Here is a 72,089-nt window from a genome sequence, read left to right as displayed (position 1 = left end):
TCGTCCTTTTGTACAGTTTGTAAGCTGGAGTTAGATGTTCCTGTCCTTTTCAACTCGGTTGTGACTGTCATATTTTCTTTGAAACAAGGCAAATGGCTTGCCATTCGTTTAATTTAGAGTGAAATATTGTAACAAATCCCAACCAAGGGAAATAACATCACTCTCGCCAGCTGCTTGAGTTCACTATGCATTACAGAAGCCAAGTGATTAGCCCCCACCAGCACCCACAAACTTATTTCGAACTAGCACATCAAATGGGCTATAAATTTTCATAGGAAAGGCTGCATGACCGTGCCAGATTTGGATTCTGAAATTTGGGACCCGCGAGGAAATAGCCTATCCAAGGTGGTGTCGACTTACTAGCAGTCAACAAACGATTCTGCCTACTAGCCGTTGGATTGACATCCAACATCTATCGTGTATCTTCTATCTCTTGTCTTCTTCCTCCAGCCGCCCAAACCAAACCACCCCGTCGGCTCCGCCTGCTCCCGCCTCCCATGGCTGGCTGCGCCTTCGCCACCCTACCATACGTACCCTCCAATATTGGCCAGTCCCTCCCTCTATTCCCCCACACGTCCTGTTATTCTCCGGCGACGTCAGCCCCAACACGCACCCGTGCCTGAACTAGTCAACCCTCATACTCCCCTCCGCCAGCGACTGGACTGGCGCATCTTCAACGGCTCCTGTTCGTTCCGTCCGAGGCCTCGCCGTCATCCTCCGCCTTGCAGCCTTGGTTCGCTCGCCGTGCGCGGTTCGCCGCCCTCTTGCGTTGTCAACGTCGTCAACAACCGAGAGGAACAAGGAGATGACTGTACGTGGAGAGGATGATAGTAGGGACCCACCAGCGTCATGGCAGTATGCAAGCAAGTGCCTCTATGGTACAAGCCCAAAAATATGGTTCCTCCTAATGGTTGGACATCTGGGGCTCACGCCATTGTCAACGTAGTCAATAAACGAGAGAATTACACTACGAGCGGCTGACACCAGGGACCGGGCAAGTCACGCAGTTTTTTTTGAGGAACAAGCAGTTGTTATTTATACTAGTTTTGCGGGGGCTGTGTGGGGGTTGTGGCCCGTCTAGCCAGGGTTTTATTTATGTTTACCACATCATGAGCCTAGTTGTGTTTTTTCTTGCTGAAAATGGCTAGCCAGTTCTATTTTTTAAAAAGAAATACCCAAACAAGGCCTACTTGCTTTATCGGCCCTGTTGGGCTGCAAATCTTTCAAGACGAGGAGAGTTTCATTCGGTTTGCCCAGAAATGGGATGTACATTTTTAAAACACATCAAACCAGGAATTAGTTTCAAATTTTTTTCATTACAAGATCTTAAATTCCATTGATTTTTATGCGTGGACAATTATTTGGATTTTATATTTATATAAATTATTTTTCAAAATAGTTTGAATGTGAATCGATATTTCTGGATTAAAAATAGTTGACCGCACCGAAATATGCAAAATTTCGTATACTTTTTAACCGTGGCCACAATATGGGGTGTAATGCTAACAAAAAGAAGATGGGATCCAGAAAAATTCTTAAGAATTAGCAAATGGGCCGTACATTATTAGAAATAATGGCAGATTGGCTGCATGCTGTTTTCCACAGATTTGAGGCTGACTTGTGCGCCTACTACAGGTTGATGCATATGCTTTCATAAAAAAAGGTTGACGCACACGCAACGCCCTGTCAACTTAGTCAACACACGAGAGCAGTGATTGTTGGATGTCCATCCAACGACTGTCGTGCCTCTTCAATCTCTGCTCTTCATGCTCCAGCCACTCAAACAAGCGCTGGCGGCACTGCCTGCTCCCTCCTCCCGCGGCCGGCTATGCTACCGCACAGGCCTCACGGCCCCATCGTACTCCCATCGTTGGCCTAGCCATCCCTCTACTCACCCACACATGCTGTTATTCTCCGGCGATGGCAGACGAACCAGTAAACCCTCGTACTCCTCCGCGTGGGAAACAACTACCGAGTATTCCCTGGCTCCGTGTTGTTCCCTTCCTAGGCCTCACCGTCGTCCACTGCCCTGGTGCTCTCGATGCGGCCTTGTCAACGTGGTCAATGAACGACATCCATCGGAAGTGGACTATACGTGGAGAGGCTAACAGCTGGGTCCACGGCCGCACGTAAGGAAATGCCTCCTTATTACGCGCAAAATAATGATTCCTCCACCTGACAGCTAGGACCCACAGGAAGGGCCTCTGTATTTCGTGAAAAAAAGTTCCCCCCGTTGACAGGGCGGACCCACCAGCTATATCTTCGCACGCAAGGAAGTGCGTCCTTATTACGCCCAAAAAATGAATACCCCCCTGCTAGCTGGGACCCACCATATTGTTGGGCTGACTTGTGGGCCTACTAAGTTGACGGGGACGGAGGGCTTTGTCAACTTAGTCAATACTTCAGTGACCGTATGATGTCCATCCAATGGTCTTCTTGCTCCAGCCGCCCAAAGCAGCGCCGGTCGTGCCGCCTGCTCCTGCCTCCCGTGGCCGGCTGTGCCACCGTGGAGGCCTCACCGCCCCCATACTACTCCCACCATTGGCCAGGCCATCCCTCTACTCACCCACACCCCCTATTATTCTACGGCGACGACAACCTCACACCGCAGCCGAACCAGTGAACGCTCGTACTCCTCTCCATGTGGGCATCCACTGCCGCGTCTTGCCCGGCTCTGCATCGTCCCCTCCCTAGGACTCGCCGTCGTCCACCGCCATGGTGCTCTCAGCGCGGCATGGTCAATGTGGTCAATGACCGACTTCCATCGGAAGAGTACTGTACGTGGAGAGACTGACAGCTGGGTCCACGGCAGCCTCAAGGAAGTGCCTCCTTATTACGCGGAAAATAATTATTCCTCCACCTGACAGCGAGGATCCACCGGACGGGCCACCAGTATTTTGCGAAAAAAATCGTTTCCCCCTGACTGCTGGGACCCACCGGACGGGCCACCGTATTTCGTGAAAAAAAATGTTCCCCCGCTGTCAGCTCGGACCCACCGAAAGTGCCTCCTTATTACGCACAAAAAAATGAATACTCCCCCGGCTAGCTGGGATCCACCTTGGTGGGAGGCTGACTTGTGGGCCTACTAAGTTGACGGGGACAAAGGGCTTTGTCAACTTAGTCAATATGGACGATTCTAGCTCCAGTGACCGTACGATGTCCATCCAACGACCGTAGTGCTTCTTCAACCTCTGGTCTTCTTGCTCCAGCCGCCCAAAGCAGCACCGGTCGTGCCGCATGCTGCTGCCTTCCATGGCCGGCTGTGCTGCCGCGGAGGCCTCACCGCCCCCTACTATTCCCACCGCTGGCCAGGCCCTGTGGCGATGACAGCCTCTCACCACAGCCGAACCAGTGAACCCTCGTACTCCTCTCCGCGCGGGCTTCCACTACCGCGTCTTCCTCGGCTCCGCATCGTCCCCTTCCTAAGCCTCACCGTCATCCACCGCCATGGTGCTCTCCGCGCGACATGGTCAACATGGTCAAGGAACGACTTCCATCGGAAGAGTACTGTACGTGGAGAGGCTGACAGCTGGGTCCACGGCCACAACCTAGTTTTTTTGTGATTTGCCAAGTAAGTCGCTTTGTCAGGCCTGTTGGGCTGCAAATCTTTCAAGACGAGGAGAGCTTTCATTCGGCTAGCCGAGAAAATGGCCCATCAGTAATGAGGAATGGGCTGTACATTTTTAAAACACATCAAACCGGCAATTAGTTTCAAATATCTTTTTTTTCATTTCAAGATTTTAAATTACATTAATTTTATGCATGGAGAATTTGTTGGATTTTATATTGATATACATTTATTTTTAAAATCAGTTTGAATGTGAGTCGAAATTCAGGATTTAAAACAGTTCGGACCGCACCGAAATATGCAAAATTTCGTATAATTCTTTAACCGTGGCCACAATATGGGCTGTAGTGCTAACAAAAAGAATATGGGCTCCAAAAAAAACCTTAAGAATTAGCAAATGGGCTACAAATTATTAGAAATAATGGCAGATGGGTTGTATGCTGTTTTCCACAGATTTGAGGCTTTCCTAAAAAAAAGGTTGACGCACAAGTAGTGACTGTTGGATGTCCATCCAACGGTCGTCGTGCTTCTTCAATCTCTGCTCTTCCTGCTCCAGCCGCTCAAACAAGCGCCGGCGGGACTGCCTGCTCCCTCCTCCCCGTGGCCGGCTGTGCTGCCGCGCAGGCCTCACCGCCCCATCGTACTCCCATGCTGGCCTAGCCATCCCTCTACTCACCCACAACTGTTGTTATTCTCCGGTGAAGGCAGACGAACCAGTAAACCCTCGTACAGTCGTACTCCCCTCCGTGTGGGAAACAACTGCCGAGTCTTCCCTGCCTCCGTGTCGTCCCCTTCCTAGGCCTCACCATCGTCCACCGCCGTGGGGCTCTCAGCGCGGCATGGTCAATGAGGTCAACGACCGACTTCCATCGGAAGAGTATTGTGTGTGGAGAGGCTGACAGCTGGGTCCACAGCGGCCGCAAGGAAGTGCCTCCTTATTACGCACAAAATAATTATTCCTCCACCTGACAGCAGGGACCCACCGGACAGGCCACCGTATTTCGTGAAAAAACGTTTCCCCCCTGACTGCTGGGACCCACCAGCTACACCTTCGCACGCAAGGAAGTGTGTCCAGGCAAAAAAACAAAACCAAAACGATTCACCCCCCTGACTGCTGGGACCCACTAGCTACATCTTCGCACGCAAGGAAGTGCCTGACAGTTGGAACCCACCTGGTCGACGCGTACGTAGCGTTGTCATTCTGGTCGCGAACGTGTATGTACATATATACTGGTGGATGTAGAGGCGCGCACGTGTCGTTGTAGAGGCGCGCACATAGCATGTACACGTACGTACAGCGGCCAGATTGCAAGAAAGAAAATACGGCCATGTATGTGTACATACGGGCGGGGTCTCGAACGCCTAATCGCGCATACGTACGGCCAGGGCTCATGTACATGGCTGGGTCGGAATGGAGAAACAACGTCATCGTTGTGTTCATGGGGAGGCAACAGAATGCGTCGTGTTCATGGGGAGGCAACGGAATGCGTTGTGTTCATCGGGAGGCAACGGAACGCGTGGGAGCCAACCGGCTGGGTCGGAACAGAATGCGTGGTCGTGTTCATCGGGAGGGCTTGGACGGAACAGGCGATGGAAACGAGGCCTGGCGTACCGCGGAACGGAGGAAACGGACCTCCTACATTTGGAACGGGGTCCTGTTGATCGAGAGGGGTGTGGTGTACCGCAAAACGGAGGAAACGGACCTCCTACGGTTGAAATGGGGGTCCTGTTGATCGGGAGGGGTGTGGCGCACCGCAAAACGGACGAAATGGGCCTCCTACGGTCGAAACGGGGGTCCTATTGATCAGGAGGGGTGTGGCGTACCGCAAAACGGACGAAACGGACTTGTGTTGGAGCGCTACGATCGAAACGGGGGTCCTGTTCATCGGGAGGGGTGTGGCGTACCGCAAAACGGGACTCCATGGGATACTGTTCATCTCACCGTCGACCTCCTCCATCCTCCATGGGCTACCGTCGACCTCCTCCAGCCTCCACCGTGCGCTACTCCACTGGCTACTGTTCAACCACCCCTCCACGGGCACCCCTCCACCATCTACTGTTCATCCATGTAAGTGCATCTAGTGCCCCTTAGTGATTTTTGGTGTATTGAAGACTTATAGGTTAAGGGACTAATGTGTTTATGAGTGTACACGGGTCTATAAGTTTATGAGGAGTTTGATATTTACAGAGAAAGTCGACCCCTAAAAATGAATATCTTTGGTATTCCTGAAGACTTTCATGAAGACTTTGAAGGTGAAGAAATTGGTGTATCCGACTTGATATTCATGGAAGGAATATGAAGCTTGAAGACTTTCGTTTTCATAGTTTTGTTTTTCTACTTCTTGAGTCATAGGAAACACCGTACTGTTAAAGGGGGTCGAGGAAATACTAAGGAAAAATTTCCATGTGATGCTCAACTCAAAATCCTACACCTACCAATCCCTTCGAGTGAAGCCATTGGAAATCTCATATAGTTCAGTCAATTTCTTCAGTGACAGAGACGAAGTTCTTCTGGTCGCTGAGGAATTTGTTCTGACTGAGGAGTTAGGAATTCGCCAGTGCGGATTGCCTACACAGTGAGGAACATGATAGCCCTGAGGAATTTGAGATTCAAAATTCTGACCGTTGCTGTGCTGCACGCCAGCTGTCCCAAAATATCTTATCCACCTAACGGTCATATCATCGAAGGGCATTTATGTCTTATCATGTCAGGCTGCTCCCTAGACTATAAATAGCCACCCCCTACAACCACTAGCGGGTTGGCTGCTCCGAGAGAAACTGACACTTGTCATTTGAGAGCAACCCATCCTCCAAGGACTTTGAGCGAAAATCATCGAGTGAGGAAAAACCCAAACCCAAACACCTACAAACCCAAAGTGATTGAGCATCACTGAAGAGATTGATCCTGCGTGGATCCGACGCTTGTTACCTGAAGACTGTGCTTCTTCCAGACGGTTAAGCATCATGGTCTAGAGCATCCAAGAGGAATTGTGGATCACCGAGTGACCGAAGTCTGTGAAGGTTTGGAAGTCGCCTGAAGACTTACCACGAGTGATTGGACGAGGTCTGTGTGACCTTAGTTCAAGGAGAATACGGTGAGGACTTGGTGTCATGAGCTGCGTGCTCAGCGACTGGGTGTCCCGGACTGTGTGTCCTCGAGTTTAAATACTCAGCCGCTCCAACCAGACGTACAACTGAGACAACAGTTGGAACTGGTCTACCAAATCATTGTCTTCACCAACCTTACTGGTTCTATTTCCTCAACTCTTTCATTTCTTCATTACTGTGTTGAGTGATTGTTCATATCTGTGTTTGAAGACTTTGACTGAATACTTTCTCAATTTCCCCAGTTCAATTTCTTCAATCTATTTGTCTTCATCTTGTGTTATCCTGTGTTTACGCTTTCTGTACTCTGTGTTTGTCTTCATTTCATCATGATGACTACGTGTGTATTCTGTCATGCTTACTTCTGAGTACTTATTCCGCTGCAAGTAGTTCTTCGCTAAGGAATTTCCTCACCGGCAAATTCCTCAGTGAAGAATTCATAAAAATCGCCTATTCACCCCCCTCTAGTCGATATAACGCACTTTCAATTGGTATCAGAGCAAGGTACTCCCTTGTTCTGTGTGATTTTGGTTTAACCACCTGGAGTTCTAGTTATGTCAACTGCAGGATCGAGGAACGTTTCCTGCCCAATCTTTGACGGTCATGAGTATCCTCGGTGGAAGGCCATGATGAAAAAGCGACTCATGGCTATGGACAGCAAACTGTGGACCGTCACCGAGATCGGTCTTACCGATCTATGCAAGATGGCTGAGGCTGATGACATTCGCAAGTACACACTGCTTAACCTCACAGAAAAGGATGTCATCTGCTTTAGTCTGTCCCGAAATCAGTTCAGGAACGTCATGCATCTCAATCACGCGAAGCTAATCTGGGACCGTTTCTCTGAGGTCTATGAAGGTCATCAGACTCGTCATGATCCTTGGTTTGAGGATTACAAGGAATCTCTCAATGCGATGACATTCGAACCAGAATCATCATCGTCTACCCCCTGCCTTATGGCAAACGGTGCTGAGGTAACCGAATCCTACCTATCTGAATCTAGTGATGATGAATCTGGCGATGAATTTGGACCTAGCTATGTCAAACTTGCTTCCCTTGCCACTAAACAACAAAGAGCCTTGGAAAAAGTTCAATACATGCTAAATAAGAGCGATGATATGTTGGGTGAAGAAATGGATTAGTCAAAAGCCTTGGCTGAAAGTCTTCAGGGACTCCATTCCAAGTTTGACGACCTTCAAGGTCATCATAACGCTCTCTTATCTGATCACGAGAAGCTTTCTCTTGAACTTCTTCAAAGAAAGCAAGATCTTGAGAAGCTAAGAGTGAGTTATGAAGATCTTCAGAAGGAGCGCGATTCATTACTTGCTCAACAAATCAGTGCTACTCAGGAAGAATTTGATCCTCCATGCTTAAAGTGCATTGAACGTGAATCTGCTAATTCTTCACCTGAATGTTCAAATGCTTCAAATGTTACAAATTCTTCAACTGCCTCTGCTATCACTAATTCCTCATCTGAGGACATTGCTAGTATCACTAACGATGCAGGGCTGAAGGAATTGTATATGACAGGCATGTACAAAAGCCTCAAAGGGCATGAGACTCTTTGTGATGTGCTTAAAAAAGCATATCCTCAACAGAAACCCTAGGAAAGAGGGTATTTCCTTTGAGAGGAAACTCAATGAATGGAACATATTGGAAGCCTGAGCAGTACCCCAAAACCTCATGGGTTGCTGCAAAGGGACCTCCAGTTGATCCATCTAACTTATCTGGCTTTACATGTGAATCTCCTCATTCTTCTGATGAGTCATTTGACTCCAACTATAAACTGTTCAAAAATCAGAATGGTGAAGTATTTGCTAGATATGTTGGCACTAACTGCAGGAACGGTTCCCCTATGAAGAAAATCTGGGTTCCCAAAAGTTATGTTGAAAGTCTTCAGGTGAATGTCCTCATGACACCACCAGTGAAGAATAGGAACCCCAGATCAAACTCTTCATATTGACCAAATTCTTCATATGGATCCAAGTCCTCATACGGACAAAATTCCTCACGTAGATCAAATTCCACAAATGGATCAAAGTCCTCATATGAACATCATCGTGCTAACCCTTCTGTTTCGCAGGGTAGAGCTAAGGGCTATGAATATGTGCATTATTCTTCAAATCATTATGTTCATAAGTCCTCGAAGAATTTCTCTGCTTATTCATATGCTTACCCTAACCCCTCTTATGTGAAACGAAGTGGACTGGCGTCCATGCCACCTTTCTCATATGGTGCTCGCAGAGTGATGAATTCTTTGCCACCCCTCCAGATGTGGGTGGTGAAGAAAAAGAACTAATCTCTTATGCAGGGTCAGGTCTCCAGTCGTGCTCAAAACGACTGAAGAATTTGCTGGAGACCTGAACAGTGCCTAATAGGACACAGGCTAATCATGATGAAATGAACCTTCATTTCACACATCCTCATACTGATTATCTGATCAATTTACTTGATGAAATTGACCTGATGATACTGATGTCATATTCTTCAGTGATGAAGTATATGAGTTTGTAAGCTGCACTAAGTCATCTACAGGATGATCAACCCAAGGCAAATGAGTGGGTCTTCGATAGTGGATGTACAAATCACATGACTGGTGACAAGAATCTCTTGATGGATGCTCCCTTATCACCGTCACATCTGAAGCATATCATCTTCGATGACAAAGGCAAAAGTCAGGTATTGGGTCTAGGTAAGGTTGCGATCTCTAAGGACATACACATGGAAAAAGTCATGCTTGTCGAGTCCTTAGGATACAACCTCATGTCTGTCTCAATGCTTTGTGATCTTGATATGGTTGTTGTCTTTGGCAAGTATCATTGTGTTGTGATCATGGAAGCTGACAATTCCAAAGTCTTCGAAGGCTTTAGGAGAGGAGACTTGTACATTGTTGATTTCTCTACAGGACCACAACCTGCCGTGTGCTTACTTGCAAAAGCTTCAGAAGGCTGGCTATGGCATTGACGACTTGGTCATGCTGGCATGAGGAATCTGCACGCTCACGAAAAAGAAGCACGTCATTGGCATTGAGAATGTCAAATTCCTCAAGGATCACTTATGCGGAGCCTATGAAGCTGGGAAGATGACTAAGGCCAAGCATCCAGCGAAGACTATCATGACTACCACTCGACCATTTGAATTGCTTCACATGGATCTCTTTGGACCTAATCATTATTCTGCTGTGACAAATGATGCATCCCTATATGGCTTTGTTATTGTTGATGATTATTCTCGTTACACATGGGTACACATTGTTACTTACAAACATGAAGTGCATGAAGTCTTCAAACGATTTTCCTCGAGGGCTTCAACCAACTTTGGTGTGAAGATCAAGCACATCAGGAGTGACAATGGAACTGAGTTCAAGAATTCCGGTCTTAATGACTATCTTGATGAACTTGGTATTACTCATGAGTTATCTGCTCCTTATACTCCTCAGCAAAATGGCGTCATGGAGCGCAAGAACAAAACTCTTGTTGAGATGGCTCGCACTATGTTTGATTAATACAAAACACCTCATCATTTTTGGATTGATGCAATTGATACCGCGTGCCACATCATCAACAGAGTATATCTTCACAAATTCTTCAAGAAGACTGCCTATGAACTCCTCACTGATAAGAAACCCAATGTGAGTTATTTCAAAGTCTTCGGTGCTAAATGTTGGATTAGAGATCCTCATCACAATGCTAAATTCGCACCGAAAGCACATGAAGGTTTTATGCTTGGTTACGAAAAGGACTCGCACACCTACAGAGTCTTCAACAACGCTCTTCACAAGGTTGTTGAAACTGTAGATGTGCGGTTCGATGAAACTAATGGCTCTCAAAGAGAGCACCTACCTTCTGTGATAGATGAACCAGCACCTGAGGATTCTATAAAGTTCAAGGCTACTGAGGATGTCATTCCTATCGAAGAATCTATTGAAGAATTCATTCCAGAACGCGAAGATCGTCGAGCTAATGCACCTGAGGAAAATGCTGAAGAAAATGGTGCTGAAGAAAATGTTGATCAAGTTCCTCGACGACAACCATCTCACCCTCGCGTTGCAAAAGAAGTGCAAGTTGAAAAGATCATCGATGGCATTGAAGCACCAGGTGCTCTCACCCGCTCAAAAGCTTCACATTTATCTAACTTTTGTGGGCACTATGCTTTTGTCTCCATCACAGAGCCCACTAAGGTAGATGAAGCATTTCTAGAGCCTGAGTGGATTCAGGCCATGCAAGAAGAATTACATCAGTTCCAGCTCAACAATGTCTGGGAACTGGTCAAACGTCCAGATCCTCGCAAGCATAATATCATTGGCACAAAGTGAATCTATCACAACAAGCAAGATGAAAATGGCCTTGTGGTGAGGAATAAGGCACGACTTGTAGCTCAAGGCTACACACAGGTTGAAGGAATTGATTTCGATGAAACTTTTGGACCTGTTGCTAGACTTGAGGCTATTCGCATATTACTTTCTTATGCTAACCATCATAATATCACTTTATATCAAATGGATGTGAAAAGTGCATTCCTCAATGGTAAGCTTGAGGAAGAAGTATATGTTGCTCAATCCCTAGGTTTTGAAGATACAAAGAATCCTGAAAAAGTCTTCAGACTCAGCGAGGCCCTCTATGGCCTCAAGCAGGCCCCTCGGGCATGGTATGATACTTTGAAGGAATTCTTCGTGAAGAATGGCTTCACACCCGGTTCACTCGACCCTACTCTCTTTACTAAATCTTATGACGGTGAACTGTTTGTGTGCCAAATATACGTTGATGATATTATCTTTGGTTGTACTGATCAACGTTATAGTGGTGAATTTGCCTATATGATGAATGAAGAATATCAAATGTCTATGATGGGAGAGTTGAAATTCTTCTTAGGTCTTCAAATTCGTAAACAACACAATGGCATATTCATATCTCAGGAGAAATACCTCAAGGATGTTCTGAGGAAATTCGGCATGCAAGATTGCAAAGGAGTCAAAATTCCTATGCCCACAAATGGCAATCTATGCACTGATGAAAATGGTATTGACTTCGATCACAAGGTATACCGCTCCATGATTGGTTCTTTATTGTACTTATGTGCATCTAGGCCAGATATAATGCTTAGTGCTTGCATGTGTGCCCGATTTCAAGCTACACCGAAGGAATCACACCATAAGGCTGTGAAGCATATTCTTCGATATCTAGCTCACACACCAACACTAGGACTATGGTACCCCAAGGGCTCTACTTTTGATCTCATTGGATATTCTAACTCTGACTATGCTGGTGATCGTGTGGACCGCAAGTCAACATCTGGTACTTGTCATTTCCTCGGACGATCTTTGGTCTGTTGGTCCTCGAAGAAACAGAACTGCGTATCACTGTCTACTGCGGAAGCTGAGTACATTGCTGCTGGTTCTTGCTATGCTCAATTGCTATGGATGAAGCAAACTCTCAAGGACTACGGCATCAACGTGAAGAATGTGCCTCTCCACTGTGACAATGAGAGTGCCATCAACATTTCTCACAACCCAGTTCAGCACTCGAAGACAAAGCACATTCAGATTCGTCATCATTTTCTTCGCGATCATGTGTTGAAGGGTGACATCTTTATTGATCATGTGAAGACTGAAGATCAGCTAGCCGATATCTTCACAAAGCCCTTGGACGAGAAGAGATTTAGCAAGTTGCGGTGTGAGCTAAATATCTTAGAGTCTTCGAATGTTCTTTGAAAAAGGACACTCATCCTAACACTTATGCAAAATTGATGACTTAGATGTGCAACACATGAAGAAACATCTTCCTTCAATCAATGAAGAATAACACTATAAGTGTGAAGAAATTAATGAAGAATTTGATTCTCAGAACCCTACGACAATTGTACGCTGTCTGAAATCATCATTCTTATACGATGGGTCACGCCACCACCAAAGTTGAAAATCTTCATTTTTGAAATTCCTCAGTTTTTGAAATTCTTCAGTTTTCTTTCAAATTCTTCAACTTTGCAAAATCTTCACTGTTTCCATCATTTTTCTTCATTGGCTATATATATACGAGTTTATGTCCTATACAACATTCACTTATGGCTATTTCTTCATGTTGCATTTTCTGCTAAGTGAATGTGATCGGACCCTTTCCCCTCTATGCTATACTCAACCTAATCTGTTCACAAGTTCTTCATGTGCGTTCTATTTGAAACTCGTTCAAAATCTTCACTATGTCCTTGTCAGCTGAAGAAATTGCGAATGAAACTTAAAATCTTATCTTATCCAAATTTTCGGTTTTGCCGCTAAAACCGTCTCGTTTCCCACGATAGAATTATCTATTCACCCACGATCTCCACTTTTCTGTTCATGGGTGACACATGTCAAGCGAATGAGAAGGGTCAGGGGCACGTTCGTCCTAAATCTTCGGGCAAACGGTTTTTCACTGCGACTATAAATACCCCCTCACCCCTTCCTCACTTCCTTTACTCCGCTCGACCGCTCTCTCTCTCGCTCGAGCTTCTCAAACCCTAGCGCCGCCGCTACTCCATCGTCGCCGGTGAGGAAGAGCTTCACTGCCTCGACCTCGTCGCCGTCGTACTCGCGCCGGCCACGAAAATCTTCACTCTGCCGCCGCCGTAGCTGTCTTCTTCCGCCAAGTTAGGGCGTGGAAGATCTGAACTGACAAGCTTCAAATCTACACTTCTCAGTTCGTCGTGTTCTTCATCAGGGTAATTAAAAGTTACTTTTACTGCCCTCTTTGATTCAAATTTTCTCAACAATATCTTTGAAGGTGTTTTATTCTTCTAATCCTCTCACACAAAACACCTCACTAGTCATCTGCTCTTGATTCGTTTCTCTAAGCATCATTTATCTTCAAGATTCCTCAATTGTGTGGATCCTCAATCTATACAACTCTGGAACCTAAGACAAAGAACACTTAGTGAAATTCTTCAAGACTCATCTGGTCAAATTCCTCAAACTTGTTCTTTTTGAAAACCTTCTGAGAACGCATATGACCTCTTCAAATTCCTCGCAACTATACTCTATTCACATGTACTCATGTCCGCTGCTGAATCACTAGATTCTCATCAACTTAACTCATTTGCAGCGTTCCTCGAAGAAAAGTTGCATACTTCTTCAGAGAATTCGATTGTTCAAATCCCTCAACTGAAGAATATGGCAGACGGTAAGAAACCACAGAAAGGAGGAAAGAGGCCTGAGGTCTACAATGTTTGAAATACCTGAGGAAATCTATGCTGACTATTGCACACCTGATGGGGCTAAGTTCGGAAAGGAGAACAAAAATCAGCGCAAGGTGCGCATACAGAGGATTGAAAGGAGATGGGAAAGAGAATGGAGGGAGTATAGATATGTAACTCCAAAGTATATGAAGAAATTCGCTCTAAATCCTCCATGCACAAGAGCTCCATTGGCACCTGGCCAAGAAGCTGACCCCACCAGCATCAAGCGTGGTGAGGATTTCCCTGAAGAATGGGCCAAACGCCAAGCCAAGTTGGCAAGACAAGCCAAAGAAGCAGTGAGGAAATTCAATGAAGACTCTGCTACTGCTGCTGCCACTGAGGCCTCTGTCAGGCCTAGAAAATCAATGACAAAGAAGCCCACTCACAAGCCAAGTGCTTCACCAACTGTGCCCTCATGGCCAAGTTCCTCAGCAATGCCCTCACGTCTAGAATCTTCAAAGCCCTCACGGCCAGATTCTTCAAAGCCCTCACGGCCAGTTCCTCATGCTGCTCCTGCTCCTCCAAAGTCCTTAGCTCCTTCCCTAAAGTCCTCAGTTGCTCCGGCAAAGTCCTCAACACATGTACATCTGGCCACGTGCCAAAGGACTGCAGGCATCTCTATTGCCTCTGGTGTCTCAGCGAGTTCCTCAGCTGCACCAAACTCTTCATCAGGCCCCACTCTGCTGAAGACAAAGGCAACATCTGGTCGAGGTCCTCGGCCAAATCTGAAGAAGAAATAGGTTACCTTCCAAGTGCCATCTGATGATGAAGCTGATGATGATGAACTTGCAGAAATCATCAGAGACAGGCAAGAAAGGGCCGCTAGAGCCAAAGGCACAAATGTGCCACTGCTTTTGGATCCAAAGGCGATCCTTGACTACATTGATATCTGGCACAAGGACCCAAACACTCCTATGCCTGATTTTCATTTGACTCCTGGACAAAGTCACATGCTGACCCATTTCATCACTGAAGAGAAATGGAAATTTGAGAAGGCTAGACAAATCAAGAAGGCTTAGTTCAAGAAAGAGAAGTTCCTGAGGAAAAACGTTGCCAAAATGACAACTGATGAACTCCTCGAGATCCAGTCTGAAATCAAAGCCCTCAGCGATGATTTCAATGCTTATTATGTTGATTGGAAAGGAGCCAAAGTCAGGTTCGTTAAACTAACTGAGAAGTTCACCAATGTTGCAGCCCCATCGCAACAAGAAATTCCTCAAGCTGAAGCCTCTACTCAGCAAACTGAAGAACATGCCAGCACCGCTGATGAATTTCAGGCTACTGATGAAAATGCTAGTTCTAGGGCTGATGACTCCATTCCAGCCGCTGAAGACATTGCCAGGGCATCCACTAGTGGTGCGCCTGAAGAAAATGAAGAAGTCAGGGCAACTGCATCAGTTGCGCCCGAGGAAATTCAAACAGATTCCTCAACTCCTCCTGCGCCTACACCAACGCCTACTCTTCCATCTGCATCAGATGTGAGGAAGACAAGGCTGCAGAGAGAGCTGCAGTGAAGAAAAGGAAAGCATCATCTGCTTCAGATTCTCCAGCTCCGAAGAAAATGAAGCCTATGACCAGCTCACTTGAAAATTCAATTGACGCTGTTCCGATTTCCACCCTGCCATCAAAGGACCTTGTTCCTTTTGGTGAAGAATATGTGATCCCTAGCAGATCTGATGAAGAAAATCATTCTGCTGCTTCGTCAGAGCAGATTGATGAAGAAATTGAAGTGGATGTGATCCCTTCAACGCCTGTTGCTTCTTTGCCAATGCCTCAGTTCACAGCTGAAGAGGCTGGCGTTGAAGAAATTGAAGATGAAGATGTGGATATTGGATGCACTGCGCCTATGATGAATGATGACTTTTGGGAAAGTCAGCATCCCAATTCTCCACTCTTCACCCCAATACAACAAATACCTCAGTCCCCTGCACCAACCGTTCAAATGGGCTCTGAAGAAACTCATCCTACCTCGTCTGTGCATGAAGAAATTCCAGCCACTAGTGATGAAGAAACTGCTGTTGCTGATCCTTTGAACACACAGACTGCCACTAAAGAGGAACCAGAAATTCCTCAGCCTGAAGAACCGGAGATTGCGATTCCCTAGGTTGTGATGCAACTCACTGACACTCCTCTGCCCAAGCCAAAGGATCCATTCTCAAAGAAGCAAAAGTTCAAGGCTGCAGATTTCTTCAACGAGCATGTGTTCTTCACTGACTACAATCCCTATGATTCTGCTCGCATAAGGAAGAGGCGTTTCTAGACTGCTAGTCAAGCCAATTTCTATTCCTCAGTGCTATTTAACAAAGACAAAGTCTTCGATCATGAACACATTCCTCACGTGGACATGGAATCTCTGCCAGGCTTCGAGCCAGTCCTTAGTGTTCTTCACGATGCTGGATGGCTGAATTTCTGCACTGACATCTGTGATTGGAATGAAGAACTCATTCTTCAATTCTATGCAACGCTGCACATCACAGGAAATTCTGAAGATGTGAACTCATGGGTGCTGGACTGGATGTCAGAAAATACTCACTACAAGGCACCAACAACTGAATTGCTTCGTGCCCTCCCACTCAGTCCTCCCCTTGAAGGTGCTCGTTACATCTACAATGAACCTGAGCTTTCAAGTCATTAGATGTAGGTGCTAATGAAGCCCTTGAAGCCAGGGCAGGCCCCTCGAACCAAATTCCTTGTCAAGGAATTACTGTATGTGCCACGGACTGTCTATCGCATTCTGACGAAGACATTGAGTCCTATCAAAGGCCACGAATCAATATCATTCATGGCGTTCCCGTCAACTTCCATGATTTCTTCATGAGGACTCTGGCAAATATTGCTATGTCACCATTTGAGCTGAAGCCTTATGCACCATGGATTATGAGGTTCATCAGGACAAGGTCTTCACTCAATTACAAGGCTGATACTCTGAACCACGGCAGCTACTTGCCTCCAATTGAAGTCCTCAAACGAACATTTTCCTCAGTTGATGACAAAGGCAAGGCAACTGCTGTGATAAATGAAGGCATTCGTCCATTGGATGGTCAATTTCGCAAGGCTGCATCCTACTCCACCAATGATGACTCTGCCACACATGACTCTGCCGCCAACACCTCTGCCAAGCAAATTCCTCAAGCCACAACACCCAGGGTGATGACTGATCGTGAGTTACTCCTTAGTCTTCATCAGAAAGTTGATCGCAATCATAAATGGGTCAAGCGTTAGTTTGGTTCAATTCTTCACAACATGACCTCCACACACAATGCAGTGAAGAAAAACCACTACTACCTCCATGAAACCTTCAACCGTACCTGGGCTATTCTATCTCATGTCTACAGCGCAGAAGATCTGAAGAGAATGGGTCTCAAGGAAGGATTTGACTGGTCTGCACCTCCACCGAAGAAATTCAAGAAGGTCAAGGTTCCTTCCTTGGTGGCCAGCTCCTATTCTTCATCGTGCGACACTGATGAAAATGAAGACTTGGACGACATTGCGGTAGGCCCTACTACGACAACCGACCCAAACAACGCTGACGCTCCTCCATCAACTTGATATTCTTCAGGGGCGTTAGTCCTCAGTTTCGATCCTTTTGGTCATTCGATGACAAAGGGGGAGAAATCTGAGTTAGTCTTCAAGCGGGTCTATTATATGGGCATTTTTTTTGCTAAGTTACAACTCTCGCTCTTCTGAAACTTTTATTGGATCGAGTTGTAATCTTAAAACCGATGGTGCTCTGATACTTTTGATGCACTATGCTCTGATACTTTTGATGCACTATGCTCTGATACTTTTGATGCGTTATTCTGCATGCTTGTTCCTCGTTAATATTATTGCACGCATGCTGAATTTCTTCAGGCACCATATTTCATCATGCATTTCAAATTCTTCATATTATATGTCAAATGCATGTATGAATTACAAGATATAGGGGGAGATCTCCATGATTCAACTCTTCAAGTGTGCATTGTTTCAAAAGCAAATTCCTCTCTATGCACATCTTCAGGGGGAGTTCTTCTATATCTTGCAATCAAATTCCTCAATATCAGTACTTACACTTCATATGTTTATCCTCGTTGAAAACTTAACCTATATTGTCATCAATCACCAAAAAGGGGGAGATTGTAAGTGCATCTAGTGCCCCTTAGTGATTTTGGTGTATTGAAGACTTATTGGTTAAGGGACTAATGTGTTTATGAGTGTACACAGGTCTATAAGTCTATGAGGAGTTTGATATTTACAGAGAAAGTCGACCCCTAAAAATGAATATCTTCGACTGAAGATTTTGGTATTCCTGAAGACTTTTATGAAGACTTTGAAGGTGAAGAAATTGGTGTGTCCGTGAAGACTTGATATTCATGCAAGGAATATGCAGCTTGAAGACTTTCATTTTCATAATTTTGTTTTTCTCCTTCTTGAGTCATAGGAAACACCGTACTGTTAAAGGGGGTCTAGGAAATACTAAGGAAAAATTTCCATGTGATGCTCAACTCAAAATCCTACACCTACCAATCCCTTCGAGTGAAGCCATTGGAAATCTCATACAGTTCAGTCAATTTCTTCAGTGACAGAGACGAAGTTCTTCTGGTCGCTGAGGAATTTGTTCTGACTGAGGAGTTAGGAATTCGCCAGTGCGGATTGCCTACACAGTGAGGAACATGATAGCCCTGAGGAATTTGGGAGTCAAAATTCCGACCGTTGCTGTGCTGTGCGCCAGCTGTCCCAAAATATCTTATCCACCTAATGGTCATATGATCGAAGGGCATTTATGTCTTATCATGTCGGGCTGGTCCCTAGGCTATAAATAGCCGCCCCCTACAACCACTAGCGGGTTGGCTGCTCCGAGAGAAACTGACACTTGTCATTTGAGAGCAACCCATCCTCCGAGGACTTTGAGCGAAAATCATCAAGTGAGGAAAAACCCAAACCCAAACACCTACAAACCCAAAGTGATTGAGCATCACTGAAGAGATTGATCCTGCGTGGATCCGACGCTTGTTACCTTTGAAGACTGTGCTTCTCCCAGACGGTTAGGCGTCATGGTCTAGAGCATCCAAGATGAATTGTGGATCACCGAGTGACCGAAGTCTGTGAAGGTTTGGAAGTCGCCTGAAGACTTACCACGAGTGATTGGACGAGGTCTGTGTGACCTTAGTTCAAGGAGAATACGGTGAGGACTTAGTGTCCTGAGTTGCGTGCTCAGTGACTGGGTGTCCGGGACTGTGTGTCCTCAAGTTTAAATACTCAGCCGCTCCAACCAGACGTACAACTGAGACAACAGTTGGAACTGGTCTACCAAATCATTGTCTTCACCAACCTTACTGGTTCTATTTCCTCAACTCTTTCATTTCTTCATTACTGTGTTGAGTGATTGTTCATATCTGTGTTTGAAGATTTTGACTGAAGACTTTCTCAATTTCCTCAGTTCAGTTTCTTCAGTCTGTTTGTCTTCATCTTGTGTTATCTTGTGTTTAAGCTTTCTGTACTCTATGTTTGTCTTCATTTCATCATGATGACTACGTGTGTATTCTGTCATGCTTACTTCTGAGTACTTATTCCGCTGCAAGTAGTTCTTCGCTAAGGAATTTCCTCACCGGCAAATTCCTCAGTGAAGAATTCATAAAATCGCCTATTCACCCTCCTCTAGTCGATATAACGCACTTTCTATCCAGCCCTCCACACCACGGGGTCCTGTTCAACCACCCTTCCACGGGCACCCCTCCATCATCTACTGTTCATCCAGCCCTCCACACCACAGGGTCATGTTCATCCAGAGGCAATGCCACCACTCACTGTTCATCCAAATCCCCCGCAACGCTCACTGTTCATCCCAGAGGCAGCATCGATCGGCTTCAGTTAGCAGCAGTAGCGAAGGAATCGCTCGATCGGGTTCAATTAACAGCCATCCATCGATCGCTCGGGTTCAGTAACGCGTAGCCTGCAATGCAATCACTCGAGTTCAGTTAGAGCCCAACGCCTCGCTCGGGTTCAGTTAGAGCCAACGCCTCGCACACACACGCGTACCGTACGAGAGAAACGCGCATCGCTCGGCCCCCGACCTCCCACCGTAACCGGGAACTCCCCGAAATTTCCTCGCCCTCGCTTCTACCACGGTTTTTTCCGTCATGGACGGCCCAAAGAATGTCATGCAGCTGCGTCTCCAGCCCGCCCAGGACGAAAAGCCCATTTTCTGTCATGATTTTTTGTCATAGAAGTAGGATCCCACCACATCTAGGATGATACCGGGTTTTGTCACAATTATCGTCATAGAAGTGTCATATGTATGATAGAAAAAAATTCGTTCAACCCAAAATGTCACGGATGTGTCTTTTTTGTAGTGGGCCTCAGCGACGGTAGCAGCAGTAGCACAGTCTTCACTAAATTTCCCCACTGCTTCCTTTGCTTGTTTGGCCAGTTTGGCCTGGCGCTTTGCCCATTCATTAGGATAATCCTCACCGCGCTTGAGGCTGGTGGGATCTGAAGGAAATATGCACTAGAGGCAATAATAAAGTTATTATTTATTTCCTTATTTCATGATAAATTTTTATTATTCATGCTAGAATTGTATTAACCGGAAACATAATACATGTGTGAATACATAGACAAACATAGTGTCACTAGTATGCCTCTACTTGACTAGCTCGTTAATCAAAGATGGTTAAGTTTCCTAACCATAGACATGAGTTGTCATTTGATTAATGGGATCACATCATTAGGAGAATGATGTGATTAACTTGACCCATTCCGTTAGCTTAGCACTTGATCGTTTAGTATGTTGCTATTGCTTTCTTCATGACTTAGACTCGTTCCTATAACTATGAGATTATGTAACTCCCGTTTACCGGAGGAACACTTTGTGTGCTACCAAACGTCACAACGTAACTGGGTGATTATAAAGGTGCTCTACAGGTGTCTCCAAAGGTACTTGTTGAGTTGACGTATTTCGAGATTAGGATTTGTCACTCCGATTGTCGGAGAGGTATCTCTGGGCCCTCTCGGTAATGCACATCACTATAAGCCTTGCAAGCAATGTAGCTAATGAGTTAGTTACGGAATGATGCATTACATAACGAGCAAAGAGACTTGCCGGTAACGAGATTGAACTAGGTATTGAGATACCGACGACCGAATCTCGGGCAAGTAACATACCGATGACAAAGGGAACACCATATGTTGTTATGCGGTTTGACCGATAAAGATCTTCGTAGAATATGTAGGAGCCAATATGAGCATCCAGGTTCCGCTATTGGTTATTGACCAGAAACAGTTCTAGGTCATATTTACATAGTTCTCGAACCCGTAGGGTCCGCACGCTTAAGGTTTCGTTGACAGTTTTATTATGAGTTTATAAGTTTTGATGTACCGAAGGTTGTTCGGAGTCCAGGATGTGATCACGGACATGACGAGGAGTCTCGAAATGGTCGAGACATAGAGATCGATATATTGGACGACTATATTTGGACACCGGAAAGGTTCCGGGTGAGATTGGGACTATACCGGAGCTCCGGGAGGTTATCGAAACCCCTCGGTAGGTATATGGGCCTTATTGGGCCTTAGTGGAAAGGAGGGAGAAGGAGCAAAGGAGGGGGCTCCCCCCCAAGCCCAATCCGAATTGGGAGGGGGCCGGCCCCCCCTTTCCTTCTTCCCTCCCCTCTCTTCCTTCCCTCTCCTACTCCTAATAGGAAAGGGAGGAGTCCTGCTCCCGGTTGGGGTTGGACTCCCTCCTAGGGCGCGCCACCCCCTTGGCCGGCCCCCTCTCCTCCACTCCTTATATACGGGGGAGGGGGGCACCCCATAAACACAACAATTGATCTCTTGATCTCTTAGCCGTGTGCGGTGCCCCCCTCCACCAAAGTCCTCGATAATATTGTAGCGGTGGTTAGGCAAAGCCCTGCGACAATAGAACATCAAGATCGTCACCACGCCATCGTGCTGACGGAACTCTTCCCCGACATTCTGCTGGATCGGAGTCCGGGGATCGTCATCGAGCTGAACGTGTGCTAGAACTCGGAGGTGCCGTAGTTTCGGTGCTTGATCGGTCAGGCCATGAAGATGTACGACTACATCAACCGCGTTGTTCTAACGCTTCCGCTTTCGGTCTACGAGGGTACGTGGACAACACTCTCCCCTCTCGTTGCTATGCATCACCATGATCTTGCGCGTGCGTAGGAATTTTTTTGAAATTACTACGTTCCCCAACAGTGGCATCCGAGCCTAGGTTTTATGCGTTGATGTTATATGCACGAGTAGAACACAAGTGAGTTGTGGGCGATACAAGTCATACTGCTTACCAGCATGTCATACTTTGGTTCGGCGGTATTGTTGGAAGCGGCCCGGACCGACATTACGCGTACGCTTACACGAGACTAGTTTTACCGCCGTGCTTTGCACACAGGTGACTAGCGGGTGTTTGTTTCTCCAACTTTAGTTGAACCGAGTGTGGCTACGCCCGGTCCTTGCGAAGGTTAAAACAGCACTAACTTGACAAACTATTGTTGTGGTTTTGATGCGTAGGTAAGAACGGTTCTTGCTCAGCCCGTAGCAGCCACGTAAAACTTGCAACAACAAAGTAGAGGACGTCTAACTTGTTTTTGTAGGGCATGTTGTGATGTGATATGGTCAAGACGTGATGAGATATAAGTTGTTGTATGAGATGATCATATTTTGTTGAAGTTATCGGCAACTGGCAGCAGCCTTATGGTTGTCTCTTTATTGCATAAGATGCAAGCACCAAATAAAGGGCAAAGGGAAAGAAAGGGAACTTCAAGTAGAATGACAAGCAAGTTGTCACTCCCGTGAAGAAGCCCAAAGCTGGACCAAAGCCTAAAACTGAGTGCTTACACTGCAAAGGAAATGGTCACTGGAAGCGGAAATGCCCTGAATATTTGGTGGATAAGAAGGATGGCAAAGTGAACAAGGGTATATTTGATATACAGGTTATTGATGTGTACCTTACTAGTGTTTATAGTAGACCCTGAGTATTTGATACTTGTTCGATTGCTAAAATTAGTAACTCGAAACAGGAGTTACAGAATAAACAGAGACTAGTTGAGGGTGAAGTGACGATGTGCGTTGGAAGTGGTTCCAAGATTGATATGATCATCATCGCACACTCCCTATACTTTCGGGATTAGTGTTAAACCTAAATAAATGTTATTTGGCGTTTGCGTTGAGCATGAATATGATTTGATCATGTTTATTGCAAAACGGTTATTCATTTAGAAGTCAGAGAATAATTGTTGTTCTGTTTACATGAATAAAACCTTCAATGGTCATACACCCAATGAAAATAGTTTGTTGGATCTCGATCGTAGTGATACACATATTCATAATATTGATGCCAAAAGATGCAAAGTTGATAATGATAGTGCAAAATATTTGTGGCACTACCGTTTGGGTCATATCGGTGTAAAGCGGATGAAGAAACTCCATAAAAATGGATTTTTTTGGAATCACTTGATTATGAATCATTTGGTGCTTGCAAACCGTGCCTTATGGGCAAGATGACTAAAACTCCGTTCTCCGAAACAATGGAATGAGCTACTGACTTATTGGAAATAATACATACCGATGTATGCGATCCAATGAGTGTTGATGCTCGTGGCAAGTATCGTTATTTTCTGACCTTCACAGATGATTTGAGCAGATATGGGTATATCTACTTGATGAAACATAAGTCTGAAATAGTTGAAAGGTTCAAAGAATTTCAGAGTGAAGTGGAGAATCACCGTAACAAGAAAATAAAGTTTCTATGATCTGATCATGGAGGAGAATATTTGAGTTATGAGTTTGGCCTTCATATAAAACAATGTGGAATAGTTTCACAGCTCACGCCACATGGAACGCCATAGCGTAATGGTGTGTCCGAACGTCATAACCACACTTTATTGGATATGGTGCGATCTATGATGTATCTTACCGATTTACCACTATCATTTTGGGGTTATGCATTAGAGACAGTTGCATTTACTTTTAAATAGGGCACCATCAAAATCCATTTGAGACGACGCCTTATGAACTATGGTTTGGCAAGAAACCAAAGTTGTCGTTTCTTAAAGTTTGGGACTGCGATGCTTATGTGAAAAAGTTTCGACCTGATAAGCTTGAATCCAAATCGGAGAATCTTCATAGAATACCCAAAGGAAACTATTGGGTACACCTCCTATCATAGATCCGAAAGCAAGATATTCGTTGCTAAGATGGATCGCTTCTAGAGAAGGAGTTTCGCTCGAAAGAAGTGAGTGGGAGGAAAGTAGAGCTTGATAAGGTAATTGTACCTTCTCCCGAATTGGAAAGTAGTTCATCACAGAAATTAGTTCCAGTGATTTCTACACCAATTAGTGAGGAAGCTAATGATGATGATCATGAAACTTCAGATCAAGTTACTACAGAACCTCGTAGGTCTTCCAGAGTATGGTCCGCACCAGAGTAGTACGGTAATCCTGTTCTGGAAGTCATGTTACTAGATCATGATAAACCTACGAACTATGAGGAAGCGATGATGAGCCCAGATTCCGCGAAATGGCTGGAGGCCATGAAATCTGAGATAGGATCCATGTATGAGAACAAAGTGTGGACTTTGGTGGACTTGCCCGATGATCGGCAAGCCATAGAAAATAAATGGATCTTCAAGAGGAAGACGGATGTTGATAGTAGTGTTACTATCTACAAAGCTCGACTTGTCGTAAAAAGGTTTTCGACAAGTTCAAGGTGTAGTGATGCTTAAGTCTGTCTGAATCATGTTAGCAATTGCCACATTTTATGAAATCTGGCAAATGGATGTCAAAACTGCATTCCTTAATGGTTTTCTTAAAGAAGAGTTGTATATGATGCAACCAGAAAGTTTTGTCAATCCTAAAGGTGCTAACAAAATGTGCAAGCTCCAGCGATCCAGCTATGGACTGGTGCAAGCATCTCAGAGTTGGAATATACGCTTTGATAAGTTGATAAAGCATATAGTTTTATACGAACTTGCAGTGAAGCCTGTATTTACAATAAAGTGAGTGGGAGCACTACAACCTTTCTGATAAGTATATGTGAGTGACATATTGTTGATCAGAAATGATGTAGAATCTTTCTGGAAATCATAAAGAAGTGTTTGAAAGGAGTTCTTTAAAAGAAAGACCTCAGTAAAGCTACTTACATATTGAGCATCAAGATCTATTGAGATAGATCAAGACGCTTGATAAGATTTTCAATGAGTACATACCTTGATAAGATTTTGAAGTAGTTCAAAATGGAACAGTCAAAGAAAGAGTTCTTGCCTGTGCTGCAAAGGTGTGAAATTGAGTAAGACTCAAATCTCGACCACGACGGAAAATAGAAAGAGAATGAAAGTCATTCCCTATGCCTCAGTCATAGGTTCTATATAAGTATGCCATGCTATGGACCAGACGTATTGTATACTCTGCCCTGGTTTGGCAAGGGAGTACAATAGTGATCTAAGAGTAGATCACTGGACATTGGTCAAAATTATCCTTAGAGGAGTAAGGATATGTTTCTCGATTATGGAGGTGACAAGAGGTTCATCGTAAAGGTTTACGTCGATGCAAGTTTTGACACTGATCCAGATGACTCTAAGTCCCAATCTGGATATATATTGAAAGTGGGAGTAATTAGCTAGAGTAGCTCCATACAGAGCATTGTAGACATAGAATATTTTGCAAAATACATACGGCTCTGAATGTGACAGACCCGTTGACTTCTCTCACGAGCAAAACATGATCACACCTTAGTACTCTTTGGGTGTTAATCACATAGCTATGTGAACTAGATTATTGACTCTAGTAAACCCTTTGGGTGTTGGTCACATGACGATGTGAACTATGGATGTTAATCATATAAAGATATGAATATTGGTGTTAAATCACATGGCGATGTGAACTAGATTATTGACTCTAGTGCAAGTGGGAGACTGAAGGAAATATGCCCTAGAGGCAATAATAAAGTTATTATTTATTTCCTTATTTCATGATAAATGTTTATTATTCATGCTAGAATTGTATTAACCGGAAACATAATACATGTGTGAATACATAGACAAACATAGTGTCACTAGTATGCCTCTACTTGACTAGCTCGTTAATCAAAGATGGTTAAGTTTCCTAACCATAGACATGAGTTGTCATTTGATTAATGGGATCACATCATTAGGAGAATGATGTGATTAACTTGACCCATTCCGTTAGCTTAGCACTTGATCGTTTAGTATGTTGCTATTGCTTTCTTCATGACTTATACACGTTCCTATAACTATGAGATTATGCAACTCCCGTTTACCGGAGGAACACTTTGTGTGCTACCAAACGTCACAACGTAACTGGGTGATTATAAAGGTGCTCTATAGGTGTCTCCAAAGGTACTTGTTGAGTTGACGTATTTCGAGATTAGGATTTGTCACTCCGATTGTCGGAGAGGTATCTCTGGGCCCTCTCGGTAATGCACATCACTATAAGCCTTGCAAGCAATGTAGCTAATGAGTTAGTTACGGAATGATGCATTACATAACGAGTAAAGAGACTTGCCAGTAACGAGATTGAACTAGGTATTGATATACCGACGACCGAATCTCGGGCAAGTAACATACCGATGACAAAGGGAACAACGTATGTTGTTATGCGGTTTGACCGATAAAGATCTTCGTAGAATATGTAGGAGCCAATATGAGCATCCAGGTTCCGCTATTGGTTATTGACCAGAAATAGTTCTAGGTCATGTCTACATAGTTCTCGAACCCGTAGGGTCCGCACGCTTAAGGTTTCGTTGACAGTTTTATTATGAGTTTATAAGTTTTGATGTACCGAAGGTTGTTCGAAGTCCCTGATGTGATCACGGACATGACGAGGAGTGTCGAAATGGTCGAGACATAAAGATCGATATATTGGACGACTATATTTGGACACCGGAAAGGTTCTGGGTGAGATTGGGACTATACCGGATCTCCGGGAGGTTATCGGAACCCCCCGGTAGGTATATGGGCCTTATTGGGCGTTAGTGGAAAGGAGGGAGAAGGAGCAAAGGAGGCCCCCCCCCAAGCCCAATCCGAATTGGGAGGGGGCCGGCCCCCCTTTCCTTCTTCCCTCCCCTCTCTTCCTTCCCTCTCCTACTTCTAATAGGAAAGAGGGGAGTCCTACTCCCGGTTGGGGTTGGACTCCTCCCTAAGGCGCGCCACCCCCTTGGCCGACCCCCTCTCCTCCACTCCTTTATATACGGGGGAGGGGGGCACTCCATAAACACAACAGTTGATCTCTTGATCTCTTAGCCGTGTGCGGTGCCCCCCTCCACCAAAGTCCTCGATAATATTGTAGCGGTGCTTAGGCGAAGCCCTGCGACAGTAGAACATCAAGATCGTCACCATGCCGTCGTGCTGACGGAACTCTTCCCCGACATTCTGCTGGATCGGAGTTCGGGGATCATCATCGAGCTGAACGTGTGCTAGAACTCGGAGGTGCCATAGTTTCGGTGCTTGATCGGTCGGGCCGTGAAGACTTACGCTTACATCAACCGCGTTGTTCTAACGCTTCCACTTTCGGTCTACGAGGGTACATGGACAACACTCTCCCCTCTCGTTGCTATGCATCACCATGATCTTGCGTGTGCGTAGGATTTTTTTTGAAATTACTACGTACCCAACAGGATCTGCCAATTGGCCTGGTGCCAATGGAGGTCTTGGGCATGGAGGGTTGAGTGCGAATTTCTTCATATACTTGGGAGTAACATATCTGTACTCCCTCCATTCCCGTGCCCATCTCCTCTTAATCTTTTGAATGCGCACCTTGCGCTGATTTTTATCTTCCTCAGGGGGTGTGCAGTATCCAGCATAAATGTCATCAGGGATCTCAAATGCTGTGTTGACCTCAGGCCTCTTTCCACCCTTTTGTGGCTTCTTAGAGGCAGCCATTTTCTTCAGCTGAGGAATATGAACAACTGAAGTTTCTGAAGAGGTGTGCAACTTTTCTTTGAGGAACGCTGCAAATGAGTTAAGTTGATGAGAACCTAGTGATTCAGTAGCGGACATTTGTACCTGTGAACAGAGTATAGTTGCGAGGAATTTGGAGAGGTCATATGCATTCTCAGAAGGTTTTTTAAAAAAGAATAGGTTTGAGGAATTTGACCAGATGAGTCGAAGAATTTCACTAAGCGTTCTTTATCTTAGATTCCAGAGTTGTACAGATTGAAAATCCAAACAATTGAGGAATCCTGAAGAAAATCATTGCTTAGAGAAATGAATCAAGAGCAGATGACATGTGAGGTGTTTCGTGTGTGAAGATTTGAAGAATAAACACCTTTGAAGATTTTCAAGAAAACAATTGAATAAAAGAGGGCAGTAAAAGTAGCTTTTAGTTACCCTTGATGAAGAACACGACGAACTGAGAAGAGTAGATGTGAAGTTTGTTAGTTCAGATCTTCCATGCCCTAACTCAGCAGAGGAAGACAACTACGGCGACGGCGGAGTGAAGAAATCGGCAACCGGCACGAGTACGACGGCGACGAGGTCGAGGCAGTGAAGCTCTTCCTCACCGGCGATGATGAAGTAGGGCGGTGCTAGGGTTTGAGAAGCTCGAGCGGGAGTGAGAACGAGTGGAGTAAAAACGAAGTGAGGAAGAGGCGGGGGTATTTATAGTGGAAAACTGTACGCCCGAGGAAATCGGACGAACGTGCCCCTGGCCCTTCTCATTCTCTTGACATGTGTCACCCACGTACTGAGAGGTGGCGATCGTGTAGGATCGTGGGTGAATAGATAAGTATTGTCATGGGATGGGGAACGGTTTGAGCGGCAAAGCTGAAAATTAGATAAGATAAGTTAAAAGTTCTGTTCGCAATTTCTTCAGCTGTCAAGGACACAATGAAGATTTTGAACGAGTTTCAAATAGAATGCACATGAAGAATTTGTGAACAGACTGGGTTAAGTTTAGCATAGAGGGGGAAGGGTCCGATCGCATTCACTTAGCAGAAGAAATCAACTTGAAGAATTAGCGATAAGTGAATGCTGTAGAGGACATAAACTCATATGTATATATATTCAAATGAAGAACATCGATGGAAAGAGTGAAGACACTGGAAAGTTGAAGAATTTGAAAAACTGAGGAATTTCAAAAATGAAGAAAAACTCAGAATGAAGATTTTCAACTTTGGTTAGTGGCGTAACCCATCGTATAAGAAAGCTGATTTCAGACACCGCGTACAATTGTCGTAGGGATCTGAGAATCAATTTCTTCATTAATTTCTTCACACTTAGAGGGTTAGTCTTCATTGATTGAAGAAAAACGTTACTTTGTGTGTTGTGCATCTAAGTCATCAAGTTAGCATTAGTGTTAGGATGTGTGTCCTTTTCAGAGAACATTTGAGGATTCTAGGATATTTAGCTCACACCGCAACTTGCTAAATCTCTTCTCATCCAAGGGCTTAGTGAAGATATCGGCCAGCTGGTCTTCAGTGCTTGCATGGTCGATGGAGATGTCGCCCTTCAACACATGATCATGAAGAAAATGATGACGAATATGGATGTGCTTGGTCTTCGAGTGCCGAACTGGGTTATGAGAAATCTTGATAGCGCTCTCATTGTCGCAGTAGAGAGGCACATTCTTCATGTTGATGTCATAGTCCTTGAGTGTTTGCTTCATCCATAGTAATTGAGCACAGCACGATCCAGCAGCAATGTACTCAGCTTTTGTAGTGGAGAGTGATATGCAGTTCTGTTTCTTCGAGGACCAACAGACCAAAGATCGTCCGAGGAAATGGCATGTGCCTGACATTGACTTGCGGTCCACACAATCGCCAGCATAGTCAGAGTCTAAATATCCAATGAGATCAAACGAAGAGCCCTTGGGATACCATAATCCAAGTGTTGGTGTGTGAGCTAGATATCTAAGAATATGCTTCACATGTCAGGACCCTGACTCAATGCCACATCGATCTAGCATGTAACACCTCATATCACTTTGCGGCCTCACGCACGGTATTCCCACGGGTGTCTCCTTACCTTTACCCGGGACCGTTTGCGCCTTTTGGCACACGTATATGACAGTGTCGCTAGCATCTATATGATAAAGAGCCCGGGCTGACATGGCTAGTTGTAAACCCAAAGTGGCACAAACTTACAGGGACAGGCATCCATGACCCAGCATCGAACGTGTCGGTCATCAGCGAGTGAATCCAGGCTGTAGCACTGGGCTAGCAGGACTCCGGTGAACCGGGCTATAGCGGGCTAACAGGACTCCGGTATTCATCGCGTGACATTTCCCCGAAGGGACAGACACAAGAACGAAGAAGGACACATGCCGGCCAGCCTAAGTGTTCCGGAGCAGTAGCAAGCTACCAAGGCTCAATGGAAACACTAGGAGACATTTCCCGGTAAGAGAGGCTACTAAAGATAAACAACTAGATAGTCAGATCCCACACATACCAAGCATTTCAATACCATACACACAATATGCTCGATATGTGCAATACAACATGGCATCACAAAATGACTCTACGACTCAAGTATTTATTTATTAGGCTCCGAGGAGCGAGATATTACAAACATGGGTCTCATGACCCAACACTTAGAGCATACAAGTCAAAGCACAAGCGGAAGTTATCATGTCTGAGTACAGACATCTATAAATGAAAAAGGCTGAGAAGCCTGACTATCTATCAGATCCTGCCGAGGGCACAAGATCGTAGCTGAGGTAACAAGCTAAACGTCAAAGTCCACGCGGAACTACTAACAAGACCGAAGTCTCTCTGCAAAAACATAAATAGGCAAACGTGAGTACAAATGTACCCAGCAAGACTTACATCAGAACTATCTACATATGCATCATTATCAACAAAGGGGATGGTGGGGTTTAACTGCAGCAAGCCAGCTTTGACTCGGTGGCTATCCTGAACTACGACTGCAAGTAACTCTTTTGAGGTGGCGCACACGAGTCCACATATTCACCATATCAATACACCACTATGGATCCGTTCCCGTCTCCCTACGAGAACGCCATCCATAGCACTCACGCTTATCTTGCGTATTTTAGAGTATCCACTTTCACTTGTCTATGAACTATGCAAGGGGTCCAAGTTTCCATATCCGAGGAATCCGGCTATTCGAATAGATAATGATGACCCTGCAGGGGTGTACTTCTTCACACACGCTCCCGCCACTTACCGCCCTGTACACGTCATGTACCTCGGCAACCTTCAAGCGGAAGCCGGGCGAGGGAGTCGGCCACGACCTGACTAACCGAACAAGTCTCTAGTCCAGGTTTATCGCCTATTCGGGTTCCATCCGCAAGGAGATTCGGCCGGGGTGTCGCTCACGGCCCCAAACGATGTGAGCAGGGTTCCCAAGCCCACCATCCGGGTGCCACTTGGTACACCGTGCCACTGTGCCTAGTCTGTCCCAAGCCCACCTGTACCGGGTGCCACTTGGTAGACTACTAACACTACCTACAAACACCAGAAACTAGTTGCAACTCCTGGACAGAGATCATGTTGATTAATAAGTCGAGAGGGGCACTTAAGCATTCCAATGTGTGGTAGTAGCTGGTCATGGATCACAAACACAGAACTCAGTTCCTGAGGACAGCTGCAATGAGACAACCCACCATGTACTCCTACATGGCCTCTCACTGCTACCTTTACCAAATCGTGTTCACACACTTACCTCAGACCTGACTCAACTCTAAGCAGTAGCAGGCATGACAACAAGCATGAATGAGTAGGCACATCAGGGCTCAAACAACTCCTACTCATGCTAGTGGGTTTCATCTATTTACTGTGGCAATGACAGGTCATGCAAAGGATAAAGGGGTTCAGCTACCGCAGCAAGTAACAAATATGTCGTTATTGTCCTAATGCAGTAAAAGAGAGCAGGAGCGAGAGAGTGGGATTTATCGGAATGAACAAGGGGGTTTTGCTTGCCTGGCACTTCTGAAGATAACATTGAGTCTTCATCAGTGTCAACGATCACATCATCGGTATCACGTCTATCGAGAGGGGACAAATACCGGCAACACAAAAGGGAACACAATCAATGCAATGCACAATATGATGCATGATCATGACATGGCAAAATGAATGTGTTTTGGGCTAATGCAACTAGCAACAGATTAAATGAAGTTGGTTTGAATACAAGATTCAAATTCAAACTCCATATGTGATTATTCAAATGCCATTTAATTGATTTGTGCTAAACAGCAGCTATAAGTTGTTCTAACATGCATGAAAATGGTACAGATGGATTCCTTGAATTTTTCTGATAATTTTTCATATATAAATTATTTAATTTGGAGTTACGGTTGAATTTCTATGATTTATTGAAGTTTTAGCTATTTTCTGAAATTTCCTGAATTATTTTTAAATCCAGAAAATACTTATTGCGTCAGCATGACGTTGGCATGACGTCAGCAGGTCAACAGGGGCTGGTCCAGGTCAAACCTGACCAGTGGGGCCCACTGGTCAGTGACTGGGGCTGGTTAGTGCCGCTGACGTGTGGGGCCGGTCAAAGGCCACGTCAGCACAGTCAACTCTGACTGGTGGGTCCCGTGTGTTATTAACTAATCTAAACAGAAATAAAACAGAGATTATTTCGAGCGTGGGGCCCAGGTGTCAGTGACATAGGGCTTAGTTAGTGGGGTGATTAACTCCTAACAGCTGCTATCACCGGCGGCTAATCGCCGGCGTAACCAGGACGCGGCGGCGTTGCCCGTCCGGCCAACTCCGGTGACGGGAGCTTGCGCGGCTGGGCGCGTTGGAACCGGAGCAAGGAGGCGCGTCGATTGGTGGCCTCAGGCGATGCTAGGGTGGCCGGGAACGTCGACGGCGTCGAGTTCCGCGGCGGCGCAGTTGCGGCTTGCACGGGTGCGAGGAGCACGGTGCACGATTGGGCGACCTGAGGCGCGCTACGGGTTCCTGGAGAAGCCCGGAGCATGACTCCATGCTTGGGTTGGTCGGGCGGGACGGCTAGCGGCGGCGAGCTTCACGGCGGCGGCGGCGAGCTCTCGGCCATCACAGAAACAACGGCTAGGGGAAGCAATCGATGGTGGGGAGAGGGGGAGAACGTAGAGGAGCTCACAGCGGTGAAGGGGAGCAACTCGGTGTAGCCGGGGACGCGCTGAGGCCGTAAATTGACCGGAGGGGGGCATCGGATCCGGAGGTTGAAGACGGCGCGTTGGCGGCGATGCAGGGCTTCCGGAGGGCCGTGGATCGGTGGGGAGGAAGAGGGGGTCGAGGCGGAGCTCCTGGGCGCATCGGCGAGGCTAGGGGTGGTCGGTGGCCATGGGTACGGCGACGATGACGGCGAGCTCCGCTCGGTGGTGTGCACGAGAGGGAAGCAGAGGAGCGAGGGGGAGGGAGGTCCAGAGAGCGAGGGAGAAGTGAGAGGGGGGTCGGGGAGGCGCGTGGCGTCTCCGGGTGTCGAGGAGGACGGCAACCAGGCAGGAGGTGGCCAGGGGGGGAAGCAGGAGGTGGCCGAGGCCTCTCGGGCGCGCGCCACGCCTCGCCTCTGTTCGTCCTCCTGGCAGAGGAGGAAGAGGACAAGGGGGAGGAGGTGGGCTGGGCCGGCCAGATGGAGCTGGGCCAGGTAAGTGGCGCCGGTAAGTGGCCCAGGTAGGTTTTCTGCTCTGTTTTATTTTTTTTCCTTCTGTTTTGTTTTATTTAATTTATTTTGCCACTGTTTTGAATTTAAAATAATTCAAACAATGCCAAAAACTCCTCTGAATATTTTATATTGCTAGATGGACTTTTCCAAAAGCTTATAAAATATTTCAGGGGTATTTGAAATTATATTCTAATTATATGAATATAATTCAAATTCAAATAGCTAATGAATTAAATCCAAAGTCCCAAAAATAAATCCTCAAAAATGTTCAATATTTTGGTTGGGACCAGAACCCTTACCAAAAATTATCAAACATTTAAGAAGAGCATTTTGGAGCAATGAATGAGATTTCTAGGGTTTTTGCCCCTCTTTTATTTAGGGTTTTGAGGCTTCCAATTTCCCTCAGTTCAAATTTCAGAATTTAAACATGATGCACACACCAGGCAGCACCAGAAGCTAGGGATGTGACAACTCACCCCCACTAAACAAGAATCTCGTCTCGAGATTCAAGCGTAGGGTAGGATGAAGGGGAAACACAAACTAGTACAATCTTCATGATCCAGGTTGCACTTCAAATGAACGTTGATTTGAACACCATCTTTGTCTTGTCGTCTTGCTCTGAGAACTCCAGCTAATCATGACAAGAAGAGGAAAGGAAAACTCTGGAAGGATCGGTCTTCTCGGAGGTCGAACAACTCAGGATTAACTCCCGGAATGTGACATAGCAACATCTCTCGAGCTGAGAGACGAAGCATACCTCTAAAGGGATGGAGTGGAGCAGGTGACGAGGTTCACTAGGTAGACAACAATTCCAGACTTAAGAAGGTGGCAATCGGTTGTCAACGTAGCGAGGAGTTGAATTGCCATGATACCACGACGAAACATCCTGGAGAAGGGTGATTCGTAGATTATTATCTTAAGTGGCAAAAAGAATTACCTTTGATATAGAGATCATTGAGACTCTCTATATCAGCCTAAGGCAAATCACAGCAATCGACTGGCGGGGGTCGGTAGAATGGCATACTCAGACTTGGATGATGTGGATTACCTTGTTGAAGACAACGTAATGGATGAATTTGCTTATCACCGGAAATGGATGAGACCCATGGTAGAATGGCACATTGGCGGTGCCAGCTGGGAACAAAATGCAAATGCTGGGAATGATTCTGGTAACTGGGGAAGAACCCAACAATAGAGAGTGAATTCACTGTTTGAGTAGGTCATAGCATTGCCGAGGAAACTGAGAGCAAATCCAGCTAGTGCCGAGGATAACACGTAGCGCTTGTGCGTGCTCTCAAGAACTTGAGCATTTCCATAATCATCAAGGTTTTACCAACATCCGTGTCAAGGATCCTGGCAACACAACTTGCTACCATGATGAATGATGATGGATGATGCAGATGCAAAGGAAGATAACACTTTCTCAGATTTCACCTTAGCGAGGTCAAGGAAACAAAATCTGGATGATCGACCGAGAGACATTTAGCACTCCGCTTCTAATGTTCTCCTTGACGTGCTAGTGTAATCCATTCATAGATATGGTTTGATAACTAGAACATCAAGTAAAGGTCGGACTTCGGGAGCAACAGAATCCATAAGGAACAGTTATGGAGGTAAATCCTACGAAATCCTTATGGGGAGGTGGCCAACTTCCTCAAACAAGATACTACAATGATAGGTCTTCCGGCTGGGTGGGTTGGCCACGACATCCACTTTACCGGTTATCGAGGGACCAATATTATAGTTCTTGGGAAATATTCCAACCATCATATCTGCCTGAGACTCAGATCTGGTTGGTGTCAGGATATTCCAGACTCATCGAGTCTAGGAAGAAAACAAAAGTTTGCAACACAAATCGACGAGATGACATTGCGAGATTCTCAGGGAATGAACTACGATAGCAAGCTCCAAAACATGAGCTGGTTCTGCTACAAACATGTGAACATGTTGTCCCAAACAAGCACGACCACATGGTAGTCTTATAATAAACACTACCGAGTTCTGGTTGGGAACCATCATCGAGGATATCAAAGTTCTTGATTAAGCCCGGGTTAGCTCTTAAAAAGAACTCCTTCTCCTAGAACAAATCAGTCAGTGGCTTGGTGTGCTAGGATGCACATATGGAATGAAGATGATCAGTCTATCAAACCACAGAATACTTCGCACGTGCATAACTGACTTTGGATGGTTCCAGAGGAGGTAAAACATGCTTTCTCGAATTCACGGCGGCAACTTACATCAAATGCACGTGAATCAAAGGAAGTCACTTCTTCCATCCAAACATATACCTCAGAGACGGAACTCGAAGGCATTGTTTACAAAGTTTCCAACAATAGCTTAATGTTCAACAAAATCATGGAGGAGATAAGGATGTTGTTAATGGGCTCAACAACAATTCATCCGGGTTTCCTTTTTAAAAGGAATTCCATAGTTAAGTGAACACGGTGATAGCATTGGTCAGACCAAAGAATATAATGGTGTATGCTCGAGGAAAAACCACGAGTAAGACAACATTACGAATATCGTTGGTTCTGATTTGATTTGAGATAGCCCATACTCAATCAAAGGTTTAGGTAAGATGATAGATCCAACAATTGATCACGAGGATCAACCAATAAAGATATCATCTTTCTTCAACACACACAACCACAAGATATCGCTTTGGAACGAACTAAGTCAGGCAAGCTTTTATCTTCCAACCCTCCAAGTTGTCGTTTAGCTTAACCAACTAGCTCAGGGATATCTAACACCGACTCTTGGAGAGAAGGTGGTTCACAAGAAACCAACTTGATCACGAGCTCAACATAGCGGTCAGGTGACAACCTGGTAATACTTCTGAGAAGATATTCAGAAAATCACGAACCACCGGTATGTTATTAAGCTCGAGAACAATCTTGCTTTTCAGGGCAAGACGATATGATCAAATGAGCGAGGACTTGACAAAATCCTACTCATCAATCAAAGAGTGCACCAGGAAATAAGGACTAGGTAGCACGATCAATCTTAGAAGGATGATTCAAAAACCAACACGCTAAGAATAAGATTATTGTCCATTTGCTACCAAGCAATGGGGTTGCTAGGAGTATTGAGTTCACACATCATGACTCACTTGTCGGCACTCCGGCTGCAACAACGCGGAACCGAGGAACGAAAAAGGATGGCGAGAAGTATCACTATGTCAAGAATTCACAAAAGGTGGTGCAATTCTCATGAAATTCCTGTCATAAAGAAGGTAATACTTCAGGGTAGAACAGAACAAAAGCTGGATTAGCAATTTGATCTGCGGAGCACAACTTCTTTGACCCAATCCTGGATATGGAAGAGGTACTGGAGTTTGTTTCTCCTAGTCATTCTGCGATAGAATGGCTTGACGGACCACAAGAGTAATAGGCATCGATAAACGAACACACACATACTCTTGACTATCAATTGATAGACGAGGGTCAAAATGCAACTAAAGAGAACAACTCAAAGGAACATATAATTTTCTGAGTTGTGGATGCATAGATTAGTATGTCGAACCAAGTTCAACATATTTCTTCCGGATAACCCATGCAGAAAGGTAGAACTGGCAGAGTCACGATTTATGAATGGAGAACTCCTCAAGAATAATCCTATTGTGATATTTCAGTTCAACGAGGAACTTCTGCCATAAGTAGTTCATGGTATCTGGAAGAAGAAGATACCACGGACTTCAAGGACTATCGCAAGGTTACTAATATCCTAAAGGCGCTAGCAATTACTATCAACATGAAGTAAGTAGAGTGAATCTCGGGTTCAAGAACCCAGGAATAGAATACCTACTACTAAGTAGCATCACGGGATGCTTTCGAGAATGATGGCCAGAATCATCACACTGGGAACACAAATCATGGCTAAATTACTAGATGATCCCCTGGGACACCTAGGGTCATAATAATAATTCCGACATAAATGTCAAGGCAATAGAATACCTCAACTCAACAATTAGTGTGATTAACCTGGCCTAAAAGACATTGAAACCAGAGGGAAAGGATTTTGCAAATGCATCAGACTATTTAGAAACCTGGGATGACTCGGACAGCATAACGGCTGTAAATGCTCGGAAAAGATTTGAGACATTCACAAAAATGGTGGCATAACCACTCAGAAGCACAATACCAAGGTTTCGAGATCAACAGTTAACGTACGGAAGATAGTAGAAACTGAACTCAATGCTTAAATCCAACAATCTTATAAATCTACGGATTAGTAACACATGATCCTGATAGAAAGAAGAGATAGCCTAGTTCTTAATCCCCGTAGGAAAGATAAGATGACTCAGATCAGAAGGGCATAAGGTATAAGGAGTAAAAAGAGCCTTACGTTCCATCCCACAATCAATTCCCTTACATATAACTAGAGCATTTCTAGACTCAACTTCGACCAGTTTGGCTTGGTAATCCTACAGGCAGTCAAGCTCTGATACCAACGCTGTCAGGACCCCGACTCAATGCCACATCGATCTAGCATGTAACACCTCATATCACTTTGCGGCCTCACGCACGGTATTCCCACGGGTGTCGCCTTACCTTTACCCGGGACCGTTTGCGCCTTTTGGCACACGTATATGACAGTGTCGCTAGCATCTATATGATAAAGAGCCCGGGCTGACATGGCTAGTTGTAAACCCAAAGTGGCACAAACTTACAGGGACAGGCATCCATGACCCAGCATCGAACGTGTCGGTCATCAGCGAGTGAATCCAGGCTGTAGCACTGGGCTAGCAGGACTCCGGTGAACCGGGCTGTAACGGGCTAACAGGACTCCGGTATTCATCGCGTGACATTTCCCCGAAGGGACAGACACAGGAACGAAGAAGGACACATGCCGGCCAGCCTAAGTGTTCCGGAGCAGTAGCAAGCTACCAAGGCTCAATGGAAACACTAGGAGACATTTCCCGGTAAGAGAGGCTACTAAAGATAAACAACTAGATAGTCAGATCCCACACATACCAAGCATTTCAATACCATACACACAATATGCTCGATATGTGCAATACAACATGGCATCACAAAATGACTCTACGACTCAAGTATTTATTTATTAGGCTCCGAGGAGCGAGATATTACAAACATGGGTCTCATTACCCAACACTCAGAGCATACAAGTCAAAGCACAAGCGGAAGTTATCATGTCTGAGTACAGACATCTATAAATGAAAAAGGCTGAGAAGCCTGACTATCTATCAGATCCTGCCGAGGGCACAAGATCGTAGCTGAGGTAACAAGCTAAACGTGGAAGTCCATCCGGAACTACTAACGAGACCGAAGTCTCTCTGCAAAAACATAAATAGGCAAACGTGAGTACAAATGTACCCAACAAGACTTACATCAGAACTATCTACATATGCATCATTATCAACAAAGGGGATGGTGGGGTTTAACTGCAGCAAGCCAGCTTTGACTCGGTGGCTATCCTGAACTACGACTACAAGTAACTCTTTTGAGGTGGCGCACACGAGTCCACATATTCACCATATCAATACACCACTATGGATCCATTCCCGTCTCCCTACGAGAACGCCATCCATAGCACTCACGCTTATCTTGCGTATTTTAGAGTATCCACTTTCACTTGTCTATGAACTATGCAAGGGGTCCAAGTTTCCATATCCGAGGAATCCGGCTATTCGAATAGATAATGATGACCCTGCAGGGGTGTACTTCTTCACACACGCTCCCGCCACTTACCGCCCTGTACACGTCATGTACCTCGGCAACCTTCAAGCGGAAGCCGGGCGAGGGAGTCGGCCACGACCTGACTAACCGAACAAGTCTCTAGTCCAGGTTTATCGCCTATTCGGGTTCCATCCGCAAGGAGATCCGGCCGGGGTGTCGCTCACGGCCCCAAACGATGTGAGCAGGGTTCCCAAGCCCACCATCCGGGTGCCACTTGGTACACCGTGCCACTGTGCCTAGTCTGTCCCAAGCCCACCTATACCGGGTGCCACTTGGTAGACTACTAACACTACCTACAAACACCAGAAACTAGTTGCAACTCCTGGACAGAGATCATGTTGATTAATAAGTCGAGAGGGGCACTTAAGCATTCCAATGTGTGGTAGTAGCTGGTCATGGATCACAAACACAGAACTCAGTTCCTGAGGACGGCTGCAATGAGACAACCCACCATGTACTCCTACATGGCCTCTCACCGCTACCTTTACCAAATCGTGTTCACACACTTACCTCACACACAGTAGGACATGTTCACACGCCTCTGATTCATCCCCGATGAATCAGACCTGACTCAACTCTAAGCAGTAGCAGGCATGACAACAAGCATGAATGAGTAGGCACATCAGGGCTCAAACAACTCCTACTCATGCTAGTGGGTTTCATCTATTTACTGTGGCAATGACAGGTCATGCAAAGGATAAAGGGGTTCAGCTACCGCAGCAAGTAACAAATATGTCGTTGTTGTCCTAATGCAGTAAAAGAGAGCAGGAGCGAGAGAGTGGGATTTTATCGGAATGAACAAGGGGGTTTTGCTTGCCTGGCACTTCTGAAGATAACATTGAGTCTTCATCAGTGTCAACGATCACATCATCGGTATCACGTCTATCGAGAGGGGACAAATACCGGCAACACAGAAGGGAACACAATCAATGCAATGCACAATATGATGCATGATCATGACATGGCAAAATGAATGTGTTTTGGGCTAATGCAACTAGCAACAGATTAAATGAAGTTGGTTTGAATACAAGATTCAAATTCAAACTCCATATGTGATTATTCAAATGCCATTTAATTGATTTGTGCTAAACAGCAGCTATAAGTTGTTCTAACATGCATGAAAATGGTACGGATGGATTCCTTGAATTTTTCTGATAATTTTTCATATATAAATTATTTAATTTGGAGTTACGGTTGAATTTCTATGATTTATTGAAGTTTTAGCTATTTTCTGAAATTTCCTGAATTATTTTTAAATCCAGAAAATACTTATTGCGTCAGCATGACGTTGGCATGACGTCAGCAGGTCAACAGGGGCTGGTCCAGGTCAAACCTGACCAGTGGGGCCCACTGGTCAGTGACTGGGGCTGGTTAGTGCCGCTGACGTGTGGGGCCGGTCAAAGGCCACGTCAGCACAGTCAACTCTGACTGGTGGGTCCCGTGTGTTATTAACTAATCTAAACAGAAATAAAACAGAGATTATTTCGAGCGTGGGGCCCAGGTGTCAGTGACATAGGGCTTAGTTAGTGGGGTGATTAACTCCTAACAGCTGCTATCACCGGCGGCTAATCGCCGGCGTAACCAGGACGCGGCGGCGTTGCCCGTCCGGCCAACTCCGGCGACGGGAGCTTGCGCGGCTGGGCGCGTTGGAACCAGAGCAAGGAGGCGCGTCGATTGGTGGCCTCAGGCGATGCTAGGGTGGCCGGGAACGTCGACGACGTCGAGTTCCGCGGCGGCGCAGTTGCGGCTTGCACGGGTGCGAGGAGCACGGTGCACGATTGGGCGACCTGAGGCGCGCTACGGGTTCCTGGAGAAGCCCGGAGCATGACTCCATGCTTGGGTTGGTCGGGCAGGACAGCTAGCGGCGGCGAGCTTCACGGCGGCGGCGGCGAGCTCTCGGCCATCACAGAAACAACGGCTAGGGGAAGCAATCGATGGTGGGGAGAGGGGGAGAACGTAGAGGAGCTCACATCGGTGAAGGGGAGCAACTCAGTGTAGCCGGGGACGCGCTAAGGCCGCAAATTGACCGGAGGGGGCCGTCGGATCCGGAGGTTGAAGACGGCGCGTTGGCGGCGATGCAGGGCTTCCGGAGGGCCGTGGATCGATGGGGAGGAAGAGGGGGTCGAGGCGGAGCTCCTGGGCGCATCGGCGAGGCTAGGGGTGGTCGGTGGCCATGGGTACGGCGACGATGACGGCGAGCTCCGCTCGGTGGTGTGCGCGAGAGGGAAGCAGAGGAGCGAGGGGGAGGGAGGTCCAGAGAGCGAGGGAGAAGTGAGAGGGGGGTCGGGGAGGCACGTGGCGTCTCCGGGCGTCGAGGAGGACGGCAACCAGGCAGGAGGTGGCCAGGGGGGGGAAGCAGGGGGTGGCCGAGGCCTCTCGGGCGCGCGCCACGCCTCGCCTCTGTTCGTCCTCCTGGCAGAGGAGGAAGAGGACAAGGGGGAGGAGGTGGGCTGGGCCGGCCAGATGGAGCTAGGCCAGGTAAGTGGCGCCGGTAAGTGGCCCAGGTAGGTTTTCTGCTCTGTTTTATTTTTTTCCTTCTGTTTTGTTTTATTTAATTTATTTTGCCACTGTTTTGAATTTAAAATAATTCAAACAATGCCAAAAACTCCTCTGAATATTTTATATTGCTAGATGGACTTTTCCAAAAGCTTATAAAATATTTCAGGGGTATTTGAAATTATATTCTAATTATATGAATATAATTCAAATTCAAATAGCTAATGAATTAAATCCAAAGTCCCAAAAATAAATCCTCAAAAATGTTCAATATTTTGGTTGGGACCAGAACCCTTACCAAAAATTATCAAACATTTAAGAAGAGCATTTTGGAGCAATGAATGAGATTTCTAGGGTTTTTGCCCCTCTTTTATTTAGGGTTTTGAGGCTTCCAATTTCCCTCAGTTCAAATTTCAGAATTTAAACATGATGCACACACCAGGCAGCACCAGAAGCTAGGGATGTGACATCACAGCCTTATGGTGTGATTCCTTTGGTGTAGCTTGAAATCGGGCACACATGGAAACACTAAGCATAATATCCGGCCTAGATGCACATAGGTACAATAAAGAGCCAATCATGGAGCGGTATACCTTTTGATCGAAGTCTTTACCATTTTCATCAGTGCATAGATGGCCATTTGTGGGCATTGGAATTTTGACCCCTTTGCAATCTTGCATGCCGAATTTCCTCAATACATCTTTGAGGTATTTCTCCTGAGATATGAATACGCCATTGCGCTGTTGACGAAATTGAAGACCTAAAAAGAATTTCAATTCTCCCATCATAGACATTTGATATTCTTCACTCATCATATAGGCAAATTTATCACTGTAACGTTGGTTAGTACAGCCAAAAATGATATCATCAACATAAATTTGGCACAGAAACAATTCACCATCATAAGATTTAGTGAAAAGAGTTGGGTCGAGTGAATCGGGTTTGAAGACTTTCTTCATGAGGAATTCCTTCAAAGTATCATACCATGCCCGAGGGGCCTGCTTGAGGCCATACAGGACCTTATTGAGTCTGAAGACTTTTCAGGATGCTTTGGATTTTCAAAACCTAGGGGTTGAGCAACATATACTTCTTCCTCAAGCTTACCATTGAGGAATGCACTTTTCACATCCATTTGTTGTAAGATAATATCATGATGGTTAGCATAAGCAAGTAATATGCGAATAGCCTCAAGTCTAGCAACAAGTGCAAAAGTTTCATCAAAATCAATTCCTTCAACCTATGTGTAGCCTTGAGCTACAAGCCCTGCCTTATTCCTCACCACAAGGCCATTTTCATCTTGCTTGTTGCGGTAGATCCACTTTGTGCCAATAATATTGTGCTTGCGAGGATCTGGACGTTTGACCAGTTCCCAGGCGTTGTTGAGCTCGAACTGATGTAATTCTTCTTGCATAGCTTGAATCCACTTAGGCTCCATAAATGCTTCATCTACCTTAGTGGGCTCTGTAATAGAGACAAAAGCAAAGTGCCCACAAAAGTTAGACAAATGTGAAGCTTTTGAGCATGTGAGAGGACCTGGTGCTTCAGTGTCATCGATGATCTTCTCGATTTGCACTTCGTTTGCAATGCGAGGATGAGCGGGTTGTCTTCGAGGAATTTGACCCGCATTTTCTTCAGGAGCATTTTCCTCAGCACCATTTTCTTCAGGTGCGCCAGCTCGACGTTCATCACGTTCTGGAATGAATTCTTCAGCAGATTCTTCGGTAGGAATGACATCCTCAGTGGCGTTGAACTTGATAGATTCCTCAGGTGCTGGTTCATCTAACACAAAAGGTAGGTGCTCTCTTTGCGAGCCATTAGTTTCATCGAACCGCACATCTGCAGTGTCAACAACCTTGTGGAGAACATTGTTGAAGACCTTGTAGGTGTGCGAGTCCTTTCCGTAACCAAGCATAAAACCCTCATGTGCTTTCGGTGCGAATTTAGAATTGTGATGAGGATCTCTAATCCAACATTTAGCACCAAAGACTTTGAAGTAACTCACATTGGGTTTCTTGTCAGTGAGGAGTTCATAAGCAGTCTTCTTGAGGAATTTGTGAAAATATACTCTGTTGTTGATGTGGCATGCAGTATCAATAGCCTCAATCCAGAAACGACGAGGTGTCTTGTATTCATCAAGCATAGTGCAAGCCATCTCAACAAGAGTTCTGTTCTTGCACTCCACGACGCCATTCTACTGAGGAGTATAAGGAGCAGATAACTCATGAGTAATACCAAGTTCATCAAGATAGTCATCAAGACCAGAATTCTTGAACTTAGTCCCATTGTCACTTATGATGTGCTTGATCTTCACACCAAAGTTGGTTGAAGCCCTCGAGGAAAATCGTTTGAAGACTTCGTGCACCTCATGTTTGTAAGTGACAATGTGCACCCATGTGCAACGAGAATAATCATCAACAATAACAAAGCCATATAGAGATGCATCATTTGTAACAGTAGAATAATGATTAGGACCAAAGAGATCGATATGAAGCAATTCAAATGGTCGATTGGTAGTCATGATAGTCTTTGCTGGATGCTTGGCCTTTGTCATCTTTCCAGCTTCACAGGCTCCGCATAAGTGATCCTTGAGGAATTTGACATTCTCAATGCCAATGACATGCTTCTTCTTCGCAAGCGTGTGCAAATTCCTCATGCCAGCATGACCAAGTCGTCGATGCCATAGCCAGCCTTCTGAAGCTTTTGCAAGAAGGCATACGGCCAGTTGTGGTCCTGTAGAGAAATCAACAATGTACAAGTCTCCTCTCCTAAAGCCTTCAAATACTTTGGAATTGTCAGCTTCCATGATCACAACACAACGATATTTGCCAAAGACAACAACCATATCAAGATCACAAAGCATTGAGACAGACATGAGGTTGTATCCTAAGGACTCGACAAGCATGACTTTGTCCACGTGTCGATCCTTTGAAATCGCAACCTTACCTAGACCCAATACCTGACTTTTTCCTTTGTCAGCGAAGATGATATGCTTCAGATGCGACAGTGATAAAGGAGCATCCATCAATAGATTCTTGTCACCAGTCATGTGATTTGTACATCCACTATCAAGGACCCACTCATTGGCTTTGGGTTGATCATCCTGCAGATGAATTAGTGTAACTTACGAACTCATATACTTCATCAGTGAAGAATATGACATCAATAGCATCAGATCTATTTCATCAAGCAATAGAACAGATAAAACATTATGAGGACGTGAGAAATGAAGGTTCATTTCTTCATGATTAGCCTGCGTCCTTTCAGGCAATGTTCAGGTCTCCAGCAAATTCTTCAGATGTTTTGAACACGTCTAGAGACCTGACCCTGCATAAGAGATTAGTTCTTTTTCTTCACCACCCACATCTGAAGGGGTGGCAAAGAATTCATCACTCTACGAGCACCATAGGAGAAAGGAGGCATAGAAGCCAGTCCACTTCTTTTCAGCAACCCATGAGGTTTTGGGGTACTGCTCAGGCTTCCAATATGTTCCATCAGCATTGAGTTTCCTCTCAAAGGCAATACCCTCTTTCCTAGGGTTCCTGTTGAGGATCTGCTTTTTAAGCACATCACAAAGAGTTTGATGCCCTTTGAGGCTTTTGTACATGCCTGTCATGTACAATTCCTTCAGCCCTGCATCATCAGTGATACTAGCAATGTCCTCAGATGAGGAATTCGTGATAGCAGAGACAGATGAAGAATTTGTAGCATTAGAAGCATTTGAACATTCAGGTGAAGAATTAGCAGATTCACATTCAATGCACTTCAGACATGGAGGAACAAATTCTTCCTGAGTAGCGCTGATTTGTTGAGCAAGTAATGAATCGCGCTCCTTCTGAAGATCTTCATAATCCACTCTTAGCTTCTCAAGATCTTGCTTTCTTTGAAGAAATTCATAAGAAAGCTTCTCATGATCAGATAAGAGAGTGTTATGATGACCTTGAAGGTTGTCAAACTTGGACTGAAGTCTCGGAAGATTTTCAGTCAAGGTTTTAGTGCGATCCATTTCTTCACCCAACATATCATCACTTTAATCTAGCATGTTTTGAACCTTTTCAAAAGCCTTTTGTTGTTTCACAACAATCTTAGCAAGTTTAGAGTAGCTGGGCTTGAGGTTTTCATCAGATTCATCCTCACTAGATTCAGAGGAGGCGTATTTAGTTACCTTGGCACCCTTTGCCATGAAGCAATAGGTGGGAGCGTAGTCATCATTGCCTTCATCAACCTTGTTGGTGAAGCCATTTTCTTCAGAGTTGAAGATAGACTTGCTAACGAATGCAGTAGCGAGAGCTAGGCTCGCCACACCAGACTCAGACTCCTCAGATGCCTCCTTGTCCTCATGTTCTTCAGATTCAGCCTCAGAGTCCATTTCCTTGCCAATGAATGCCCGAGCCTTCTTGGAGCTGCTCTTCTTATGAGATGAAGACTTCGAGGATTTTGATGATGAAGACTTTGAAGATTTATTCTTCTTCTTAGCATCATCAGAATTGTAGTCCTTGTATTTCTTCTTCTTTGATTCCTTATCCCACCGAGGACAATCTTGAATGTAGTGGCCAGGTTTCTTGCATTTGTGGCATAGCCTCTTCTTGTAGTCACTGGATGAGGAATCATTGCTCCTTGAGGATTTTCCAAAGCGACCACGTCTTGAGAACTTTTGAAATTTCTTCACGAGCAGTGCTAGTTCCTGGCTCAGTTCTTCAGAATCACCAAGGCTGCTAGGAGAGTCTTCATCTTTAGACTCAGAGACTACCTTGGCCTTTAGAGCAAGTGATCTGCCATAGCTCGTACCATAGAGATCTCTCTTCTCGGCAAGTTGGAACTCATGAGTATTTAGCCTCTCGAGGATATCAGCGGGATCAAGTGACTTGTAATCAACACGTTCTTGAATCATTAGTGCCATAGTATCAAATGAAGAATCGAGCGATCTCGGCAATTTCTTCACCACCTCATGGTCGGTGATGTCAGTGGCACCAAGCGCTTGAAGCTCATTTGAGATGTCAGTGAGGCGATAGACGGTTTGCTGAACATTTTCATTGTCGAGTCTTTTGAAGTGGTTGAAGAGATTGCGAAGAACGTCAACACGAGAGTCACGTTGAGTTGAGACTCCTTCATTCACTTGGGACAGCCTATCCTAGATAAGCTTAGCAGTTTCCAAAGCACTCACTCTTCCATACTGCCCTTTGCTTAGATGGCCACATATGATATTCTTCGCTTGAGAATCGAGTTGCTTGAATCTCTTCACATCAGTAGCATTCATAGAAGGTGTGACTGAGGGAACACCATTTTCCACAACATACCAGAGATCGTTATTAATTGCCTCAAGATGCATTCACATCTTATTCTTCTAGTAGGGGTAGTCCGTTCCATCTAAGGTAGGACACCCAGCAGAGACCTTGATCATACCTACGGTGGACATAACTAAAACTCCAGGTGGTTAAACCAAAATCACATAGAACAAGGGAGTACCTTGCTCTGATACCAATTCAAAGTGCGTTATATTGACTAGAGGGGGGGTGAACAGGCAATTTTTATGAATTCTTCACTGAGGAATTTGCTGGTGAGGAAATTCCTAAATGAAGAACTACTTGCAGTGAAATAAGTACTCAAAAGTAAACATAGCAGAACACAAGCATAGTCATCATGATGAAATGAAGACAAGCACAGAGTACAGAAAGCGTAAACACAGCATAACACAGGATGAAGACGGACAGACTGAAGAAATTGAGAAAGTCTTCAAACAAAGTCTTTAAACAGATATGAACAAGCACACAACAACAGAAATGAGGAAATGAAAGAGTTGAGGAAATAGAACCAGTAAGCTTGGTGAAGACAATGATTTGGTAGACCAGTTCCAACTGTTGTCTCAGTTGTACGTCTGGTTGGAGCGGCTGAGTATTTAAACTCGAGGACACACAGTCCCGGACACACAGTCCTCACCGTATTCTCCTTGAGCTAAGGTCACACAGACCTCACCCAATCACTCAGGGTAAGTCTTCAGGTGACTTCCAAACCTTCACAGACTAGGTCACTCAGCGATCCACAATTCCTCTTGGATGCTCTAGACCATGACGTCTAACCGTCTGGAAGAAGCACAGTCTTCATAGGTAACAAGCGTCGGATCCACGCAGGATCAATCTCTTCAGTGATGCTCAATCACTTTGGGTTTGTAGGTGTTGGGTTTGGGTTTTCCTCACTTGATGATTTTCGCTCAAAGTCCTCGGAGGATGGGATGCTCTCAAATGACAAGTGTCAGTTTCTCTCAGAGCAGCCAACCAGCTAATGTTTGTAGGGGGTGGCTATTTATAGCCTAGGGAGCAGCCCGACATGATAAGACATAAATGCCCTTCAATGAAATGACCATTAGGTGGGTAGATATTTTGGGACAGCTGGCGCATAGCACAGCAACGGTCGAAATTTTGACTCTCAAATTCCTCAGGGCTATCATGTTCCTCACTGTGTAGGCAATCCGCACTGGCAAATTCCTAACTCCTCAGTCAGAACAGATTCCTCAGAGACCAGAAGAGCTTCATCTCTGTCACTGAAGAATATGACTGAACTGTATGTGATTTCCAATGGCTTCACTCGAAGGGATTGGTAGGTGTAGGATTTTGAGTTGAGCATCACATGGAAATTTTTCCTTAGTATTTCCTCGACCCCCTTTAATAGTACGGTGTTTCCTATGACTCAAGAAAGAGAAAATGAAACTATAAAAACAAAAGTCTTCACGCTTCATGTTCCTCGAATGATTGCCAAGTCTTCAAGGTCACACCAATTTCTTCACTTTCAAAGTCTTCAGAAAGTCTTCAGAAATCCAAAGTCTTCAGTTGAAGAACTTCATTTTTAGGGGTCAACTTTCTCTGTAAATATCAAACTCCTCATAGACTTATAGACCTGTGTACACTCACAAACGCATCACTCCCTTAACCTATAAGTCTTCAATACACCAAAATCACTAAGGGGCACTAGATGCACTTACAAATGGACGAATACCTTCATCGATAACAGCTGGTGCCTTGCCCTTCTCATCAACTAAGGAATATGTCCGCTTGAGGACTTCAATCGGTGGCAAGTAGCTGAGGTGATTCTGAAAGTCAGCTTTGTAGTTGAGTGAAGACCTTGTTCTGAGGAATCTCACGATCCAAGGAGCATAAGGCTTCAACTCAAATAGAGAAAGTGCAACTTTTGCTAGAGTCCTCATGTAGAAATCATGATAATTGACAGGGATGCCTACATGATGTTGAATAGCATATTCTTCATGATGCCAACAATTTCCTCATCGGATGAGTCGTGGCCTTTGATAGGACTCATAATCTTCGTCAGAATGCGATATATGGTTCTTGGCACATACATCAATTCCTTCACGAGGAATTCGGTCCTTGGGGCTTGACCAGGCTTCAGAGGCTTCATGAGCACTTGCATGTAATGAGTAGTGAGTCCAGGCTCTTGGTACAGACAACGAGCACCTTCAGGTGTAGGACTGATTGGCAGGGCATGAAGTAATTCAGAGGCCGGTGCCTTGTAGTGAGTGTTTTCGGTCATCCAATCCAACACCCAAGAGTTGATATCATCAACATCACCTGTGATGTGCAGGGTGGCGTAGAACTGAAGAATAAGCTCTTCATTCCAATCAACTATGTCAGAGCTAAAGTTGAGCAGTCCTGTATCATGAAGCATACTGAGGACTTGAGAGAAGCAAGGCGTTGATTCCATGTCCACGTGAGGAATATGCTCATGGTCGAAGACTTTGTCCTTGTTGAAAAGCAGTGAAGAATAGAAATTGGCCTGGCTGGCAGTCCAGAAATGCCTCCTTCTAAGACGAGCATTGTCATAAGGGTTGAATTCAGTGAAGAAAACATGCTCGCCGAAGAAGTCATCAGCCTTGAATTTCTGCTTCTTTGAGAAGGGATCCTTTGGCTTTGGCTGAGGAGTGTCAGTCAATTGCATCACCACCTCAGGAATCACAATCTCAGGATCCACAGACTGAGGAATTTTAGGCTCTTCTTCAGCAGCAGCCTAGGTCTTCAATTCTTCATTTACATTTTCTTCAGCACTAGTGGCTGGAATTTCTTCATGGACAGATGGGGTTGCATGAGGTTCTTCAGATCCCACTTGTACTTCAGTAGCAGCAGGGGACTGAGGAATTGCTTGAAGCGGAGTGAACATTGGAGAGTTGGGGTGCTGACTTTCCCAAAAGTCATCATTCAGCACATGTGTGGTACAGCCAATGTCCACATCCTCATCTTCCATTTCTTCAATGCCGGCCTCTTCAGCAGTGAACTGAGGCATAGGCGAGGAGACAACTGGTGTTGAAGGGATTGTATCCACTTCAATTTCTTCATCCAACTGCTCTGACAAAGCAGCATAAGGATTCTCTTCATCGGATTCACTTGGAATCACATAAACTTCACCAAAAGGAACAAGGTCCTTTGATGGCAGGAAAGAGACAGGAACGACATCAATCGGGTTGTTAATTGATCTTGTCAAAGGTTTCATCTTCTTCGGACCTGAAGAATCTGATGAAGTTGATGCCTTCCTTTTCTTCACAGCTGCACGCTCTGCAGCCTTGGTTTTCTTCGCATCTGATGCAGATGGAAGGATCAGAGTTGGTGTAGGCGCAGGAGGAGCGGAGAACTTTGTGTTGTAGGGTCAAACCCTAGGTGGGATTGAGGGAGTCCTGGATTAGGGGGTATCCGGACAGCCGGACTATATACATCGTCCGGACTATTGAAGCATGAAGATAGAAGACTCAAGACTTCGTCCCGCGTCCGGATGGGATTCTCCTTGGCGTGGAAGGCAAGCTTGGCGATCCGGATGTTATATTTCCTTTCTTGTAACCGACTCCATGTAAACCCTAGCCCTCTCCGGTGTCTATATAAACCGGAGAGGTTGGTCCTTAGAAGGCCGATCACAATTACAATCATACCATCATAGGCTAGCTCTTAGGGTTTAGCCTCTACGATCTCGTGGTAGATCTACTCTTGTACTAACCATATCTTCAATATTAATCAAGCAGGAAGTAGGAGTTTACCTCCATCGAGAGGGCCCGAACCTGGGTAAACATTGTGTCCCTTGCTTCCTGTTACCATCAGCCGAGATGCACAAATCGGGACCCCCTACCCGAGATCCGCCGGTTTTGACACCGACATTGGTGATTTCATTGAGAGTTCCTATGTGTCGTCGCCGCAAGGCTTGATGGCTCCTTCAATCATTATGGACAACATGGTCCAGGGTGAGACTTTTCTCCCCGGATAGATCTTTGTGTTCGGCGGCTTCGCACTGCGGGCCAATTCACTTGGCCATCTGGAGCAGATCGACAGCTATGCCCCTGGCCACCAGGTCAGGTTCGGAAACTTGAATTACACGGCGGACGTTCGCGGAGACTTGATCTTCGATGGATTCGGGCCTGTGCCAGAAGCACCGGGCAGTCTTGATGAGCACGGCTTAGACCTGCTGTCGGACAAAGCTCTGGATGTCACCCTTTTTTTTGCGGGGAAATCAGGATGTCACCCCTACAGTAGCTTCGGATCTAAATCTGGAGCAAGTTGCGTTGCCTAAGGACGAAGGGGTGGACCCCGCCCTGCGGGCCGCACACTCATTGGCGGTGGAGCCAAACACAGGTCTCACCTCTGTGGAAGCCTGTAACCCCGGGCCCCCGTACTCGTATCCGGTTGTTGGCTCCGGTCCGCACACCCTCGAGCCAGCCGAGCCAGGCTGGGCTCCAGTAATGGAGTTTACTGCTGCAGACATCTTCCAGCACTCGCCCTTTGGCGACATGCTGAACTCATTAAAGTCTCTCTCTTTGTCAGGAGGCTCTGGGCCGAACTACGTCCGGCTCGAGTGGGAAGCAAGCGACGAAGAAATTCGTTACCCACCCACCACCCACTTCATAGCCACGGTAGATGATTTAACCGACGTACTTGACTTTGACCCCGAAGGCATCAACGGTATGGACGACGATGCAGGAGAAGATTCAGAATATATGGGGTGCGGGACTTCCGCCTCGTCACACGACATATACATGGTGGATACGCCCAAGGAGGACGACGGCGACAATCCGGAAGAAAAAACCCCCGGGCAAAAGCCAAAGCGACGGCGCAGACGCTGTTCCAAGTCCAGCAACAGTAAAAATAGCAGCAAGAGCGCCAGAAGGATCGATACTCCGGTCAACCCCGAAGGCAACAACGACCATACGGAACCAACAATGGAGCAGGACGAGCCAGGTCACGCCGAACACAGTTTGGAGCAGACGCCCGATGACAATGATCCAGAGGGACGAGTTCATCAAACCGGCCCAGGACAAGAAGACAGTCCGGACGATGATGCATTCATCATTCCGGAAGAACGCGTGGAACAAGATAACCTCCACAGAAAGCTTATGGCCACAGCGAGAAGTCTGAAGAAGCAGAAGCAACAGCTCAAAGCCGCACAGGAAACACTCAATCGCAGATGGAATAAAGTGCTAGACACTGAAGAAAGATATGGCGACGATCGCCATACAAAGAGCTATCCAAAACGCAAGCTACTGCCAGAATTCGACGATGAGGCCGTTCCACCAAAGAGTAACACGATCAGGAGGCCAGATGTACCACTTCATAACCGCAACAAAGCGGCTACCGAGGCCGTGCATGATCTACATGAGCACCTGGATAAAAAAGCTGGCGCAACTAGGTCCATCTACGGATCTAAAGGACACACCCCGGCGAGGGACTGTGGTCATCAAAACCAGTTCAGAATAAACACTGGACACAACAACAGCCGACGGCATGCCACATCACGTCCAGATACAGAGGGGCTTCTCACCCCCTGTGCTTTACCGAAGAAGTACTGGACCATGAATTTCCACAGGGCTTTATACCTGTGAACATAGAGGCATACGACGGAACGACAGACCCAGGGGTCTGGATCGAGGACTTTATCCTGCATATACATATGGCTCGTGGGGATGACCTCCATGCCATCAAATACCTTCCCCTAAAACTAAAGGGACCAGCTCGACACTGGTTGAAAAGCCTCCCCGAAAATTCAATTGGGAGTTGGGAGGAGCGCGAGGATGCTTTCAGGGCCAATTTTCAAGGAACTTAGGTCCGGCCTCTGGAGCCTGACGATTTAAGTCACATAATCCAACAGCCCGGAGAGTCCGCCTGCAAGCTTTGGAACAGATTCCTCACTAAGAAGAATCAAATTGTCGATTGTCCGGATGCCGAAGCCTTAGCGGCATTCAAACACAGCATCCGCGACGAGTGGCTCGCCAGACACCTCGGCCAAGAAAAGCCAAGGACAATGGCAGCCCTAACAAGCCTTATGACCCGCTTTTGCACAGGTGAAGATAGCTGGCTAGCCCGTAAAGGCACCAATGACCCCAGCACATCCGAAATAAGGGATGGCAACGGGAAGCCACGGGGTAATAAAAATAAACGCCAAAACAAGGAAGAGAGCCCGGATAACACAATGGTTAATGCCGGATTCAGGGGCTCTTGACCTGATCAGCAAAAGAAGCCATTTAAAGGCAGTAAAGAGGGACCATCTGGTCTGAACAGAGTCCTGGACAGACTGTGCCAAATTCATGGCACCCCTGACAAACCCGCGAACCACACGCACAGAGAGTGATGGGTCTTCAAGCAGGCCGAAAAATTAAATGCCAAACACAAGGGAAGGGAAACACCAAGTGAAGACAAGGATGAACCTCGCCAGCCGAACACTGGGGGACAGAAAAAATTCCCGCCAGAGGTTAAAACAGTGAACATGATCCACACGACTCGTACATCCATGAGAAGGCACGAACTCGTGCATAGAGACACACGCGATATAGAGCCCATCGTACCCACACCTAACTACTGGATGTCTTATCCGATCAGCTTCGATCACTTGGACGGCCGAACTAGTATTCGGTGGAAAGGATCAGAGGCCTTGGTGCTTAACCCAATAATCGACGGATACCATCTCACCCATGTCCTCATGGACGGCGGCAACAGTCTCAATCTAATATATGAGGACACTGTCCGCAGGATGGGGATAGACCCATCCAGAATTAGTCAAAGCAACACCACCTTTGAAGGGGTGATACCAGGCGTTGAAGCCTACAGCAGGGACTCCGTCGTACTGGAGGTAACATCAGCTCTCCAGGCAACTCCAGAAGCGAAGAACTACTCTTCATCATCGCACCCTTCCAAAGCGACTATCATGCATTGCTTGGAAGAACGGCCTTCGCCCGCTTCAACGCATTGCCGCACTATGGCTACCTTACACTCAAGATGCCCGGTCCACGTGGCGTCATCACTGTTAGCGGAATCACAGAGCGCTCTTCACGTGCAGAGGAACACACGACGGCCCTGGCGGCCGGACTATAAGTGGCCTCCAATATCAGAAAACATGACTGGTCATTAAGACCACAGACACGGTTAGACGAGTCCGGTAGCCCGGACAAAATTGAACCAGGGCACCGTATATGTAATCCCAGAGCGGACACCAGGGGCTATAAATATTTAATACAGCCCCACACTTGGCCCAACCTTATTGGCAGGCCAACATCTTACACTTTTATTATCCATCGCATACTTACGTTGTACTCTCCTACGAGTTCTCTTTTTTACAGGCAACGTTCGCGCGATACCCTTCCAGGATACGGCACAACAGAGACAAAGGCGCAGACGTGCAGCAGGGCCCCGCTCAACAGGTTTCTTTTTAGATTAAGCCCCTATGTAAACCTTTTCTATTGCCTCTTTTTGTTTAACCATCCCATGGGTTCCATACCCACAGAGGATATTGCCGTTATTGGCATCTCGCCACGATAGATCAACGCACGTACCTGGAAACACAGGGTTTATAATGAATGGGCATTCTTGAGCCCATCAAATGTTATAAAGTCCGAATACCTTCGGGAGTGTTCGGCGTCACGAGTTTGGCCTTATATGCATCAGCTCCGAATCATGTCTTTGGTCAAATGTTGGGTTTGCCCGACTCCTGGGTTTGCCGCCTTACGTTCTGTTATTATTGGGTAAGGTGGCCAAAGGAGAACTACTACGATTGTGCCCTGGTTATTCCGGATGAGCACCTCAGTAGAGAAAGCCGAAAACTGACTGTCATGATACAGTGTGAGACTGATCAACCACTCGAAGACTCACCGGAATCTTTAGGATTCCTCCGCATCAACGAAGGGCCATTTCCCGGCCATGTACATACACGCCCGTATTCGGATGCACGCGAAGGTAACAGGGGCTATATAGTAGCACCAACGTTAGACTCCCGTGGCTAAGCGAAAGTGTTACAGCTATATAGTCCGATTGCCTAGTTCGACGTGCGATCACCTCCTTCATGGACCAAGACGTTGGATCAAGTGTGATTAAGCATATTTTTTGCGAACACCCCCGCATTGTATGCGCGGGGGCTGAAGCCAATGACTGCTAACTTTTGGATTACATATTTGTATATATATATATAAATGGCCGCACAGGGGACACAATCATATTTTCAGGCAAACAGTATAAATATAGCCTCATAATCAAAATAAACATTGTTTTTACAATGACTCGATTCATCAATCGAACAAGACATTCTTCGAGCACTGCGCCTCTATTAGGCGGGCACCTTCTGTGACCTACGCCGAGTAGTGCTCGGCCGGATATTGGCCCCCCGCCGGATCCTGGGTCGCTATAATGGTGGCCTCCATATCCGTCCAATAGGCTTTAACGCGGGCAAGGGCCATTCGCGCACCCTCTATGCATGCCGACCTTCTCATGGCGTCGATCCGAGGCACGGCCCCAAGGAATTGTTGCACCAAATCAAAGTAAATGTCCGGCTTATGCCCCTTTGGCCAAAGATGGTCTATTACAGACCGCATTGCAATCCCGGAAAGCCTATGAAGCTCTGCTACAGTAGCCATCTTGTCACTTAACGGCAGCGGGCGAGTGGGAGCATTGAATTGTGACCAGAAAAGCTTCTCCACTTCCTTATCACCCTAATCCTCGAAGAACTTGGCAGCGTCAGCTGTACTCTTTGCCAAATCCGCATACGCGTCCGCAGGACTCCAGCGTCCATCCAGGGGAGCGTACTTCGGATCGAAAAACTTCGTCCGCAGCAAGTAGGAGCCCCCAGCCGTGATTTTACCGGCCTATTGAAGCTCCTCCCGCGCACCCCTGAGCTCGGTCCGTATTTCCTTGGTGGCATTAAGTGCCTTGTTCAGGTCGGCCGAACCATCCTTATGCTCCTTTTTAAGGAGCTCATACCGTTCAGCGGCATTTTTTTAACTCCACAGCCATTTCGGCTAACTTTTCCTCGCTTCGGCGATGAGCAACTTGTTCGGCTCTCAATTCCTCGGCCGCCTTTAGGGCAGCCGCATTGCTAACCCGAGCTTGTTCCTTGGCCTGGGGAAGTTCCGCCCTCAGGGCCTCCACGGCAGCAGCACCATCTGCAGTTCAAACATATCACATTAATATCATGCTGCCTTCATATTTTCCTATACAAAAGAAGGCAGAGCACATACCTTGTGATTTGTCCAGCCGCTCGTTCACCAGCGTGATATCGGCATCAATCGATCCAATCTGCCTCGTTAGTTCGGCAACTTCAACGGACTGGTCGGCGGCCGGACCCATAGGTACTTGCACGTGTTTACAGCATAATCATTGCTCTATGATCCCCTGTTTGCCGTCTAGGGCGGGCAACCAGAGTCTCAGGGGCTACTATCTATATGGAGCACACCTAGCGCGTGCCTCACAGCCAAAAAAATAGTGTATTCTTCACTACATACCTCAAAGCCTCTGAGCAGGCTTGTAAATGTCTCATTCAAACTGCTTGTAGCAGATGAAATCTTCTTAAGCACCACACTCGTTAATGAGTAGTGCTCCTCCGACAGCGCAGCTCGCTCCAGAAGGCCTGTCAGTATATCCGGCCGGACGTTGAACTGTGTTGAACCTTTCTCATTTCCCCCCGTGGGAGCCAAACGCTTCGGGCTCAGGGCGGCTGATGTATTAGCCTCCTACTTCGGCAGATCCGGACTCCTCCGTGACGATGCCTCGGTGTCTCCCGCTTCATGAGTCGGAGAGGTGGGTGGAGTCTCGCTCTCCATCATCTCCGGAGGAAGATCCCCTGAAGACGAGCTCTGTTGAGAAGAGCTGCTAGCCGGACTGCAAAAGACGAATCCTGGTTATGGATCCCGGAGGAACACAGTACCTTCGAATTAGCGATTTGCTTACAGCTCGGTGGAGGGCTGGCCCGTTGGTGGGCACGATGCGGTGAGGGTGCCCATCGGGGCAGAGCCCCCTGGTGATACCTTTTTCCCTTGCTTGGGCATCTCTGTCTCCAAGTCTTCGGAGGCGGCCCTCTTCTTCCCGTGTGGGGAGGAGGCTTCGTCCTCCCCTTCCCGACTATCCTCCTTAGTGGAGGTAACAACTCCCCCGGTTCGGATGCGTAGCATGTGAAGTTCAGTTTCTTCATTCTTCCCCTTGTCTTTCCCTGAGGGCATTCTGCTGAGTACCCGGTCAAGCATCTTGGCCATGGTGGAACCAGGCGAGTCTTCGGGAAGTGGCGCCGGACACCTAATTCTCTCTGCCTTGCTGAGCCATTCCTGGCCACGGATGATTTTCAGAATAAACAATTATGAATACAAAACAAGGTGTCCGGTATCAAGGTTACTTACTTGGGTATCTAGGTGATTGCAGCTTAGGCCCGCATCCTTGGTGGTGTCCGGACACTCTACTTTCGTCCGAAGAATAATTTGTGCATCCCTTCGAGCTTCAAGCCGAAGAAGTGCTTAACAGTCCGCGGATCCTCTGGATTGAACTCCCACATCCGGAGAGGCCGGCGTTGGAACGGCAGCATCCATCGGATTAACATCACTTGCATTATGCTGACGAGGTTAATGTCCCTCTCAAGAAGCTCTTGGATGCGGCTCTGCAGTACCGGTACATCGCCAACGGGCCCCCAATTCCGTCCTATGTCGGTCCAAGACGCTAGTTATGATGGAGGGCCCGAGCAGAACTCGGGGGTGGCCACCCACTTTGTGCCTCTGGGAGCCGTGACATAAAACCACCTCCATTGCCATACATCGGATACTTCTAGGAAAGAACCCTCCGGCCATGGGGCATCGACGTTCCTGCTTATTACGGAACCTCCGCTCTCCGCATGTCGCCCCTCGATCATCTTCGGCTTCAAATTGAAGGTCTTGAGCCATAAGCCGAAGTGTGGGGTGACATGGAGGAAGGTCTCGCACACTATAATGAACAACGAGATATGGAGGATGGCGTCCGGAGCTAGATCATGAAAATCCAACCCATAATAGAACATGAGCCCCCTCACAAAAGGATCGAGGGTGAGGCCCAAGCCACGGAGGAAGTGAGGAACAAACACGACACACTCATTGGGCTCTGGTGTAGGGATGACCTGCCCTGGAGCAGGAAGCCTGTGCTAGATGTCGGCGGTCAGATATCCAACCTCCCTAAGCTTTGCAATGTCCTCCTTTTGAATCGAGGAGGCCACCCACCGACCTTGAGGGTTGGATCCAGACATACTGGAGGATCTGGGGTGTTGGAGCTTAGATCTTGGGCATTGGGGCTCGAGGTGCGAGAAGGTGCAAGGGAGGTGGAAAATAGGTATAGGCCTCGACCCCTTTTTATAAAGGGGGTGAATATCAAGAGTCCTTAGCGTGACCGCTTGAGGCTTATCTAAAACACGCGGAGCTATACCAACGGTCGTCGTGGGGTCACACACGCCCTTATTGATAAAAGATCCCTTAATAAGAGGAACACGATCTCTGCTTTGGCAGGACGTGCCAATAAAACCGCCTCGCAACACGGGTCGAGGTGGGGCAAGAAACGCCGGTTCACGTTGGACCAGGCCACGATGCAAGGGCACGACGTACGAAGATTGCCAGTGGATCAGATTTATGCTATGTTCCCTACAATGGTATGTGAAGATCATCTCGCAGATCCGGACACGGTCTAAGTGTTCGATAATTACTTTGGAGTATTCGGAGAAGGAACCCGCCCTGCAATGCCGAAGACAAGACTGCGCGCCGGACTTATCGTCATTGAAGCCTGGTTCAGGGGCTACTGAGGGAGTCCTGGATTAGGGGGTATCCGAAAAGCCAGACTATATACATCGTCCGGACTATTGAAGCATGAAGATACAAGACTCAAGACTTCGTCCCGTGTCCGGATGGGATTCTCCTTGGCGTGGAAGGCAAGCTTGGCGATCCGGATGTTATATTTCCTTTCTTGTAACCGACTCCATGTAAACCCTAGCCCTCTCCGGTGTCTATATGTAGGACCTTGAAGTATGTCTAGAGGGGGGGGGGTGATTAGACTACTTGACCAATAAAAACTTAACCTTTTCCCAATTTTAGAGTTTGGCACATTTTAGCTACTTTAGGACAAGTCAAGCAATCATCACACAATTCAAGCAAGCAGGCAAAGAGTATATAGGCAGCGGAAATTAAAGCATGCAACTTGCAAGAAAGTAAAGGGAAGGGTTTGGAGGATTCAAACGCAATTGGAGACACTGATGTTTTTAGCATGGTTCCGGTAGGTGGTGCTATCGTACATCCACGTTGATGGAGACTTCAACCCACGAAGGGTAACGGCTGCGCAAGTCCACGGAGGGCTCCACCCAAGAAGGGTCCACGAAGAAGCAACCTTGTCTATCCCACCATGGCCTTCGCCCACGAAGGACTTGCCTCACTAGCGCTAGATCTTCGCGAAGTAGGCGATCTCCTTGCCCTTACAAACTCCTTGGTTCAACTCCACAATCTTGTCGGAGGCTCCCAAGTGACACCTAGCCAATCTAGGAGACACCACTCTCCAAGAAGTAACAAATGGTGCGTTGATGATGAACTCCTTGCTCTTGTGCTTCAAATGATAGTCTCCCCAGCACTCAACTCTCTCTCAATGGGTTTGGATCTGGTGGAAAGAAGATTTGAGTGGAAAGCAACTTGGGGAAGACTAGAGATCAAGATTCATATGGTAGGAATGGAATATCTTGGCCTCAACACATGAGTAGGTGGTTCTCTCTCAGAAATGGTAAGTTGGAAGTGTAGGTTCGTTCTGATGGCTCTCTCCACGAATGAAGAGGAGGTGGAGGGGTATATATAGCCTCCACACAAAATCTAACCGTGACACACAATTTACCAAACTCGGTGGGACCGAATAGTTAAACTCGGTCGGACCGATTTAGTAAACCTAGTGACCGTTAGTGATTTTCGGTGGGACCGACATGCATCTCGGTGAGACCGATTCAGTTAGGGTTAGGGCATAACGTAATCTCGGTAAGACCGATTACACAAACTCGGTGAGACCGATTTGGTAATAAGCTTTCCAGAGAGTTGGTCAGGTAAACTCGGTGGGACCGGTTTGCTCTTTTCGGTGAGACCGAAATGTTACAAAAAGGAAACAGAGAGTTTACATTGCAATCTCGATGGGACCGATCGCTCACTTCGGTTAGACCGAAACGTTACGAAGGTAAACAGAGAGATTGCAACCCCATCTCGGTGAGACCGAGATCCCTATCGGTAAGACCGATTTGCTTAGGGTTTGTGGCAGTGGCTATGACTTTTGGAATCGGTGGCGTCGGATAGGAAGTTTCGGTGTGACCGATTTTGGCTTTGGGTTTAGGTCATATGTGGATGTGGGAAAGTATTTGAGGGTTTTGGAGCATATCATTAAGCACATTGAAGCAAGAGGCTCATTAAGCAACACCTTATCCCTCCTTGATAGTATTGGCTTTTCCTATAGACTCAATGTGATCTTGGATCACTAAAATATAAAATGAAGAGTCTTGAGGTTTTGAGCTTGAGCCAATCCTTTGTCCTTAGTATTTTGAGGGATCCACTTTCATCATCCATGCCATGCCATTCATTGAGCTTTCCTGAAATAATAGTCTTGAAATACTATTAGCTCAATAAGCTATATGTTGTTATTAATTACCAAAACCACCTAGGGATAGTTGCACTTTCAATCTCCCCTTTTTGGTAATTGATGACAACATATAGATCAAAGCTTTGACAAATGATAATAAGATTGAATAACATCGTCGCTTTGAGAAGTATGTGATAAGCAAGAGCTCCCCCTAAATTTGTGCATAGTTTAAGATTTGCTTTGGACTGCAAGTGCACAATGAATTAGGTTCATGGGTTACTCTTCCATGTCACATACATCTTGGTGGAGCGCTCAAAATTATAAACAATGAATACATGCACTCATCACCAAGCATAGTGAGTGATCACATAGGATAGATAGGATAATATCAAGCATGCATAAGTGTAGCTTATGATCAAACACATGATCATCAATGTCTCACAGGCATAGTATCTCAACCAAAAGCAAACAAAGTTTGAAAAACCACCAAATAAAGCAAGAGAGAATAAAAGCAACACTCTCTCTCGAAGCCTATGATCTATACATTTTTCTCCCCCTTTGGCAACAAGTTACCAAAAAGTTCATAGAAAATGCATAGTGCTAGATCGTCCCTCAGGCTTGATCTTCTGGTGGTGGTGTAGAGATGGCTCCTTGGACGAAGGCTTCAGTTGAAGTAGAGGGTGCTGTAGGAGTTGGTGCTGGAGCTGGTTGCACTGGAACTGTTGGGGCAGTAGCTGGTGCTGAAGTTGTAGCTCTAGTGTCTGTCACTAGCACTGCAACTGATCTCTGGGCTCTGGGCACTCTGGCAAATACATTGGTGGTTGTCTTGCCCTTCCTCTCCTGCATGTCATCCTGCAGCTGCTCTACAACTGACTGAATCTCAGTTACCTTGACATCTAGATCATAGAACTTTTGTTCCATGATTCTCTCCAGGCTCTCCTGGTTTTGAGTTAAGGTGGCCAACCCCTTCTGAATCCTCAGAGTTGATGCTATTAAGTAACCAAGCTGCTCTTGTTTGGTCTTCAAGAAATACTCAGATGCCTCCTCTTGAGTTGGCATCTTGGCAGCCTTCTCCTTCTTTGCCTTCTCCTTCTTCTCCTGAGCTTGGACAGATTGTGGATCATCTTCATTCATGACAACCTCATTGTCCTCAAAGTCTGGGTAAATTGGAAAATGTTCCTTATCCAACTGGTATTTCCCTATGCCCATCTTGGAGTTGATCAATTCTTGAATTTGAGGTGCATATCCACAGCTCCTCTTCTGATTTGCTGCAGTCCTCTTGATTGTCTCAATGATTAGGCTCATGACTTTGAATTTTTATGGCACATCAAACACATGCAGCATGTTGATGGCATGCCCTCTGATCATATTGTGGTCACCTGACTTGGGCAACAAGGTGTGCCTCAGGATCCAATTGATGGTTGCCAATCCTGACAGCAGATAATGAACTGATCCAAACTTGTGAGTCTCTATAGCCTTGTCAGGAATTTCCTTGTACATGTGAGCCATTGAATTGTGACCCAACTTCTTCTTGGCATATATGTCCAAGTCATCTTCTTCTTCCTTGGGGGCATTGATCAAACTTGCCCATTCTTCAACAGTGGATTGGTACCTAGTACCCTCAGACATCCACACAATTCTACCATCTGGGTAAAAGTGTGTTGTGGAGTAGAACTGCATGATAAGCTCATCGTTCCAGTTGGTAAACTTCTGTCCAACAAAATCTGCTACTCCACAAGCAATAAAGCTCTCCTCCACTCCAGGGTAGTGCTGCTCATTCTCCCTAATGAATTTCCAGTCAACCCACCTCATATCACAGATAATGGGCTTCTTGTCTAACAGAATGGTCTCATAAAAGTCCTGCTGTTCCTTTGTGTCGAACCTGTAGTCAACAACAGTTCTTCTTCTTGAAGCATATGGGTCTTCCATCCTCCACAGCCTCAGCACTGAATCCTTCCTGATTCTCATGTCCTCAGCCACAGGATGGGCATCATTGTGGTTTGGTATCTTGGGCTTGAGCTTTCTGAGAACTTGTCCTTCTTCATATTCATCTTCTACAACATTTGGCACTGGGGCCTTGTTCTTTTCAGCAGCTGGAATACTCCTAGTATTCCTCTTTGGAGCTTGCTTGGCCTTGGAGGCAGCTTTGGGTGCATCCTTGGGCTTGGATGTTGCAGCCCCTGACCTGATTGCATCTCCCATAAGCTTAGCTGCCTTAGGAGCTGGTGCAACATCCTCTTCCTCTTCATCAGAATCCCTTCTCATTGAGGGCTTTCCAAGGACCTTGGTAGTTGTGGTTCTAGCTCTCTTCTTTTTCTTGTCCTGGTCACCATCATCCTCTGATTCAATTGTGAACTTCATGGTTGCACCAGTGGAGACTTTCTGAGGTTTTGATGGTGGCTCTTTCCTTGCAGGTGCCACTTTGGGTTGAGCTTGAGCTGGCACTTGAGTGGACTTCCTGGACTTTGGCATTGGAGTTCTCTTGGCAGGAACTTTCTTCTTTAGGCCTGGCTTTGTGCTTTGTGCAGAGCCATACTCTTTCTTGAGCACCACCTTCTTGGAAGTGGCCTCATCCTCCTCAGCTTTGTAATCCTCATCTTCTGAGTCTGAGGTTCTCTTCTTCCTTTGCCTAGTTGCAGCCTTAGGCAAGTTGCTAGGAGTGCTTCTGCTCCCATCATCTGAAGTTGAGGGACTAGTGCCCTCACTCAAGTCCATGTGCTCTTCAGACCTGTTCTGGCTGTCACTTTGATCAGACATACTGCAAAAGCTGACTGCTGACCCTGTGAAGAGTTATAGATGAGATAGAATAGATGAGAATCACAAAATGCAGAGATTTTTGCAAAAGAATGATTCAAAAGTTCAGTTTTATTTTTCCACAGAAAGCATTTCGGATCAACCGATTTTCAAACTCGGTGATACCGAAGCAGTTTTGGAACCTAAACTGAAGATCTCGGTTGGACCGAGTTTCAGTTTGGTGGCACCGAGACTGCTAGGGTTTCACAGAATCTTCAAATCGGTCGCACCGATCTCGGTCAGATCGAGAGTCACTAGTGCAATGGCATACGCCAAATCGGTGAGACCGAGTTTTTCAACTCGGTGGGTCCGAGATGGTTTCGGCGGAAATCTAACCCTAAAAATTTGAATCGCATCTAAACTACGGACTATTTTGGTTGGATAGAAGAATCTCAATCGTGGCAAGAATCAATATGTAAACAATGTGCTAGGAATCAGACGTGGATAGCACAAAGATCAAGTCCATACCCTAACTTGGCGGTGGACTTGCTACGGCAGCAACAACGGGGACGATTTCTGTTGACGGCGACGAAGACCAGCGACAGGAGGCTGCTGGCGGCGAGGAGATGATCCGGAGACCACAATGGCCGAACAAGCTATTGCGCGGGCGAAGGGTTTCAGAGAAATTTCCAAACTTTTGCCCGTGGCTATATATAGCCCGACCCTGTCGGTGTGACCGAGTGGAACAACTCGGTGGCACCGAGATGCATAACTGTGTTCAGTTATAGCAAATCGGTGAGACCAAAAAGTTCAAATCGGTTGCACCGAGATTGAAAACTCAGATCAACTTGGTGATCTCGGTGGGACCGAAATGGAAGAATCGGTCAGACCGAGAATCACAAAGAGGTTTTGGAAGTTTAAGTCTATGACGAATCGGGGACTCCGAGTGCTCCTCACACAGAGTGGTTCGAATCTGACTTGATCAAATTTTGTGATGTAGCATGAATAGAGTTTGAGATGAGAAAAGCATAGATAGCTAAAGAAGGTTCTTAGGCATTCTTGTCCATCCACTTGGCACAAGGAAAATAATCCAAACAATCAAAACAACAAGTGGATGTCCTTGAATGAGAAAAATATGCATCAACATGCTCACACAATAAGATAGCAAATTAAATATGTGGCAAAGCATGCACAACCAATTCTAGCATCTATCAAGCAATTTGGCGATGACTAGGTCATCTATATATGAGTATATTGACTTAGGAGTCAAATGAAAACATTTGATCATAGGTCATACTCATGTTTAAGCTCAAGTGGGGTTACCACTTTTACATAATGCATTAATGTGTTCACACCATTAGAGTTGCTTTGACTCAATTCTTAGAGTTAAGCTCCCCCTAGATGTGAGATCCCCCCTTAGAGGGATGAACTAACCTTGGGTTTTGTCGATGATGACTTCATGTAGGTGTTGAAGATGTAGATGCTCAATGCTGATGTAGATCATTTGGAGCAATCCATTGGAGTGAGTTGCACTTTCAACTTACCTACATGGTTAGTCCCACAAGGAACAAACAAGAATATCCATAGACATAGAATGATGCACACACAAGATGATGTCCATGAAATCATTAGGTTACCTTGTCCCTTGTCTTACCAACATGAGGGTTTGTGACTCCTTGAACTAGTGCAAGATGTGGAAGTTGATTGCACTTGTTCTTGCCAAAATGATACGAGTGAAGAATGTTGGCGGAGTCACCCTCAAGAACTCTCTAGTTATTCTTCTTCGGGATCCACATCATCTTGATGGGAATCCTTGGAGTTGTAGTTGTACTTGATGAAGTAGAACTTGACGTAGTCTTGGGGACCCACTTGAACGAGGCTTTGGGTGCTTCTTCAAATGCATCAATCTCTTCTTGAAGCTTGTCCTTGCCTTTGTTCTTGTGGTCTTGTGGTGGAAGATCATCTTGAGCTTGTGTTCCCTTAAAGGAAGTAGGGTCATACTTCTCTTGTTGAGGAACAAACTTCGTCTTGGGGTATTGTTCTTCTTCCCACTCAACTCCATTGGCATTGAACTTTCGTTCAAAACCAACACCTTGATTCTTCCGGTGCCTTCCTTGCTTGCGTACAATTTCCTCGAATTGCTTACTCCCGGCAAGGCTCTTGTAAACACCTTTCTCTATAATCCCCTTCAATAAGCTATTTTCTTGCTCAAGTGTAACTTGGCTAAGAGAATCATTAGTGGAATCAAGAGAACTACTAGAAGCAACAATATTGGATTTAACATTATTATTGTTACTACTAGAGGAAGTATCTTTCTTGTGCTTGTTATTAGACTTGACTTGAGGCATGTAAGTAGATAAGAGTAAACGCTTGGCAATGTAAGAAGAACTTTTCTTGCGAAGATCATCGTTGATTGCTTTTAAGAACTCATGCTCTTGCTCAAGATTGAGCTTTTCAAAGCGTAACTTCTCATGAGCCCTTAAAAGTTCTCGATGATCTTCGTAGATAGTTTCATGAGCTAACTTAAGAGAGTTTAATTCTTTAGTCAGAAGCTCAATCTTCTCCTTATCATTGTCATTCCTTTTAGCATGATTAGCATGATTAATTGACGTTTCATCATAGTATTCATCACTAGAGTTGTCAACAAGTAAATCATCATCCACAAGCAAGTCATCTTCATCACTATTGAAATCAACATACTCGGGATGTGTTACCTTTGGACCTTTGGCCATGAAGCATCTTCCAACACCGTCATTTGGTGAATCAAATATGTCATATGAGTTGGTTGACACAAGTGCTAGACCGGCAACACCTTCATCTTGAGTATATTCGGAGTCGGAGTGATAGCTTCTCTCGGAGTGATTGTCGGAGTCGGAGCCGGATACCCATTCACCAACATGAGCTTGATGTCTTCGTTTTGTGTAGCTCCTTGATGACTTGTCCTTCCTTTCCAAATCCTTGCTTCTCCGTGAGGGTCTTCGTTCATAACGATCATCTCTACTCCTCCTCTCTCTTGGTGGTGATTCTTCTCTTTTGCTCCTTCTTGGAGAATCTTCTCTTCTTTTGTAGGGTGCCGTACACTCATTGGAGTAGTGTCCGGGTCTCCCACAATTGTAGCAATTGCGCTCTCGACTAGAAGATCTCTTGTCATTGTAAGACCTTGATTTGGAGCTTCTTTCTTTGCTTCTACTCTTGTAGAATTTGTTGAAGTTCTTCACCATTAAGCTTAATTCTTGATTGAAGGTTGGTTTCTCACTTGATGATGTGGGGGCTTCACTTAAGGCTTTGTAAGCACCACTTGACTTGTTGTGAAGTTCCTCCTTATCCTTGAGTGACATCTCATGAGCAACAATCCTTCCAATGACTTCCGTTGGCTTGAGATCTTTGTAGTTTGGCATCATTTGAATCAATGTGCACACGGTATCATAATTTCCATCCAATGCTCTTAAGATCTTCTTGATGATGAATTTGTCGGTCATCTCTACACTCCCTAGGCCGGCAATCTCATTTGTGATAAGAGCAAGCCTAGAGTACATTTCAGCGACACCTTCACCATCCTTCATTTTGAACTTGTCAATCTGACTTTGGAGCACATCCAACTTGGATTCCTTGACGGACTCGTTACCTTCATGCATATCAATCAAAGTATCCCAAATTTCCTTTGCATTCTCAAGACGGCTGATTTTGTTGAATTCTTCGGGGCACAATCCGTTGAAGATGATATCACAAGCTTGAGCGTTGTATTGCAGCATCTTCAATTCTTCCGCATTAGCTTCACGGTTTGGTTCTCTCCCATCGAAGAATTCACCTTGCAAGCCAATACAAATAATTTCCCAAACGACGGGGTTATGTCCAAGAATATGCATTTTCATCTTATGCTTCCAACTAGCAAAATTTGTACCATCAAAGTAAGGACCTCTACGGTGATAATTTCCCTCGCTAGACGCCATACTCTCCTAGGTTGTGAAACCAAGGCTATGACCACCAAAAGCTATGGAAATCAAAGCAAATGGAGACCAAAGCTCTGATACCACTTGTAGGACCTTGAAGTATGTCTAGAGAGGGGGGGGGGTGATTAGACTACTTGACCAATAAAAACTTAACCTTTTCCCAATTTTAGAGTTTGGCAGATTTTAGCTACTTTAGGACAAGTCAAGCAATCATCACACAATTCAAGCAAGCATGCAAAGAGTATATAGGCAGCAGAAATTAAAGCATGCAACTTGCAAGAAAGTAAAGGGAAGGGTTTGGAGGATTCAAACGCAATTGGAGACACGGATGTTTTGGCGTGGTTCCGATAGGTGGTGCTATCGTACATCCACGTTGATGGAGACTTCAACCCATGAAGGGTAACGGCTGCGCGTGTCCATGGAGGGCTCCACCCAAGAAGGGTCCACGAAGAAGAAACCTTGTCTATCCCACCATGGCCGTCGCCCATGAAGGACTTGCCTCACTAGCGGTAGATCTTCACGAAGTAGGCGATCTCCTTGCCCTTACAAACTCCTTGGCTCAACTCCACAATCTTGTCGGAGGCTCCCAAGTGACACCTAGCCAATCTAGGAGACACCACTCTCCAAGAAGTAACAAATGGTGCATTGATGATGAACTCCTTGCACTTGTGCTTCAAATGATAGTCTCCCCAACACTCAACTCTCTATCAATGGGTTTGGATCTGGTGGAAAGAAGATTTGAGTGGAAAGCAACTTGGGGAAGACTAGAGATCAAGATTCATATGGTAGGAATGGAATATCTTGGCCTCAACACATGAGTAGGTGGTTCTCTCTCAGAAATGGTAAGTTGGAAGTGTAGGTTCGTTCTGATGGCTCTCTCCACGAATGAAGAGGAGGTGGAGCGGTATATATAGCCTCCACACAAAATCTAACCGTTACACACAATTTACCAAACTCGGTGGGACCGAATAGTTAAACTCGGTCGGACCGATTTAGTAAACCTAGTGACCGTTAGTGATTTTCGGTGGGACCGACATGCATCTCTGTGAGACCGATTCAGTTAGGGTTAGGGCATAACGTAATCTTGGTAAGACCGATTACACAAACTCGGTGAGACCGATTTGGTAATAAGCTTTCCAGAGAGTTGGTCAGGTAAACTCGGTGGGACCGATTTGCTCTTTTTGGTGAGACCGAAATGTTACAAAAAGGAAACAAAGAGTTTACATTGCAATCTCGGTGGGACCGATCGCTCACTTCGGTTAGACCGAAACGTTACGAAGGGAAACAGAGAGATTGCAACCCTGTCTCGGTGAGACCGAGATCCCTATTGGTAAGACCGATTTTCTTAGGGTTTGTGGCAGTGGCTATGACTTTTGGAATCGGTGGTGCCGGATAGGAAGTTTCGGTGTGACCGATTTTGGCTTTGGGTTTAGGTCATATGTGGATGTGGGAAAGTAGTTGAGGGTTTTGGAGCATATCATTAAGCACATTGAAGCAAGAGGCTCATTAAGCAACACCTCATCCCTCCTTGATAGTATTGTCTTTTCCTATAGACTCAATGTGATCTTGGATTACTAAAATATAAAATGAAGAGTCTTGAGCTTTTGAGCTTGAGCCAATCCTTTGTCCTTAGTATTTTGAGGGATCCACTTTCATCATCCATGCCATGCCATTCATTGAGCTTTCCTGAAATAATAGTCTTGGAATAGTATTAGCTCAATGAGCTATATGTTGTTATTAATTACCAAAACCACCTAGGGATAGTTGCATTTTCACTATATAAACCGGAGAGGTTGGTCCTTAGAAGGCCGATCACAATTACAATCATACCATCGTTGGCTAGCTCTTAGGGTTTAGCCTCTATGATCTCGTGGTAGATCTACTCTTGTACTACCCATATCTTCAATATTAATAAAGCAGGAAGTAGGGTTTTACCTCCATCGAGAGGGCCCGAACCTGGGTAAACATTGTGTCCCTTGCTTCCTGTTACCATCAGCCTAGACGCATAGATCGGGACCCCCTACCCGACATCCGCCGGTTTTGACACCGACAGGGATCTTTTCACACTTGGAGGGGGGAAAAGGAGGAAAACACTCAAGAACACCAAGAACAAAACTCTCAAACAAACCCAAATATCACATCCACTAGAGTAGCATACATGAGATCCACAAGATTACAAGATCAATACAAGGAGAGTAGCACTAGGTAAGTTCTTCCCACTAGGTGAGGTCTTGATGATCTTCTCCAAGAGGAGGCCTTGATAATCCAAAGGATTCTTCCCTAGGTGGGGGCTTGATCTCCAAAGAGGAGGGGATAGAAGGAGCAAAGCTCACAATATTTAGTCTAATACTTTGCTAACCTTCCAAATGGCCTAGGAGATAAGTATATAAAGGCTAGGGACGAAACTTAGGGAAAAGGGGGGGGTACAAAGGACTAAAATGTCCCTAAAACGCGTAGCCACGATGGAAGGGTCCGGGCACCCGGGGTGGAACCGGCCGTGCACCTGGACCGGTCAGGGAGCCGCGCCGAGGCAGGACCGGGCACCCAGAGGCGAAGTGGACGGGCACTCGGCCAGGTCAGGAGCAGGCGGGCGAGGGGCCGGGCACCCGGGGCTGGCTGGGCGAAGCCCAGGAGGGGGGCCTTGGGGCCGGGCACCCGGGGCCGGCTGGGGCGCAACCCAGGTAGAGGCCGGGCACCCGGGGCTACCATGGCCGGGCACCCGGGATGTCCAGGTTTTTTTGCCCCTTCTCCTCCTTCTTCATTCTTCTCGTTCTCTCCTTCCTTCTCTTCTTTCCCTTGCTTCGTGGTCACTTGAGTCTCCGTCTTCTCCTTCTCACTATCATCTTCTTGGTACCTAAGCATGCACAATGTTTCTGATGATGGTAGAATCCAATTCTCATGTGAAACCGAACGAAACTCAAAGAGGAGAGAGTCAACCTCGTTCTCGATGGCAAGTGCATGTGCTCTTCATTGGTCCACTTGGTGCTTGTGGTGGTGATGGAGTGTCGGCGCGAGTAGTCGAGGGATGCTCCGCATCATCTTCCCCCCCTTGGGAAAGATCCGTCCACGGATCATGCTCTTCATCACCATGGTACTTGGCAAAGTCTTTGACGTTGAAGATGTCGCTAACGTTGTACTTGTCGTGTGGGATGTCGACCTTGTAGGCGTTGTCGTTGTAGCGTGCGATCACCTTGAATGGTCCATCGGCTCTTGGGAGTATCTTGGACTTGCGTTCCTTGGGGAAGCGGTCTTTGCAGAGATGTATCCATACTTGATCACCCGGTTGGAACACCATAGGGGAGTTGTTGAGGTTGAGCTTGGAAGCGAGTCGTTATACTTGGCGCTCGATCGTGGAATGTGTTTCTTCATGCATCTTCTTGAGGTAGGCGACTCTTGCACTTGTGTCCATGTTTGCTTGTTCTTGAAGCGGTAGAGGAAGGATGTCCAATGGTGACAAAGGGTTGAAACCGTAGACGACCTCGAAGGGGGACTTGCCGGTTGTAGAGTGTGTTGCACAGTTGTAGGCATACTTGGCGATGGGTAGGCACTCCTCCCACTCCTTGATGTTCTTCTTGATCAACACACGTAGGAGAGTTGCAAGTGTCCGGTTGGTGACTTCCGTTTGGCCATCGGTTTGAGGATGATATGCTGTGGAGAATAGTAGCTTGATCCCGAGCTTGGCGCATAGCGTCTTCCAAAAGTAGCTTAAGAACTTGACGTCTCAATTCGACACAATTGTCTTTGGTACACCGTGCAACCTCAAGATTTCCCTACAAAAGAGATCGGCAACATGTGAAGCATCGTCTATCTTATTGCATGGGATGAAATGAGCCATTTTAGAGAAACGGTCCACAACAACAAAAATGGAATCCTTGTCATTTTGAGTTCTAGGTAATCCAAGCACAAAATCCATGCTAATGTCTTCCCAAGGTTGATGTGGAATAGGTAAAGGCATATGTAAACCATGGGATTGAGAGTGTGACTTAGCTTTGCAACATGTAGAGCACCGGTTGGTGAAGCGGGCGACATCGCGAAACATCTTGGGCCAATAATAGTTCTTGGAGAGCGTGGCAAAAGTCTTGTCGTGTCCAAAGTGTCCCATGAGTCCACCTCCATGAGCCTCTTGCAAAAGGAGCAAACGAAGAGAAGACTTGGGAATGCATAGTTTATTAGCTCTCATAAGATAACCATCTTTGATATAATATCTTTCCCAAGAAGTATGCATCACACACTTAGCATAAGGAGTAGCAAAAGTCACATCACCCTCATACAAATCTTTGATATGATCAAATCCTATGACATTCAATTCAAGTTGAGTAAGTAACATGCATTTGCGGGAAAGGGCATCCGCCACCATGTTTTCTTTGCCTTTAATGTACTTTATCACATAGGGAAAAGATTCAATGAATTCACTCCATTTAGCATGCCGTTTATTCAACTTGGTTTGACTTTTGAGGTGTTTAAGTGTTTCATGATCGGTATGTATGACAAACTCATGCAGTCTAAGGTAATGCTCCCACACATGTAACACACGCACTAATGCAAACAATTCTTTGTCATAGATGGGATAGTTAAGTTGAGCACCGGAAAGTTTTCCACTAAAATAAGCAATAGCTCGTTTTTCTTGCATCAAAACTCCACCAATGCCGGTACCACTTGCATTGCAATGAACCTCAAAAGTTTTGTCAAAGTTGGGTAAAGCAAGAATCGAAGCATGTGTAAGCAAAGATTTGAGCTCATCAAAAGTGGTTGATTGCAAAGGTCCCCAAACAAAAGGAGCATTCTTCTTGCTCAAAGGATGCAAAGGAGCGGCAATAGTGCTAAAATCTTTCACAAAGCAACGATAAAAACCCGCAAGGCCAAGAAAACTTCGCACTTGTTGCAAATTGGTGGGTTGTGGCCAAGTTTTAATTGCTTCAATTT

This window comes from Triticum aestivum, chromosome 4B (genome assembly GCF_018294505.1).
Source record: "Triticum aestivum cultivar Chinese Spring chromosome 4B, IWGSC CS RefSeq v2.1, whole genome shotgun sequence".
NCBI lineage: Eukaryota > Viridiplantae > Streptophyta > Magnoliopsida > Poales > Poaceae > Triticum > Triticum aestivum.
This window is presented reverse-complemented; position numbering follows the sequence as displayed.